The sequence below is a fragment of the Trichosurus vulpecula genome, chromosome 1 (genome assembly GCF_011100635.1).
Source record: "Trichosurus vulpecula isolate mTriVul1 chromosome 1, mTriVul1.pri, whole genome shotgun sequence".
Lineage (NCBI taxonomy): Eukaryota > Metazoa > Chordata > Mammalia > Diprotodontia > Phalangeridae > Trichosurus > Trichosurus vulpecula.
In genome coordinates, this window is record NC_050573.1 from 142,835,867 (window position 1) to 142,907,955 (window position 72,089).

The following is a 72,089-nucleotide window of genomic DNA, read 5'->3' on the forward strand; positions in this document are numbered from 1 at the left end:
GGACTCGAGGAAAGAGGGCAATGTCTAGTTGAACTGATTCACTAAGGGGTCAAGATGGAGAAGAAAGGAAAGTATGAGATAGCCTGGGAATGAACCATGAGGCCAAGGGATTGGAGATCACAATGATGATGAAGAAAAGGGTTCAGGGTTGCAGGGCAGAGGGAGATGTGGAATGGTAACAAATTGTGATCAGATAAGGGAGTTTCAGAGTTCTTTAAGATTTAGATTTAACAAGCATTTATTAAGCTCCTGCCAGGTATGGGGGGGGGCTGTCCTAGGTAATTTACAAATATTATCATTTTATCCCAACAACCACCTTGGAGGTAGGTGATATTATCTCCATTGTACAAATGAAGAAACTGAGGCAAAAAGATTCAGAAACTTACCCAGGATCACACAGCTAGTAAGTGTCTGAAGCTAGACTTGAACTTAGTTCTACCTCATTCCAAGTCCAGGGCTCTCTATCCACTCTACCACCTGGCTACCTCATTAAGATAGAAATGGACACATTTGTTGGTGATGATAAGATCAAAGGTATGACTACCTCTGTGCATAGTTGAGGTGAGGTGCAGGTGTAGGAAATGAGAAAGTTAGGGTGCTTGAGGGAGTATCAAAATATACATGTTGAAGTTCCCTAGTATGAAATCAGGAGTTGGAGTGGAAAGAAAGGCACTAAACTGTTTTTCTTAACATTCTCTTTGGTTCTCTATAGTCCTTAAAGCTACAGTAACAATAACCCAAGTCCCTGTGAGATAGATATTTAAAACAGGTGTGCTACATTGTTCTTATCTTTCATGGTCTTTCGAATCCTGACTGTTGTCCAAAATGTTAGCGAATTTTGTATCATTTTCAGACTTAATAAGTTTCCTATTTAAGTCTTTATCTAAGTCATTCATAAATATGTAGAATAGCCTAAAAAGCAACTCTAGATCCCTGGGGCATTCCAATAAAAGCCCACATCATTATATTTATTACATTTCATATCAATTCTAAATCCACCTATATCACATATGCTACAATCTTCTCCATTTTGTTCATGAATATTGTACAGAAAATTTTGCCACATGTCTTGCTGAAGTCCAGGTAAGTTATTTTTACAACATTCTCCTGATCTACAAGACTAGTAACCTAGTTTAAAAAAGAAAAAAAAGGAAATGAGATTAGTTTAACAAAATCTCTTGATGAGCCCATGCCAAAATTTTCAATGATCCCTGTTGTCCTTTCTAAATTTTCTCAAACTAGCCCTTTAATCATGCATTCTAGAATTTTGCCAGGAATTAAAATCTTGCCATAGGATCAAAGAATCATATATCTAGAGCTTGATGGGACCTCACTTCATCCCATATATTTAACAGATGAAGAAACTGAGGCCCAGAGATGATGTGACTTGTCCAGTGTCAAATGGGTAGAATTATAAGAGGTATTTAAACCCAGTTGCACTGCATAGCCAATATTCTTTCCACTATATTCCACCTTCCTCTCCTTTAAAAACAAAATTAGGACATTTGCCCATATCTGGTCCTGAGGCACTGATCTCCTCTATTTTTTCAAAGATTGTTGCCAAGGGAGCTAAGACGGTGGAGTAGCAGAAAGCAATGTAGTCTGAGCTCTCACAGGACCCCTCAAAACAAACCTAGAAAATACACTAGACTGAATCCTCATGGGGAGATCCAGAAAAAAAGAAACAGTGAAACCTTTGTCAGCTCAGGTCAACATAGGGAGACAGAGAAGTCTGGGGAAAGAGTTGGAACAGGAATATACAAGCACACTACACTCCAAAGACTAGGGAGAGCCTGTACACCAGGGCAAAAGGAGGTTCCATACCCATACCAGGATGTCCTTAGACCCAGACCAGGGCATTTTATTGGGGGCAGTTGCCAATTTGTAGCTTTGTCACCCACTACCCAGTTCTAGGTCACAGATTCAAAGTGGACTGAAAAGGTAAAGGGGGAGTAAGGCTTGTTCCCAGAGTAGGGAGGTCCAAGAAAGGAAAAAGTTCAGAAATAAGTGGCAGCATTTTGGCTCAGACATCAGGAGCAGAGCAGGATTTCAGTTCTGGCATTTAGCCAGGCCTGAAGAGGAATAAGCAGAGCAAGAATCCCAGACCAAAGGAGAGCCTACAGTTCTGTCACTGAACCAGCAGGGCTTTCCAGTTGTCTGAGAGGAGCTAAGTTCAACAGCATCTGCTGTTGCTCAGACCCAAACTCAAGTCAGAAACTTGCAGAGCTCAGACCAGGGAAGTAGCAATCAGACTTTGTCCTAGATCAGAATGCTTTAGGAGCACTGAAAGCTTTCATGTCCCCAGTCTAATGTGAGGTCCTAGAATAATGCAATACTCAATACCCCCAAGAAAGCAGTAACAGGCCTAGCCCAGACATTTTTCCCACAAGTCCTATTAAGCCCAGCTCTAACTTTTGAGTCTGAAGTCAGGAAGCAGTTTGGAAGAAAAGGCAAACAAAAATGAACCCTGCTATAATGAGCTGTTTATTATGATGACACAAACCTAGAAGGGAACAACTCTAAAACATCTACAAACAATGCCTCAGAGGAAAACACAGCTTGAGTACAAACTCAACTAGAAAATCTGAAAGAGATGAAGCTAGAGTTTTTTAAAAAGAGTTTAAAAAAATTTTTATAAATGAAATGAGAGTATTTGAGGGGAAAAAGTTGGAAAAGAAATGAGAGCTATGGAAGAAAGAACTGGAAAGGGAATTAACAGCTTGGCACAAGAAGCACAAAACCTTGCCCAAGCAACAAACTCCCTGAAAATTTGAATGGACTGAATAGAAGCCAATGACTCTGTAAAACAACAAGAAATATTAAAACAAAGTCAAGAGGCTGAAAAAAAATAGAAGAAAATGTAAGGTATCATAGAAAAAAACAACCTAGAAAATTAATCAAGGAGAAAAAAAATTAAAAATCATTTGAGCCTTTGAATGCTAAGACCAAAAAAAAGAACATAGACATCCTATTTCAAGAAATAGTAAAAGAAAATGATCCATATCTCTTAGAGCCAGAAGACAAAGTAGAAATAGAAAGAATCTACCAGTTACCTTCTAAAAGAAACCCCCAAATGAAAACTCCCAGGAATATATCTATATCTATATCTATATCTATATCTATATCTATATCTATATCTATATCTATATCTATATCTATATGTATATCAGTAAGGCAAGATTCATGACCTCAAGGATGACCATGAACATGTCTGAATGGTTTGGAAGGCAGAGGAAGTATAACATTTATTTAGACATGAGAAAATCTAATACCAGGACCAGTAATTGCAATTCCACATAGTAGCGATAATATTCCAAAGCCAGTAAGCCCACCTCAATGTAGCAACAAGGAAATTATAATACAATATTATAGCAAGGAGCCAAGTCATCCTGTAACCCTCCCCACTGCTAGGGCCTTCCCTTAAACAATCACTCAGGAATCCTAACTCTCAGTTCAGCACTTTCTTCTGCAGCTCTGTAGACTCTGAGTTCCTGCTCCTTCTCCTTGGGCTAAATTCTTATTCCTATAGCTCTTGCTGCCTGAATATTCTCTTGATATCTGCTTCTGAATCCTGCTGCTCTCAGTTCTGGGCTCTCTTTTTATACAGCCCTAGCCAGCATCTGATTGACTAGAATTTAGTGCACACACCTTTGGCTCTGGTCTTAGCAACTCCTCTTAGGGCCCTGAGGGCTTCACACCCACATAGGCTTAACTAGGAAAAGGGTGTGGGCCTGGGGCCTCACACCTAGTTAATGAAAAGGTGTGGGCCTACCTCTAATCAGGCCTCCCTTTGTTGGCCCTACTTGAGGCCTATTCAATGGGCTGGAAAGATCTTTCACTTACTGATTGACCTTACAACATGATAGCTACATCAAAGAAAAAAGTTCCAAAAGCGGTCAGAAAGAAAAGGATCCACAATCAGGTCACTTGTGGTTTAGCAGCCACCACTGAAAGGGAGTGGAAAACTTGGAATATGATATTGCAGAAGGCAAAGGAAAGCATTCCTGATGAAAAGAGCAGAGCTGCATAAAACAGCAATGAAGAGAAACAAAAATAGGTAGACAAAAACAAACAATGATAATTGAATGAGAATAAACTACTTACATTCTAATGTAGGGTTCCTCCTCTGAGCCCTAACATCATCAGGGATCATAGAGGTACCCTAATTAATTAGACAAGACTTAGGTGTGGTTCTATTAAGTCTTGATGATCTTAAGTGGAGAATGGAAAAAGAGAGGAAGAGGAATATACCAGCAGGGGGAAAGGGGAAGGAAAGGAAGATTAGTGAAAATTATCTCACATAGTTAAGGTATACAAGTAGATGTCTATACAAAGAAGGAGAAAGGGATGAGGGAAGCAGCCGACACTTCAATATCTCTCTCATCTGCACTAAAGGAAGGGAGAATATGCACATGTAGTTGGGTACGGAAATGTATTTCATTCAACAGGGAAATAGGAGGGAAAGGGGGGAAGTGGAGGAAGTTGGAGGGAAGGTACATTAAGGGGGTGATTAGTCCTAATTAAAACAAACTCTCAGGATATACAAAAATATTTATAGCTCTTTTGAGGTCTTAAAGAATGGGAATCTGAGGGAGTCTCCATAAACTAGGGAATGTATGAACAGATTACAGTATATAAATGTGATGGAAAACTTGTAAGAAATCATTAAGGGGATGGTTTCAGAGAAACCTGTGAACACTCATATGATCGGATGCCTGATGAAGTGAACAGAGCCAGGAGAACAATTTATACAATGACAGAAATATGATAAAGGCAAACAACTTTGAAAGAATTAGGAATTCTTATCAGTGTAATGACCTCTCACAGTTCCAGAGGACTAATGATAAAGCATGCTACCCATGTTTTGAGAGAGAAGTGAAGGACTCAGAGTACAGAATGAGATATATATTTTTTAATATGGCCAATGTGGAAATTTGTTTTGATTGACTATACACATTTGTAATCAGGTTTCCTGGACCTTAATGAGTTAGAGGACTTCTACTATACATGTTGGTAACAGGATTTGTTTTCCTTTAGTTCTTAGATTGGGGGGTGTGGATAGGGGTTGTTGGAGAGTGAGAAGGCAGATTTTTGCTGATGGAAAAAGAGAAAATATAAAAACAAGTAAATCATTGCCAGTAAGGGGGTGCCCATCAACTGGTGAATGGTTGAACAAATTATGGTATATGAATATGATGGAATACTATTGTGCTGAAATGATGAAGGTGATGGCTTCAAAGAGTCCTTGGAAGACTTATAGGAACTGATGCAGGGTAAAGTGAGTAGAACTAGAAGAATGCTTTACACAAGAACAAAAACATTGTAAAGATAAACAACCTTAAAAGACTTAAGACCTCTGATCAATGCAATGACCGATGATGCTTGATTCCAGAGGACTCATGATAAACTATTCTATCTACCTCCTGACAGAGAGGTGATGAATTCAGAGTGCAGACTGAGACAAACAAATTTTTTGGACAAGGCCAATGCAGGAATTTATTTTGACTGACTGCACATATCTATTACGAAAACAGATAAAAAACAAAGACCATTGCCAGTGTCTCAATAGTCACATTTTCCAGTATGTTCAGCATGATGAGATGTAATTTCTCCAGCCATGGTAACTGGAACTCATTGAAAATAACTAGGTGTTTTCTTTCCCTATCTTCACTTATTTTAGGTTTCAAGTACTTGTTGAAATAAGCTATTTTACTTTTTCCTGCCCAGTCCAAAGATCATCCTCCTCCATGGAGAAAAAGAAGCAGGCAAGATAAAAGTTATGTAATTGTACCTTCTTTCCATAATTATTACCAACCCATTCACTTCAAACAGAGACCTTTATCTTCTTAGATCTTATTCTTGCTCTTGACACAGCTAGTAGAAAGCCCTTTTTTGTGGTTTTAGAATTCTTCAACAGCCTCAAGCTGTTTGGTAATTGAGCAATCCAATGTCCACTTTGCTGATTGAGGGGCAGCTAGGTGGTGCAGTGAGTAGAGCACTGGCCCTGGAGTCAGGAGGACCTCAGTTCAAATTTGGTCTCAGACACTTGACACACTTACTAGCTGTGTGACCTTGGGCAAGTCACTTAACCCCAATTGTCCTACTTCCCCCCCCCCCCCAAAAAAAAAGAACAGTTTTTTGATTTGTAGCAACAATTCAGCTAGGGGCTGCTGTAGGGGTGTAAGACCCAACAAGACCAGCAACAAAAGCTGCCAGCACAGGTTCTTTTGATCTGCTTTACTAAGGAAAGTAACTTTAAGGGGTTAACAATCTTACTTTAATCTGACATACAAATATCATTCATTTAGTTCAGGAGGAAAAGCCAGCACCCTGAACTTCAGAGCAAATACAAACAAATTATAAACATACATTAGAAACAGACCAAATCACAATTTATAGTTACCAGGAAAACATCAACATCTGGATTCACAAGCTGGAAGGCTCTTAACGACAGCTGTCCAGAGTCTGCACTTCAACACTCCTCCATGAGTGAGAGCCCCAAGCAAACAACTCTGTTCTTTCTCTTTATACCATCCTTAGCCATCACCTGATTGACCAGAATTTATATGCATACTATTGGCTCTGGTCTTAGCAACTCCCCTTAGGGTCCTGGGGGCTTCCCAGCCTCTCTCAAACTAACAGCTAGTTTGCTTACCAGCCTGGGGCTTCATACCTAATTAGTAAAAGGGCGTTGGCCTGGGGTTTAGCACCTAGTTAGACTCAATCAAAGACACTTAATTTAGCACTCTAAAACAGTAAAAAGGTCTCACCTTACTTAATATTACACTATTGAAGCTAGAAATTTTGTATATTCAGTACAGAAGGTCAAATGCACATTTGCTTCCTCCAATAATCCAACTCTCTTATCTACAAGTCTTAGACAGAAAAGCCTAATACGGGAGGAAAAAACCTAACCAGAAAACAATTAACTAGAATACAATTAATTAGAACTCTCAATTCCATCTTTATGCAGTAAACTTTTAGAAGAAAGAGATAAATCATGAGCAATTAAGCTTATCTCAGAGATTGTTCAACAAACCACTTACCAAAAAGCTTTGATGGCTTCCCATTGCCTACTAAATTGAATTAAGTGCATATTTATTAAGTGCCTGATTGTAGAAGGCACTGTAACCAGCACTGAAGATGAAAAAACAAAACAGTCCTTATCATGGAGATGATTATATTCTAGTGGGAGGAAATATATGTATTAAATTCGTTGTCTCAACTGGTATAGGGATTTAATTCTCAGTCAAGAAATGCCCTCTATCAATCCAGATGACCAGTCCAGCCCTGCTTTTCAATGTATAGTCTTGAGGGGCTCTTGGGGCACTGAAAATAACATGTATATAAAGAGATGCAAACTATATAAAGAAAGTCAATTCAGAGACAGAGATAGAAAGAAAAAGAGAGAGAGAAAAAGGGAGAGAGAAAGAGATGGGGAGAGAGAGATAGACAGAGAGATGGAGAGAAAGGGAGAGAGAAAGAGAGAGAAAGAGAGAGAGAGAGAGAGAGAGAGAGAGAGAGAGAGAGAGAGAGAGAGAGAGAGAGAAAAGAAGAAGAAGAAATGGCCAGGGCAGAGTCTTGGCACATACCCACAATTGGTGGGACAGGGAGGGAGTGCATGAAGGAGGTGGATAATGATTTATCAGGAGTGACTGAGTAGCAAATGAAACAGGTGGGATAGAACCAAAAAGACAATATTGCCATGAAAAAATCAGAGAAGAGAATAACCAAGAGGTAATGGTGGTTAACAGTATCAAATTGCTGCAGACATGTCAAGAAAGATATCTCTCTGAAATTACTAATGATCTCTTAACTGCCCAACCTAATGGTCTTCTCTCAATCCTTATCTTTCTTGACCAGTCTACAGCCTTTGACAAGATCGATCACCCTCTTCTCAGATACTCTCTTCTCTTTAAATTTTCAGGACCCTCCTGTCTCCTGGTTTTTCTTCTACCTGTCTGATTGTTCCTTCTCAGTTTCCTTTGTTGGATCTTCGTCCAAGTCATGCCCACCAACTATGGGGGTCTCTCAAGACTCTACCTTGAGTTTTCTTCTTTTCTCCCTCTATATAATTTCATTTGGTGACCTCAACATTTCCCATGGATTCAATTATAGTTTATATGCTGATCTACTTATCCACACCAACCTCTCTGCCCTCTTCCAGTCTTTCATATCCAAATGCCTTTTATAAATCTTGATATGGAGGTCCTGTAGATGTCTTAAACTCAATATGTCCCAAACTGAACTCATTATCTCTCCTCTCAAAACCTCCTCTATTTCTAACTTCCCTCTTACCTTTGAAGGTGTCCCTATCCTTCCAGTCACCCAGGTTCACAAACTAGGTGTCACCCTCAACTCCTCACTCCCTCTCACTGTCGATAGCCAACCAGTTGCTATGACCTTCATGACAGCTCTAGTATATGTCCTCTTCTCTGCTTTGACAATGCCACCATCCGGTTGCAGTCCCTCACTCATTGCCTCATGCCTCACCTATTGCAATAGTCTCTGATTGGTCTCTCAGTCTCAAGTCTTTTCCCACTCTAACCCATCCTTCATTCAGCTGTCAGATTGATCTTTCTAAAGCTGAAGTCTGACCATATCGCCCCCCCACCTCCATTCAATAAATTTCAGAGGCTCCTTATCACCTCCAGGATAAAATATAAGTTCCTCTGGTGTTCAAAGCTCTTCATATCCTGTTTCCTTCCTACCTTTCCAGGTTTCTTACACCTTTTTCTCCTCCTTTGACTTAATGATGCTATCCTCCTTGTTTTTCCCTGAACAAAACACTACATCATCTGACTCCCAGCATTTTCACTGCCTGTTCTCCATGCCTGGAATGCTCTCCCTCCTCATCCCTGCATTCTAGCTTCCCTGACTTCCTTCAAGTCTAAGCTGGAGTCCTACCATCTACAAGAAGCCTTTTCTGGTCCTTCTTAATCTTAGTGCTTTCCCTCCAAAGCTACCTCCAATTCATTATGTCTTGTTTGTACATAGTTGCTTGCATGTTATCTCCTCCATTAGACTGTGAGTTGCTAGAGAGCAGAGACTGTTTTTGTCTTTGTTTGTATCCCTAGTGCTTAGCATAATGTCTGGCCTATAGCATGTGCTGTAAAATGCTAGTCAACGGAAAGATGATTGATAAAAATCTACTAGAATGAGGAGTTAGATTTTTGATAACTTTAGAAAGTTCAAGTTCAGCTAAATAATGAAGTTGGAAGCTAAATTGCAAAGGATGGAAAAATGAGTTAGAGAAGAGGAAATGAAGATAATGAATGTAGATATCTTTTTTCAGAGTTTGACTATGAAAGGAATGAGATATAGGATAAGAGATACAGGATGTTAATTTGAAGGGATGATAGGATGCATGAAGGGGCAGCTAAGATAGCACAGTAGCTAGCATATTGGGTCTGGAGTCAGGAAGGCTCATCTTTCTGAGCTCAAATGTGTCCTCAGACACCAGTTGTGTGACCTTGGGCAAGTCACTTAACCCTGATTGTCTCAGTTTCCTCATCTATAAAATGAGCTAGAGAAGGAAATGGCAAACTGCTCCAGTATCTTTGCCAAGAAAACCCCAAATGGGGTCATGAAGAGTTAGACATGAGTGAAAAACGACTAAACAACAACAAAGGATGCATGAGGGTTAAAGAAAGAAGAAATTTGAGAATGTAAGCAGTAGGTAATAAGTCAGAGAATCGGCATGACATAGTTAATAGGGCACTGAACTGGATATCTGGGAGATATGGGTTCAAATCTTACCCCATTTACTTACTAACAGATGAAGCACAAGATGCATCAGAATGTTGTTGTTGAAACTGCTTCTGCCCCCCTCTCCCAATTCAGATCCCAAGGCAGCGATTATTTATTAATATTCTCCTCTTGGGCTCTCTCAAAGGAGCCTGAAACCTTTCCCTCTAGGCCTAGGGGAAAGCTCCTTTCTTTACAATTTGTTTACCTTTGTTTTCAACAATTAATTTTGTCATTTAAGCCAACAGTTTTTATTTGTGGTGTTAACTACTGGCAGGTTAATCTGGATGATTTGGGAATTCAATTGAGGAGAGGAAATTCAGGGGAGTGGCCCAGGAGGCAATAGAGATAGATTTAAAACTGATACCTTTGTATTATCTCTGGCTGGAGACTCAGAGCTGGAAAAAAAAAAAAAGATAGGGAGAAAATTATGGATTCGTTTGTGAGAATTTCCCAGAGCAGAAAGAATGTTTATATTGGGAAACCCATCTAGGCAATGAGTCAGTTGTAGGGAAGGGGTGAATAGAATAGCTGAATGACTCTGTTTACCTCATCATAACCACAGAAAATTATTTTGGCCGCTGTGTGAAAGACGATTTGGATGACAGAAAGATTTAAGGGAATGAAAGTAGGGAGGAGTATTATTACAACAATCCAGGTGTGTGGTGAGGAATTGGATTTATGTAAATGGAGAGAAAGAGACAAATGGAAGATGTTTTAAAAGTAGTCAATAAATCAAAACAACTCTCAGGTACTACATCTCTCCTGTCAGGTTGGCTAACATGACAAAACAGGAAAATTGTAAATGCTGGAGAGGATGTGGAAAAATTGGAACATTGTTACGTTGCCGGTAAAGTTGTGAACTGATCCAGCCATTCTGGAGAGCAATTTGGAACTATGCCCAAAGGGCTATAAAAATGTTCAGACCCTTTGACCCAGCAATACCACTTCTAGGGTTGTATCCCAAAGAGATCACACAAGTGGGAAAAGAACCCATATGTACAAAAATATTAATAGCGGCTCTTTTTGTAGTAGCAAAGAATTGGAAATCAAGGGGATGCCCATCAATTGGGGAACGGCTGAACAAGCTGTGGTATATGAAGGCAATGGAATACTATTGTGCTATAAGAAATGGGGAAGATACAGACTTCATAATAACCTGGAAAACCCTATACAATATAATGCTGAGTGAGGGGAACAGAACCAGAACACGATACACAACCACAGATATATGGATTCTGTGATGACTAACCCTGACAGACTTTGCTCTTCTCAGCATTACAAGGTTCAAAGACAACTCCAAAGGATGCATGATGGAGACAGCTATCTACATCCAAAGGAAGAACTATAGAGTTTGAATGCAGATTGAGGCACACTGTATGCTCTCCATTTTTTTCCCCCTTGGTTTTTCTTTTTTTTTTCTCTTTTGTTTTTGTTTTTGTGTTTTTTTGTTTTGTTTCGTCTTTCTCATGATTCATTCCATTGGTCATAATTCTTCTTTACAATTTGACTATTGTGTAAATAAGTTCAATGTGAAGTTATATGTAGAAGATATATTGGATTCCATGCCGTCTTGGGGAGGGAGGCAGGGAGGCGGGGAAGAAAATCTGGAACTCAAAATTATGTGAAACAGTGTTGTAAACTAAAAATAAAAAATCTTAATTATTAAAAAAAAGTTGTCAGTAAGGCAACAACTACATATGGGAGGTGAGGTAAGGGAAAAGGCCAAAAATTATTCTGAAACCTGGGTCCAAAATCCTCAGGCTTGAATTCAAAACTCTTTTCAGTCTGCCTGGAATCTCCCTACCCTGAATTTCTGTCTGTTGACATCCTACCCATCCTTCAAGACTGAGTTCAAATGAACTCCTCCAGAAAGAGAATTGATGAATCTGAATGCAGATTGAAGCATACTTTTAAAACTTTCTTCATTTTTCTTGTTTAACTTTATTCTGTGTTTTCTTTTGCAACATGACTAATATGAAAATATGTTTTGCATAACTTCATGTGTATAATGGAAATCAAATTGCTCACTTTCTTAAGAAGGGGGAGGATGAGGGGCAGCTAGGTGGCGAAGAGAGTAGAGCACCAGCCGTAAAGTCAAGAGGACCTCAGTTCAAATCCAGCCTCAAACACTTGATGTACTTTACTAGTTGCGTGTCCTTGGGCAAGTCACTTAATCCCAATTGTCCTGCCTTCCCCATTCCAAAAAAATAAAAAAACAAAAAAGAAGGGGGAGGATGGGGAAGGAAGTTGTAACTCAAAAATTTTTCAATATGAATGTTAACATTGTTTTACATGTAATTGGGAAATATTTAACAAAATAAATAAATATGTTTTTTAAAAAAGACAGTTCAAATGCCATTTCTTCTATGAAGATTCCCTGATTTTTTCTAATTGGAAATTCTTTCCTTCTTTGAAACTCTCACAGAACTCTGTAATTCTCTCGTGCGCTTTTGCTCTTTTTCATTATAATAATAATGATAGCAGCCAACATTTATACAATGTCCCCAAAATCTTAGTATAATTTTAAACTATTAAAGCTTAAAATTACGTGATTTTGGGGATACCTTGTATATCACTTTTTTTCTCCTATTTCTCCTCAATTTTTTTTTTTTAGCTATTCCAAATGTTTTAATATGAGTTCTTTGGAAGTCATTTAAAACATGAGTTTGTGAGGATAAACTCCACTGGAGAGAGAGAATACAGAAAGCAGGTAGCCACAGAGCTGAGGACTTTTCTTGATTTGGGGCAGCATCTGAAAGTCCACTGTTTTCTGATAAGCCTTGCGCTGCTCTGTAATCTTGTATTTCTCCTTTTCTGTTTCAAAAATATCTCTCTCTTGGTGTCTAGGTTTATGGAGCCTCCTCTTCTTGAAGTAAGCATCAGTAAGATGATTTGGAATTTTTACACCTGAAATGTTAACCCTGGTAGAGATGGCAATGACAAATTTCTGATAGGTCCTTCTCAGAGGAACACGGTTGATGGTCAGAGGTCCAGTCACCAGTAGCAAGCCACTAGAGCTGCTTCAGGAAAACCACTGGCTTGCCCCTGTGGTGGCCAGTGAGCATGATCAGAATGGTGCCTGTGCTGGCTCGAAGCCTCCTCACATGCTGGCTGAAAGGCTTTTTGACATGACTTAGCAGCTTTCTAGGCACATCCTCAGTAGGGTAATACCTAGGCATTTTTTGAATCTTTACCACACAGGTTCCTCCATTCTTATCACCACCAACTGGCTTTGAGGTAGTAGCAGGCACTTCCTCTTTCTTTTTCCTTTCAATCCTGGTGTTTGGTACAGCATATTTTCCACTCGTCCATGGCTCTCCCAGAATACATTGCAGACCTGGAGTATCTACCAATCCCTAGGCCAAGACTGGGTTCCTATCGCAATGCTTTCGAGGCTTTTTCACCACCTTTTCAGTCACATCTTCCTTTTTGTTCTCTCTTTTTTACTTTTTGACCTTCTTTTCCTTTGGTTCCTTTGGGGGCTTTTTGTCCACCACCTTCTCTTGAGAGAAGGGAAAAACCCCCAATTCTTCAACATTTTTATTTAAAGTTTTGAGTTCCAAATTCAATCTCTCCTTCCCCTTCTTCCCGTCCCTGAGATAGTAAGCAGATATAGGTTATATATGGGCAATTATGTAAAACATTTCCATATTAGTCATTTTATACTAAAAAAAACTCAAATAAGAGAAAAAAAGAAAGTGAGAAATAGCATGCTTCAGACTGTATTCAATCAATATCAGTTCTTTCTCTGGAGGCAGATAGTATGCTTCATCATTAGTCCTTTGGGATCGTCTTGGATCATTGTATTGCTAAGAATAGCTAAGTCAATCATAGTTCTTCATTGAACAATATTGCTGTTACTGTGTACAATGTTCTCCTGGTTCTGTTCATTGCACCATGCATCAGTTCATGTAAATCTTTCCAGGTTTTTCTGAAATCATCCTGCTTGTCATTTCTTACAGCACAATAATATTCCATTACAATTATATACTATAGCTTGTTTAGCCATTCCCCAATTGATGGGCATCCCTTTGATTTCCAATTCTTAGCCACCACAGAGCTGCTATAAATATTTTTGTACAAATAGGTCCTTTCCCCTTTTTTGGATGTCTTTGGGATATAGACCTAGCAGTGGCATTGATGGATCAAAGGGTATGCATAGTTTGCTTGCCCTTTGGGCATAGTTCCAGATTGTTCTCCAGAATGGTTGGAGTTCAGTTCATAACTCCACCAACAATGCATTAGTGTCCCAGTTTTCCTACATCCCTTCCAACATCTAACATTTTTCCTTTTTTGTCATATTAGCCAATCTGATATGTGTGAGGTGGCACCGCAGAGTTGTTTGAATTTGCATTTCTCTAATCAATAGTGATGCAGAGTGTTTTTTCATGTGACCATAGATAGCTTTGATTTATTTGTCTGAAAACTGCCTGTTCATATCCTTTGGCCATTTATCAATTGGGGAACGACTTGTATTTTTATACATTTGACTCAGTTCTCTGTATATTTGAGAAATGAGGCCTTTATCAGAGATACTTATTGTAAATTCCCCCCAGTTTTTCTGCTTTCCTTATACTTTTAGTTGCATTGGTTTTATTTGTGCAAAACCTTTTACATTTTATATAATCAAAAATCATCTATTTTATATTTTCTAATGCTCTCTATATCTTCTTTGGTCCTAAATTCTTCCCTTATCATAAATCTGACAAACTATTCCTTGCTCTCTTAATATGCTTATGGAATCATCCTTTATGTGTAGATCATGTACCCAGTTTGACCTTATCTTGGTATGCGGTGTGAGATGTTGGTCTATACCTAGTATCATTTTAAGAGTTACCTAGTGTTTTCTTTACAATGTCGCATTTGATCCTAACAAGCCTGTGAGGTAACTACTACAGGTATTATTCACATTTGACCCATGAGGAAACTGAGGCTTAAGGTATGTGCTCCTCATCACGTGGGTAGGAAGAATCAGAGGCAGGATACAAAATCTGATGTCTAGAATTCCAAGTTTGAGTTCCAGTGTTCTATTTATCTTCCACTGTGTTTTTACACAGCATAAGTGCTTAAATTAATTTTGTTAAATCGAATAAAAATATTTAGCGCAACACGGGTCATAATTACTGAAACCTTCCCCAAAAATTTCAGAGGGGCATGTGAAAGCTGAACTCCTGCAAACACTCCATAAATCCTGCCGGGGACTTCGCTTGCAGATTGGAGCCCAAGCCAGCAGATGGAGCCCAGCTCGCAGAAACAGTCAAGAGGAGCCAGAGATAACCCCTTAAGCAAAGGCACAGAGTTTTTCTCCCCAGCAACACCCATGCAGCCACTCAAGCTGGCAAGCGAGCGCTCCTCCACTCAGAAGGCACTTTCTTGTTGCTTCCCAAAGGGCTCCGGGCTTTCCCTCCCGCCCCCAGGCTCCAGGTGCCTGAGAAACTACTCGGAGGGAAGGTGGGAGGAGATCAGCCGCTGAAGTCTCTTCGCTGCATCGTAGCATCCTTTGGCTCTCCCCCGCCACTCCCTAAAGGGCTGGCTGGCTGTCTCCAGGGAACACGGGAAAATGCCTTTGCTTGCGGGGAGATTAGGTGGGGATGATGTCAGCCTAAAGGAGACTAGGGCTGGCCAGCTACCTTGCCCAACTCCGTCCACTGCAAAAAACCACCTGGGCCTTTTTTTATGCCTCGGTTAGCATCTAGGACCTACAGTCATTTAGCCAGCAGGTGGTGCTGGGTGGTCAACTTCTATGAACCCCGGAGAGGAAGGTGGGGCTGAATCTGAGGACTCCCCGCAGAATGGGAGGGAGATAGATAGATAGATAGAGGGAGAGAGAGAGAGAGAGAGAGAGAGAGAGAGAGAGAGAGAGAGAGAGAGAGAGAGAGAGAGAGTGTGTGTGTGTGTGTGTGTGTCAGTGTCAGTCACAGTCACAGCACCCCCACACACAGGTCCACCTGTTCTAGGCTCCTGCTTCCTCTCCCCTCCCCAGGGCTTCAACACTCCTCCGCTCAGCGGGGCGCTGCGGGGGTGAGAGAATAAGTCCTAAAACATACTTGGCAGTGAATCTAGGGGGAGGGGTGGGAGACTACAGCTTCAGAACATCGGAGAGAGCTGGGGCCGCGGAAGGGGAAGAAGGGAGGAGGTACAGCCCAACAGGCACACCTGGTGTTCTCCTGGAACCTCTCAGGGAACCGAGGTTAATTGGACGTGGGAGGCAAAGGTGGCCGCCTCCTCTCCACTCCTCCCCTCTCTTCTTTTCTCTCCATCTCCTCCCCCTTCTCTTCATTCCCATAGTATCTGGAGACAAAGTCCTGTCCTCTCGACATGGCTTGCTGAGGGAGAAACCCTAAGGCTTTGAAGGGGAGTAGGGGCTTTTTTTTTTAACTTTCCTTTCCTTCTTTTTCAATGGGAAGATGCCTGGGCTTAGATTCTGAGGTTGTGGTGAGCCAGGGGAACCTCAGGGTTATGGTGGAAGGTGGGATACTAGGAGAAAGGATTCCATTTTCCTCCTGCTCCCTTCCCTCTCCCCTTACTCCAAGGAGCATTCTGTTGTGAGAGGGCATTTTCATAGGCCTTTCTCATTGCAAATTAAAATGTGGTGTGGTGTTGTTCAACCATGTCTAGCTCTCTGCTGACCCTATTTGGAATTTTCTTGGCAAAGATGCTGGAGTGGTTTGCCATTTCCTTCTCCAGCTCCTTTTACAGAGGAGGAAACTAAGGCAAAGAAGGTTAATTGACTTGCCCAGGGTCACACAGCTAGTAAATGTCAGAGGCCAGTTTGGACTCAGAAAGATGACTTTTCCTGGCTCCAGGCCCAGCACTCTATCCACTGAACCATAACCATCTAGCTTCCTCCAAAATATGGTGTAGTAAGTAGGGAAAAAGCCAGATTTGGAAGCAGAGGATGTGAGTTCAAATTCTGATTCTGTCACTGGAAGTAGGACCTGAAGCAAATCGCCTTATAACTCTGGGCATCATCAGCTCTCATATCTGTATAATGAAGGTATCTATTTATATGGTACCAGGAACTATACTAAGCACTTTTCAAATATCATCTCATTTGATCCTCACAGTAACCCTGAGAGATGGGTGCTATTATAATCCCCATTTTACAGATGAGAAAATTGGGCCAAACAGAGGCTATTGACTTGCCCAGCATCACACAGCTACTAAGTGTTTGAGAATAGATTTGAACACAGGTCTTCCTGACTTCATGCCTAGCACTCTATCCATCCTACCACCTAGCTGCTAGATTGAATTAAAGCATTTGTTAAGTGTTTACTACTTTCTAGACAATGGGCTGACTAAGCTGGGGGTGCACAAATAAAAGCAAGACAGTCCCTGCCCTCAAGAAGCTTATATATTAATGAAAGAAGACATACATAAAAAGCAGTTGAAATGCAGGAGGGCATTGGGATGAAAGAGGGTCCTAACTGGAGGAGGTAGAAAATTAGTCCAGAGAATCAAAAGCTGAGCCAGGTTAGAAATGAGTATGATTGTTGTAGGCACTTCCTCAAATGGAGGTACTTGGGGGAATTTTACCACAGAGAATATAAAATACTCTTCTCTGCAAAGAGATGGCATGAGAGACAAAGAACAAAAAGAAGGGGGTGGCAGTCAGGAGAGCTGAGGCACACAGAGAGGGTCAGTGACTCTCCTGCTAGTTATTAATAAGGGTCAGTAGCAAAAGTAGAGACTTTTGCCTTTTTCCAAAGTCATTATCCTCATTGGATCTCATCCTCTATGGATGAATAAATTCACAAAAGGTGTCTATTTCAACCTGAGCAACATAAAAGAGAAGGCAAAGACAAAGGACATTAGCATAGAGTACAAGCCTGAAAAGACACAATGAACAAGATATACTTGGACAGGAAAACCTCTGGTTCCTCCCTACTCATAGAATTCAGTAGCACATGTGATGGGGTATGGCAATTCAGTGTGACATCCAACACTTCTCTCTCAGGACTGGCTTACTCACACCAGCCTGCATTCAGGTTGGTAGATCTGGGGAGTTTTCGTGGAGGCCGGGGGATGGCCAACAGTCGCTACATGACCACCACTCATTTTTAGGGTCCTAGAGGTAATGTTGGTATGGAGGAAATACATGTCTAAAGTTAGGACTCTAGTTACTAAGGCTTCGCCAGTGTCCTTCTATTTTATACAAACCAGTCACAATGATCCTATTAATTCTTAATTATGAAACATTTACAAAGCAAGGATAAGAATAGCACAACATTTGCTAAATAGATGTCAAAATAATCAAACATGATAATCTACCTGTAAACCTTGGTCATTTCCTCTTACTTTTGTACCTGCTGTTCAGCGGGGAAGAAGAACAGTTAGTTACAAAGAGAAACATAGCAATCGGGCTATGTTTGCATGTATGTATAAGGAATATGAATTGTTATTACATGCAATGGACTAGTCATGACTTTGCACTGTGGCCTGGACATCTATGGTCTTTTTAGGGAGCAATTTGTCCTATGCATTACCTGCTCCCTGAGACCTCTACTTTTCTGACAATCTACTCTCTTGCTAGATACAACCACGTCTCTACTACTCTTGGGTCACTGAAGTGTTAAACTCTTAGCTAACAACTTTAAGCCTAGAGCTTCCCAGTTCTGATTCCTTAGCTAGAAAATGAGGCAGCATGGCATTCTTTCAATGAGAAGTTCCCATTAGTCTTAGGATCTGAAAAACTATTCAGGTTTTGCTCTTTCTAGACTTTGAGGAGTTTTCTCTCTCTCTCAAGATATAGGGAAAAGTAAAGAACAATATAGGCAAGACTTTGAGGGGTTTCTCCTCTCAAGCTATAGGTTGAAGGTTCTTAAGCTGGAATCCATGGACTTGCTTATAAAAAATATCTTGATAACTATAGTTCAATATAATTGGTTTCCTTTGTAATCCTATGTATTTTTTAACATACATTTCTGAACAAGCGGTCCATAGGCTTCACCAGATTATCTAAAGGACCATGATACAAGGAAGGTTAAGAATCCCAACTTTGCCTTTTTGGGTTCCTGGCTTCCAAGATGACAAAGAAGAGGAGGAACAACTGGCGCACCAAGAAGGGCCGCGGCCACATGCAGCCCACCCGTTGCACCAACTGCGCTCCCTGCGTGGGGAAGGACAAGGCCATCAAGAAATTTGTAATCCGCAACATCGTGGAAACTGCGGCGGTCAGGGACATCTCCGAGGCCAGCGTCTTCGATTCCTATGTGCTGCCCAAACTGTATGTGAAACTACATTACTGTGTGAGCTGCGCGATCCACAGCAAGGTAGTGAGGAATCGTTCCCGTGAGACTCGGAAGGATGGGATGCCCCCGCCCCGATTCAGACCTGCAGGTGCTCCTCCCAAACCCCCTCCAAAGCCCATGTAAAGAGCTGTCCATCAACATTCCTGAACCGATCAGAGGAAAATAAAATGGTTGGTCTATCTTAAAAAAAAAAAAGAATAAAAGAATCCCAACTTTGCATGATGCTAAATAGTAAGGTTACCTTTTTCCCAGCCAGCAAGTATTTCAACCATAGACGTGATTCTTTTTTGCTCTAATTAATTTTTTCAAACAACAAAGCTTCCTACCAATCAGATCAGCTCCCCACAGCACAACAGTGCCTCTGTCAGAAAATGCCTCAGCTCCCATCAGCCTCTCAGATCCAGCAGCTTTCTAGCTCCTTAGACTTCTGTTTTTTTTTCTTCTTCTGTCTTCTGACATTTCATCTCTGTAAGCAGGTTCTCTTGAAGACTTCTCTGATCTCTCTCCTGTGATAAAATTCGTTGGTTGCTGACTCCTGATCTTTTGATCTGGCTTCAACTGTCTTAAATCAGGGTCACCTCATGTGTAATGACCTATCTTCAACTTAGGTTGAGAAACTCCACAATATATTTCTGTCTGAAGACACAAATAGTTATTATACAATAGTATCACAATCCTCAAACAATTCTTTGATAGTTTCCTAGCAATAAACTCCAAAATCTTGGGAAAAGTCACATTCAAATTAGTTGCTGGGAAATGCACTGAAGACAGCTCTATAATCAGTCGGTATTTTATGCCTGTCTTCTCAGTGGTCCACTCAGAAATCTTTTGTCAAGCACTTTTGTCTGAGAAGCTGCTTTTTCTCTTAGCCCAGTTTGTGTTTCTCCTCAACCTGCTTTTCTCAGTGTTTCACATAAACTGTCCATTTTGTGTCCCTTTAAGCAAATAAAATGTCTGCGTAAGAAAGGAGCAGTACCTTGTATGTTACAAGCCTAGCAGACACAATGAACAAGGTATATTTGGAGATGAAATTTCTGGTTTTTCCTGCAAATGGAGTTCTATTTGGCTTTATAGACAACTTTTAGATCTATTCCCAAGGCCGGTGATTCTTGGGAACCAAATTGTTTTCTTAGAAATGAATACTAGGCTTGGTCATCAATCTAATGCCTCAGTACTCAGTTGAGAGAGATCTTCATCGGCTTTATAGAAACATAACTGGAGATTTGTCAAAGTCTCCTTATAATTTTTCTTCATCTGGCATCTCCAGGGCTAAGGCCACTGAGGGCTTATGCCCTTAAAAGGGCAGACTATGCTTTGTTTGTAGGCCTGCCCCACATTGTGAATCTGGAGATGATTGATTTAGATTCAACAAGTAAAACTGCCCATATTAGCCTCCCTATCAAGTAGTCCTCCTATGTAGTTATTTATTCACAGAACCATCAGATGGACTGAACTAGTAAGTCTGTTAAAAGAGAACTCACCTCTTAAGTTTTCTTAAGCATGCTAGCTCAGAGACTTTCCCTTCCCATCCCTCTTTCCCCCACAAAAAGCAAGGAAGATTTCTGTTTATCTTCATAGAAAAAAGTATTACTCAGGAAAAAACTGCCAAGCAACTTGCAAGTATAAATCTCTTATTTGTGCCTATCACCTTTGTGTTAGGAGGCAATGACCATTCACCGAGGACTGCAGTTGGAGTTGGGACAGCTGGTTTCTGTACTGATTGGACACTAACCAGTCTATGTGGCCTTGGGCAAATCACTTGGGAATCTGTGCTTACTTCTCTATGAAATGGGGATAATGACTCTTAGCACACTCACAAGATTATACTGAAAATCAAATAAGACAATCTCTGTAATGTCCTATATAAATGACAATTATTATTATTGTTAAAGTGCAGCCAGCTCCTGAGGGAGGTGGTTGAATTGCTCACCTGAATCTCTTTTAATGATAGGACAGGTCAAATTCATGGTTATAAGGGATGACTCTTTGGGAGGGAAAAGAAGACAGAGGGAAATCTAAAAAAATGTGAAAACAGAATATATCAATTAAAACCTAATTTAAAATAATGGAAATGTTTTGGGAATTGCCCGAGAATTGTGATGATTTGAGAGCCTGGGGACTGATGGGGAGGGTTGGCAGAGGGGTGGATTTCCTGGTGTCAGTTCTGGCTCTGAGACTGGAACCTATTATTATGTCTTCTAACCACAATCTTGCCACTTGAGTAGATTTTGCTAGTTCCACTCCATGATAAATCTGACAAAGAATCAATGAATCCTTCTGCTGACCTCTACTCCTCTCCCTTCCCAACTACCCTTTTCCTGATAGGGATTCACTATGGTGCCCCAGTGACAGATTAGAGTCCAAGATGGGGGCCTGGGAGCTATTGCAGATCCAGTGGTGGATGGGAAAGGTCATGGCATGGATCATGCTTCGTCTCTCTGCATTAACTAAATTGTGTTGAATTCAGGCTACTGGGCTGAGCCAGAATCTCTGAAAGGAGAGCAGCCCCTGCCAAAGAGAACAGGTTTAGCTATGTTTAAAGGAGTCAAAATCCTTGACACTTTCACCTAGAACTTCTGTAACTAAGAACAGTGCGGGATCAGTCTAATACCCTCCCCTGTTTCACATCAAACCCTTCACACAATCTCAAGAAATCCTTAAGGGAATAACTCCCCTCCCCAAAATGGAGTCCCCTTATGGAAGTAACTTTGAGTGGATTGTTGTTCTGATAAATGAACAGAGGTAGTAATTCTGCTGAAGGCTAATTCCCAATGCCCTCCCTCTAGATAGGTCTGATTATACTTTCCCCAGACATGAAGTCAAGGTCAAGGGGCCCCAAGAGACCTCCTCTCTTTCTCTCAGAGCAGCCTTGGGGCCTGCTGTTCTCCTAGGACGAATTTCCTCCTTTTGTTTTCTCAGTGACTCCTTGGGCTGGTGCTGGGTTACCAGAGGCCTCCACCCTCCCCTCCGAGACATTTTCTCTTGTAAGTTCTTCGGGGGAAAAGGAACCTGGGAGCAGGATTGCTGAAGGGTAGTGGTGCTTCCTAGTCCTACATCCCTCAAATACCAGTCTTCTCCTTTAGTCTTCCCATCCCCCAACTCCTGCCCCAGGGCCCGTTCCCCTGACACCCCCACACCCGCAGACAGTTCTGAGCCCAGCTTTCTGATGAGTCAGCAGAAACACTGGTGGCTCCTGCCATCTGTTCTGATGACGCACCGTGAGTCACGGTCTACAGAGAAGCCACACCAAGCCCAAACCCCCGCCTAGTTCCCAGAGACTTTCAGAGAGGAGGGGGGTGGGGAGCTTGGCCACTGCCTCTCCTGTCCCTTTTCCCTCCCCACCCTCCACCCTCTCTCCTTCTCCTCCCTTCCTCCCCGAGCCTCCCCCAACCCTCCCTCTCCCCTCCTCCTCCACTCCCTGATGGCCAGTCTCCAAACTGACATCAGCCCCTGGCCGCCCATCTGCCCTCTGAGTCAACAGTTTCCGAAGCTGTGCAGGCTGCCAGGGCCCGGGAGAAAGAGCCACCCGAGGGCCGAGGTGGGGGAGGGCAGGGAGGGCGTGGGCGGTAGGAAGGGCAAAGCTGGGAGCCTTTACCAGAAGTCACCCCGCTGGGGGAAAGGAAGGAGGGTGGGCGGACACCACCTGCAGAAATCTAACCTGGCCAGGGCTTGGCAGATGATAGAGGGAGGGAGGGAGGAAGAGACAGAGACAGAGTGGGGGCGGGGGGGGGGGGGAGGAGAGGGGGAAGGGAGAGAGAGAGAGGGAGGGAGGGAGGGAGAGAGAGCTTTCCCCCTCTCCCTGCAGCCTCTACACCATCATTGATCCAGGAGCCCAAAGCCCAGGACCACACAATATATCAGTGTCACTGGTGGCAGGGTGGGTAGGAGGGGCAGGGTCCACGATGGCTTCAAGGAGGGGAACTCTGAGGTCTTTGGCCAAGACTGAAAGTGGGAGATCCCTGAAGTCAGGATTCTGAGAGAGGAAAAGAACTGAAGGATTGGGAGATCTACAGCACTCTAGGGGATTTGACTGTCGGTTAGCTGCTCTTTTCTTCTAGAGATAGCAGGATTGTTCCCTGGCACTCTTGGAAACTCCACCTAGTATGTCTCAGAAGCTGGGAATTTGCCCAACCTGCTTGGTGGTCCTTGGACCTGGAGTAATACTAGTGTCTAACCCAAATCACCTTTCTCCAAAAGCTCAGACTGCTACACTACAGGCTTGAGAAGATTGAGAAGGGGGCTTATCCCATTCTAAGCTAATAAATAATTTGTCTACGATTGGCTATCTACAATGCAATCTGCTAAAGAGTCACTCAAGTGAATTATTAATCTAGCCTGGCATTTGAGGAAAGATTTCAAGGAGTGCAGGACAAAGGGAGCCCAGGAGAGAAAGTGAAGTGATGCTGGTTAGTGTGTTTGGACCATCTATGATTCTTCCCTCTCTCTTTCCCCCTGTATTCAGTAAGCTTCCTACTACAGGATGAAATCCCTTGAGGGAAAATCTTATGTTCTGGAACATATTCAATTGAAGGAAAAGGAAGGAATGGAAGGAGGGAGGGAAGAAAAGAAGGAAGGGAGAGAAGAAAAAAAGGAAGGAAAGAACAGAGAAAAGGAGGAAAGGAAGGAAGGGAGGGAGAGAAAAAGGAAGGGAGAAAGGGAGGGATGGGAAATAATTTTGAAAGGAAGAAGGTAAATTTGTCAAGTAAGTTACAATTTTGCTAGACTTCAGTTTCCTCACCTGTAAGGTGAGGAACTTGGACTTTTTATTTAGGGCAGGCATACTCACCTTGGGGTATGTGTACCCTCCGGGTACATGAAAAGCTTATCAAGGAAGTATGAGAAATATTGATAAATAACTATATTAGCCAATTAAAATATTCCAAAAGTAGTGGTTAGTGAAAAATATTATACAGGGTGTCCCTAAAGTCTGGACACATAGGAAAATTGATGGCAATGTGGAGTTATTTCTTTTTTTTATAATTAGATTTTTTATTTTTAGTTTACGACACTTAGTTTTACATGTCCTTGTTTTCTTCCCTTCCCTCCCCTCCCTCCTGCCCCCCAAGATGGTCTGCAGTTCTATATAGATTCTACATAAACCTTTGCATTAAACTTATTTACACAATAGTTATGTTGCAAAGAAGAATTATGACCAATGGAATGAATCGTGAGAGAGAAGAAACAAAACCAAAAAGAGAAAAAAAAGAGAGCGAATAGTTTGCCTCAGTCTGCATTCAGACTCCACAGTTCTTTCTCTGGATGTAACTAGCTTTTTCCATCATGAGTCCTTTGGAGCTATCTTTAAGCCTTGTATTGCTGAGGAAAGCCAAGTCTATCAAAGTTAGTCATCACAGAATAAATATGTCTGTGGTTGTGTATAGTGTTCTCCTGGTTCTGCTCTTTTCGCTCAGCATCAGATCACGTAGGTCTTTCCAGGTTACTATGAAGTCTGTATCTTCCCCATTTCTTATAGCATAATAGTATTCTGTAACATTCATATACCACAACTTGTTCAGCCATTCCCCAATTGATGGGCATCCCCTTGATTTCCAATTCTTTGCCACCACAAAAAGAGCCGCTATAAATATTTTTTGCACATACAGGTCCCTTTCCCACTTGTGTGATTTCTTTGGCATATAGCCCTAGGAGTGGTATTGCTGGGTCAAAGGGTATGCACATTTTTACAGCCCTTTGGGCATAGTTCCAAATTGCTTTCCAAAATGGCTGGATCTGTTCACAACTCCACGAGCAATGTATTAATGTTCCAATTTTCCCACATCCTCTCCAGCATTTATCATTTTTCTCTTTTGTCATGTTAGCCAATCTGGCAGGAGAGATGTGGTACCTCAGAGTTGTTTTGATTTGCATTTCTCTAATCAACAGTGATTTAAAGCATTTTTTCATATGCCTGTAGATATCCTTAGTTTCTTCCTCTGACAACTGCCTGTTCATATCCTTTGACCATTTTTCTACTGCGGAATGACTTGTATTCCTATAAATTTGGCTCAGTTCCCTGTATATTTTAGATATGAGGCCTTTATCAGAGACATTGGTTGTAAAGATTTTCTCCCAATTTTCTGCTTCTCTCCTAATCTTTATTGCATTGACTTTGCTTATATAAAAACTTTTCAGTTTAGCATAATCAAAATTATCCACTTTGCATTTTATAATGCTCTCTATCTCTTGTTGGGTCATAAATTCTCCCGTTTCCCATAAATCTGACAGGTAAACTATTCCTTGCTTTCCCAAATTGCTTATAGTATCAGCCTTTATTCCTAAATCATGTACCCATTTTGACTTTATTTTGGTATATGGTGTAAGATGTAGGTCTATGCCCAGTTTCTGCCATGCTATTTTACAATTTTCCCAGCAGTTTTTGTCAAATAGTGAATTCTTAACCCAGAAGCTGGATTCTTTGGGTTTATCAAAGAGTAGATTGCTATGGTGAGTGACTTCTACGTCTTGTGTACCTAACCTATTCCACTGATCTACCACCCTGTTTCTTAGCCAGTACCAGGTAGTTTTGAGGACTGCTACTTTACAGTACAGTTTGATATCTGGTATGGCTAGGCCATCTTCCTTAGCATTTCTTTTTATTAATTCCCTTGATATTCTGGACTTTTTGTTCTTCCAGATGAATTTTGTTATTATTTTATCCAGCTCTGTAAAATAATTTTTTTTGGTAGTTTGACTGATATGGCACCGAATAAGTAAATTAATTTTGGTAAAATTGTCATTTTTATTATATTAGCTCGGCCTAACCATGAGCAACTGATATTATTCCATTTAATTAGATCTTACTTTATTTGTGTGAGAAGTGTTTCATAATCGTGTTCATATAGGCCCTGGGTTTGTCTTGGCAGGTAGACTCCCAAATATTTTATAGCGTCTACAGTAATTTTAAATGGAATTTCTCTTTCTATCTCTTGGTGTTGGACTTTGTTAGTAATGTATAGGAATGCCAGGGATTTTTGTGGGTTTATTTTGTATCCTGCAACTTTGCTAAAGTTGTTTATGATTTGAAGTAGTTTTTCACTTGAATCTCTAGGATTCTCTAAGTAAATCATCATATCATCTGCAAAAAGTAATAATTTAGTTTCTTCTTTGCCTATTCTAATTCCTTCAGTTTCTTTTTCTTCTCTTAATGCTAAAGTTAACATTTCTAGTACTAGATTGAATAATAGGGGTGATAATGAACATCCTTGTTTCACCCTGGATCTTATTCGGAATGCATCTAGCTTATCCCCATTATAATACTTGCTGATGGTTTTAGGTAGATGCTACTTATAATTTTAAGGAAGACTCTATTTATTCCTATGCTTTCTAGTGTTTTTGATAGGAATGGCTGCTGTATTTTGTCAAAAGCTTTTTCTGCATCTATTGAGATAATCATATGGTTTCTGCTAGTTTTGTTATTGATATGATCAATTATGCTGATAGTTTTCCTAATATTGAACCAGCCTTGCATTCCTGGAATAAGTCCTACCTGGTAGTAGTGTATTATTCTCCTAATAAGTTGCCGCAATCTTTTTGCTAATATTTTATTTAAAATTTTTGCATCAATATTCATTAGGGAAATTGGTCTATAATTTTCTCTGTTTTGACTCTTCCTGGTTTTGGTATTAATACTATATTTGTGTCATAAAAAGAATTTGGTAGGACTCCTTCTTCACCTGTTTTCCCAAATAGTCTATAAAGTATGGGAATTAATTGTTCTTTAAATGTTTGATAGAATTCACATGTAAAACCATTTGGCCCTGGAGATTTTTTCCTAGGAAGTTCATTGATGGCTTGCTCAATTTCTTTTTCTGAGGTGGGATTATTTAGGTAATTTACTTCCTCTTCTGTTAACCTGGGCTGTCCTGGGAGGCCTGCGGATCTCCACCAGTTTTGGGCACCCAGTTTTCTCCCAGCCTGGATCACTGGCTGGTTTCCACAGCTGCTTCCGCTTTGGTGCAGCTCTGCATGCCAGGTGTTCTCCCAGCCTACAGATCTGTCCCGTCGACCTTTTGGACTCTCCTGGCTTGGAAATTTGCCCCACTCAGTCTACTAGTGGCTTCTAACTCAAATCTGTTCAGATTCACTTTTTTAGAGGTATCTGACAGAACTTGAGAGAGACCTCTGGTAAGATGCTGTTTTCACGTGGCCATCTTGGCTCCTCCCTCAATGTGGAGTTATTTCATCAAGTTCATGTGAATCTTGCAAAGCTCATCAACCTTTGCATCACAAATGATAGAACTCATATTGAAGATGTTATTTGTTAATATTCCAATTAAATAAAATGTGGTTGAAAATTTCATTCATTTCATTTCTTGAAAATATGCATTTTGCCTATGTCACCAGACTTTAGGAACACCCCGTATACTGAATAAAGTTTGCTATATGAAATATTAATCTATTTTAGATGTGTGTATATGTGTGCATGGTAAACTCTAGTATTTTTTTTCTTTTGTAATCAATAAAGAGTGCAGGAAGAATTACTGAAAGCTAAAGGTACAGGGGCAGCTAGGTTGCAAAGTAGACAGAGTGGATAGAGTGATGGCTTGGAGTCAGGAAGACTCATCTTCCTGAGTTCAAATCTGGCATCAGACACTTACTAGCTGTGAGACTCTGGAGAAGTCATTTAACCCTGTTTGTCTCAGTTTCCTTATCTGTAAAATGAGCCAGAGAAGGAAATGGCAAACCACTCCAGTATCTTTGCCAAGAAAACCCCAAATGCATTCATGAAGAGTTGGACATGACTGAAAACAACTGCATACATACAATGATACAGGACTTGGGATAATAGAACTGAAGAATACTGGGATCTAGAACCTGATCTAGGGTCACTTTTAGCTATAAAATTCTATGATACCCCAGAAACCTCTTCACCCCAGTTCACTCTAACCCTGAACTTTATAGGCTACAAGTACTCTTCACCCTAGCACATTCTCTCTCCAATTACCTGATTCTTTCCAGAACTTCCATTTTAAAGGAGGTTCTGTGTCTTTTTCTTTTGAGGGGGGGAAGGCAGGACAATTGGGGTTAAGTGACTTGCCCAAGGTCACACAGCTAGTAAGTGTGTCAAGTGTCTGAGATCAGATTTGAACTCAGGTCCTCCTGATTCCAGCGCTGGTGCTCTACTCACTGCACCAAACCTAGCTACCCCTAGAGGTTCCATGTCTTTGTTCTGCTCCAAGCCGCATCCCTGGCCCCCCTGGATTTTCTTGACCCTCCCCCTGCTTTTTCTCCCTCTCTGCTCTAGATACCTACATATTTGCCCACCCCCAATGTGTTGGCTTCCACCATTATAATGAAAATTCTTGGAGGGTGGAACTTTCTTTCTTTTGCTTGAATTTGTGTCCTCTAGATTTAACAAACACTCATTGACTTGACTTGTTGATTTGCTTACTAGAGCTGGGAAGGGCCATTGAATGAAGCTGTGTGATCTTGAGAGTACTGGGCATATACTCACCTGCTTATTCCATTCAATTCAAAGACTATTTACTAGTTGCTTACTATGTGAAAGCCACCATGCTAGGAGGTGAAAATACGAAGACAAAAATGAAGCTATCCCTGGCCTTTAGGAACTTAAACCCTCCTGGAATAATAAATGGGCTTCTTGTTATTGTTTGTAGATAGGGTCTCTGTATTGCCCTCAGACTGGAAGTGCATTGGCCATTTACAGACCAATCCCACCACTGGTAGGCATGGTCAGTCAGTGAGCTAATAAACATTTATTAAGCATTTGATATGTGCCAGGCACTGTATTAAGCAGCTAGGGATGCAAATTCGAGAAAGACAGTCCATCATTTGATGGGAGAAGACAACACACAATAGGAAGCTGAAAAGGGATGGGAGAGGGAAGGTACCTTGATGTGGGGCCATGATGGAGAAATCCAAAGGAGTGCAGCCATATGGGAAATGAAGAGATGGCTGTCCTGGGTGTCCTCCTTAAAAGGAAATTTTGGGAGGAGTTCATTGCTATATCCTCCAATTAGAGAAACAGAAGGCATTGTAGAGGTGGGAGCAGTGGTAATGAGATCTTTCAGGATGATGAGGGGCATGATGGAAAGCCATGATGGAAAAGTCCAAAGGAGTCTGGGGAAGGGGGGAATGGGAGCTTTGCCCAATTCTCTTTCCAACTTGTTCTGATTCAACCCCCTTAGGTACCTGGTGTCTCTCCCTCCATCCCATTCATCATCTTGGAGCCAGGCTTCGTGTGGACACCTAAACAGCTTAGCCCGTTGTGTCTCAGAACACAAAAGCCCAATTGATCCATATGCCTCAGTCTCCCCAGTAGAAGGGATTACAAGCATGGCCCACCATGGTATCTCATTTGATCCTTACAACAATCCTATGGGGTAGGTAACTACAAGCATTATTCCCATTTTACAAATGAGGAAACCAATCAGGACAAAGAGTTTTCTTTCTCATGGTCATACAGTTAGTAAATATGAAAAGCAGTGCGTGAATCCATCTTCCTCCTACTAAACCATGCTACCTCAAGGAAGATGTAGACTAAGAAATGCCCACTGGATTGATCAATTAAGATATTGTTTGTCAAAGTCATTTCATTAGACTGATTTAGTGATCATCCAGATTGCAAGAGACTGCGAAATGAGTGAGCGGTGGGTGCCCACATTAATGATAACTCCCACTTGTATGCAACTTTAAGACCTATACATTGATGTTACCTTTGGAAACTCCCATTCTTTTGGAGAGTTTAAATTACCAATGTGTGTAGAAGAATAGAAAATTTTGATTAAAAAGAAATAAAAAGTCCAAAAAAAAAGGATTTATACATTGACTCTGCGTGTATTACTATTTCTATTTTTCAGATGAGGCAACTGAGGCTCAGAAAGATGGAGCATCTCAGGAGTAGATGGTTCATCTTCAAGCAAAGGCAGGATGATCACTCATCAAAATATTGTATGAGGGATTCTTAACCTGCTACAGGTTGGACCAGATGGCTATAGAGCCGGAGCTCAAACTTAGGCCTTCTCTCTCTACTAAACCATGCTGCCTCCAGAATGATTTTAAACCATTCCTGGAGGCAGAGAAGAGAGGCACCTTGTACCTAATAACTAATAAGCACACTCCAGGTCATTCCCCACACATTGCAGTCGTTTTGAACACCTGTAGTTTGTCATTCAAATCTGTTTCCCATCCTTAACTACCCAATTACTTATTCCCGTCTTCCTCAAACCATCCATCCCAAAGTCCCAGCCAAATGCTACCCACTCCTTCCACTCAGTCCTCTGGAATGCTTGATCCATAGACAGCAAACCTGATTTCATTGTAAATCTTTTCCTTTCCCAGTCCTTCCCTCTTCTGCCTATCATCCAAACCTGACTTCCCCTGATGACACAGCCTTCCTGGCCACCCTTTTCAGTACTGGCTATATCTTCACGGTTCCCCTCAGTTCACTGGTTGAGGAGGGGGAGTTAGAATACTTGCTCTCCATTGCTACTTCCTGGTTCACTCCCTATTGTAACTCAGTAACTTCTGCTCTTTTGAGGTCCATACAATCCACATCTTCCACCCAGTCAAAATCCTGGTAGCTATTGTCTACACACTTCTAGGACACTCTTCTTCCTTCCTCAATGAGTTCAGTATCTGGCTCACAATCTTTCCTCTCCAGTTCCTTCCCTCATACCAGAGGACTTCAATATATGTATTGATACTCCCTTAAACACCTTAACCTCCCAGTTTCTCAATATGCTTATTTCCCACAACCTATTCCTCCACCCTACCTCAGCTACACACAAAGATGGTCAAACCCTTAATCTTGCCATCACCCACAAATGCAGCACCTTCCATGTTCAAGAATTCTGAATGCCCTTATCTGATCAAAATCTACTGGTTTTCCACCTCTCTCTCTCTACCTTAACATACCAACACTTTCTGTCAGTCCACACCACAACCTCCAATCCCTAGGCCCCTCAGTCCTCTCCCAGGTCATATCCTCGCACTAGTCACTTCTTCTTTCCCCATCTTGGTGAACCACTTAACACTACACTGCCTCTTCTCTTGAGTCCCTTGCCTGCTTATCGTATCAATTGTGCCCTATCAGGTCTCAGCCTTGAATCATTCCCACCATCCACTACCTTTGCTCCTATACGTATGGTGATGAATGAAGATGGAGAGAATCATGCAACCATTCTGATTGAAGCCACTAGAAATTTATGTTATACTACCTCAACTGGGCCCTCACTGCTGCTAGGTAATCTCCCTATACCTCCCGTATCAACTCACTGCACCTCTCTCCATGACAGCTCTTCCAAACCTCCTTCAATCTTGCCATGGCTCCTTCTCCTCCCATCCTCTCAGCTGAGAACCTTGCTTCATATTTTACAAAAAAAATTGAGGCAGAGATCTTCCTCATTTTCCTTCTTTCTTACTTTATATCACTCAGGTGATTTCTGCCTCTATCTCCTTCTTCACTCCTGTCTCACACAGAAAAGTGACCCTTCTTCTTGCCAAGGCAAACCTTGCACAGTGATCCCATTTCATCCCATCTCCTCCAGAAGACTGTCCCCTTTGCCATCCTTACTTTCTCATTTATCTTCAATCTCTCCTTGTTTTCTGCTGTTTTCCTACTGCCTACAAACATGCCCATGTCTCCCTCAGCCTAAAAAATCTCTCACTTAATTCTTCCATCTCCACTATCATCTATCTCTTCTATGGCTCAGCTACCTGACAAGGCTGTCTACTATAGGCACTTCCATTTTCTCTCCTCTTGCTGTCTTCCTAACCCTTCCAATCTGGCTTCTGAACTTGTCATTCCACTGAAAGCACTCTTTTTGAAGTTACAAGTGATCTCTTCTTTCCAAATCCAATGGTCTTTTCTCAGTCTCCATCCTTCTTGACCTCTCTGCAGCCTTTGACACTGTCAATCACCATCTTCTTCATGAGATTCTCTTCTCTCTTGGTTTTCAGGACACCCTCTTTTGGTCCTCTTCCTACTTATCTGATCACTGCTCAGTCTCCTTTTCTGGATCTTCACCCACTAAACATAGGTGTCTCCTAAGGCACCATCCTGGACCTTTGTCTCTTCTCCCTCTAAACCATTTCACTTAGCCATCTCATCAGCTCCCATGGATTTAATTGTCATCTCTATGCTGATGATTTTCAGATCAATCTATTCTGCCCTAACCTCTCAGTTGACCTATTGGCTCAGGTCTCTAATGGCCTTTCAGACATCTTGAACTCAATGTTCAGTGGACATTTTTAAACTCAATGTGTCCACAACTAAGCTCATTATTTGAAGTAGCTGGGTGACACAGTGGATAACACAATGCCTGGTACATAGTAAGCGCTATGTGTATACACACATACACACACACTCACACACATATATTTGCATCTATACACATACATATGTATATATACATATGTATATATGTTAGCTATTAGCTGTTGTTATTTCCCCCTAGAACTCCCCTCATTCCTAACTTCCATAAAGTTGTCAAAGGCACCACCATGCTCACAGTCCCACAGGCCCACAACCTAGGTGTCATCCCCCATTTCTCACTATCTCTCATTTCTCATGGCCAATCTGTCGTCAAGGCCTATAGATTTTATCTTTGCAACATCTCTCAAAAATATGCCCTTCTCTCCTCTAATACTATCATCTCCCTGGTGCTGGCCTTTATCTCTTCATGCCTGGACTATTACAATATAGTCTGCTGGTGGGTCTGCCTGCCTCTGATGTCTTCCCACTCCAGTCTATCCTCTATTCAGCTGCCTAAGTGATTTTCCTTAATTGAAGTCATGTTATCCTCCTATGCAATAAACTCTAGTGGCTCCCGATCACCTCCAGAATCAAATATAAATCAAAGCCTTTCATAACTTAATCCTCCATCTCCACTTTTCTGGTCTTTGTACATCTTACTCACTGCCATATATAGTACTCTTCAATCCAGTGACACTAGCCTCCTTGTTATTACTCAAACAAGACAATCTCTCAGTTCCAGGCATTTTCTCTGACTGTTTCCCATACCTGGAATGCTCTCCCTCCTCATCTCTCTGCCTCCTGAGTTCCTTTGAATCCCAGCTAAAACCCCACCTTCTACAGGACATCTCCCTCTGAATTCTAATACCTTCCCTCTGTTGATTATTTCTTATTTATCTTGTATGTAGCTTGTTCATACATATTTGTTTGCATGCTGTCTCCCCCATTAGATTGTGAACCCCTTGAGGGTATAGACTGTCTTTTGCATCTTTTTGTATCCCCAGGATTTAGCAAAAATGCCTGGCACACAGTAGGCACTTATTAATAAATGCTTATTGACTGATTAAGTGACATCTTTGAAGTTCTTTTCAGTCCCCTAATATGTTTCCATGATTTTCTAAGAGGCAAACCAAGGATGAGAAAGAAAAGGACCACAGCAAAACAGAGGGTGGAGAGAAACAAAGGACAAACTACAGCTATGGGTTTCTTTTCCCTCCTCATCTCTTTTCTTCCCCCTCCCCTTCCTTTCCCCCAATCCCTTAGGGTGTGTAAGACATTGCTGGTCATTTGGTTAATCCGCCAGCTGGAATTAATTTTGACTCTTTCTGGGTTACATCATATTGTTATTTCCAAAGCCACTTGTAGGCTGACTGATGCCAACTATTCTGGGAGTCTAGGCACAAGGCGAAAACCTTCATCTGGATTTGGGGAGTGTCTTTGTCTGAGTAGAATTGGCTGACGTATGAGTGGTGACTTGTTTCACATGAGCCTTACTTAAACACACACTCACACACACACACACACACACCAACAACAACAACCAATGGGTCAAAATCTGCATATGGAATCTTTTTCCCAAACGTGTGTGTGTGTGTGTGTGTGTGTGTGTGTGTGTGTGTGTGGTTTCATTTCAGTAAATCCAATCTAACTCAGATTAGCTTTTCAGCCAAAGGAGCCAAACTTCTGGGAGGGGGAGGCAATGTCCTACCATCTACTTTCTAGTAAAGTGTTAACAAAATGATAGCTGGAGGGAGTCTAAGATTCCTATTTACTAAGACTTGAAGGGGAAAGATGCAAAATCCAGTCATGGTCTAGTAAAAAGCAGGACTTGGAAGTTAAGTCTCCTCATGGAAGAGATGATTAATGGTGTAAGATTCTGGATCTTACATTAGCGTCCTTTGAAGGAAGTAGTCCTGATGGACCAATGGAGGTTAACTTACGAGCCAGGATCTGTCAGAGAAGGATGCCTTGGTGCCAAGAAGATGAAGTCAATAGTTAAGACCTCACTTATATTCTCTTCTGTGATACTGGCTCACTTCTTCCTACCTGTGATCCAGGGACTTAATCCCTTCTGACTCTGACCTTCTAATGGGTGGTTCAGTGGTGGAATTCTCTCCTGGGAGGCTAGAGTTTGATTCCTGACCCATGCATGTGCCTTTTTTTTTTTTTTTGAGAGGAAGCATCAGCAATAATGGATGATTCATTGGACTTGGAGTCAGGAGGATGTGGGTTAAAATCCTGCCTCAGATACTTACTAAGTAAGTAGGTAAGTGACTTAACTTCTTCAGGCCTCAGTTTCCTCATCTGTAAAATGAAAACTCAGCCTATAAGGCCTTTCCATCTCTAAATCTATGGTCTTGAACTCAGCATATAACTGATTCTGTTCTCTGTTTCTGATTTTAATACAAGGATTAGGGCAATAAAAAGAACTCTAGGCCAAGGGCCAAGAGATTCAGATTCTAGTTGCAAATTTTAGCCACTAGGTCTGTGACTTTGAGCAGTCTATGACAACTCTCTAGGTTTTAGGTTCCTTGCCTGTAAAAGGTGGGAACTGGATGAAATGCTCTCTATGGTCCCTTACGCTCTAACATTCTGTGCTCAATGAACATAACTCAGACCCCCATGTTCCTCCTCTTGCTTCCTGTTTACATAATCTGCTTTTCCCTAGATCCTGATCTCTGTGTTTCTAACTTTAACTTGATAACAGAACCCAACTTCTATTTCCCCTTTTGCTCTACAGTTTGACCTTGGGTTCTGACCTTGTGCTAAATGTTAACTGATTGGCCTGACTCGCATGTCTCAGGGTGCCTTTTCCTGGTAAGTGCAGACTAAAGCACTAGTCAATTCAAATATTACTTACTATAAGCAAGAGTAATGGGAGGTAATATGGCCACCAGGTGGTGTAGTGGATAGAGTACCCAGCCTGGAATCAGGAGGACCTAAGTTCAACTCCAGCCTCAGACACTTACTAACTATGTGACTTCAGTCAAGTCACTTAACCCTGTTTGTCTCTGTTTCCTTATCTGTAAAATGAGCTGGAGAAGGAAAAGGCAAGCCACTGCAGTATCTTTGCCTAGAAAATTCCCAGAAAAGGGGTCACAAAGAGTTAGGCATGACTGAAAACAGTTGAACAAACAATGGGAGTTGGGCAGGAACTGACCAATATAGCCTAGTCCTTAGAGTACTCATAATATGACCTTCTTGGTGTCAACTCATGTGGAGGTTTGGTAAATCTTCTGGAAGTGTGTAATGGTGGGATGTTTTCCCTCCACATTTCAGAGCATGAACATGTATCTTCTGATTGTTTCATATTGGCTGTCTGAGTTATATTAAAGTTGTTTTCTGAGCCAGAATTGATGAAGCATGCAAAATATTCTAGCAGATGAACTCTCTTGATCTTTCAGTGCTTTGGGCCTCCAGGTGAGGGAGGAACATTGAGCCTTCTCTCCCACCTGACTACCATGTGGCTGTGAACACAAGGTGCTTCTATTTTTTTTTTTTTTTGCCTCTTGTGTTTATTCTTTCCTGATGGTAGGAAAATGAGTACGCAGAGAAGGAACAGAGCAGGTTAAGACTTTGTGAGCTTAGAAATATCAGAAGAACCATAAAAGGTCCATCTGCTGAAGTTGGTAGCAGAGATAGCTAGTAAGCCCAGCAGTCTTGAGGAATGAGCTGCTTGATCCAGACAAATAAGGACCCACATTTACTGAAGGGAGGGACTCATATACCAGCTATAAACTTGGTGGAGATTCTGAGAATAGAGAAAACAATTCCCCAGGCCAGGAAGAAGTGGGGAGAGGGGTTGGGGTTGAGTAGTATACTTTAAGTTTGAGTTTACTCACCAGAGGGACTGAGCTCCCAGTTCTGGTAGAAGCTATTGTATTTTGTTTTTTGCTATATTTTCATAGTAAATACCCCTTTGTAAAAGCTAATTGATATTAATTGGTTAATTGATATTGGGGAGATGTTAAAAGATGTTGTTGTTTTATCGTTCACTGTCAAAAGGACTATGACATCAGGAAGGTGATGCCATAACTTGTAAGTGAATTGGATTTAAGTGATGGAGGGCTGGGCAAAGTCACCAGCTTCACTTTCTCCTCTGGAGCCATCTGGATCCAGTGGCAAGATATAGATCAGGATGACTGGAGACAGCCCAGGATGCAGTGGGGGATCTTGGGCTTTTTAAGCCAAGGTCTTTAACAGGTTTCAGTTTGACTGAGGCAACACTCATTCAGTGATTAAGGCTAGGTAAGAAATGAAGCAAAGAATTGCCTCTTTAGTAAAAAAAAAAAAAAAATCCGTCTGAGAGGAGAATATATTGGATGGGGGTTTATGAACAGTAGTATTAGAAAACCCCACAACTCAGATGCCCTCTATGGAAACAACTGACAGTAGGAGTGGGTGTTGGGAGAATGAGCCCAGAACTTATATAATACAAAATATGAAAAATCTGTATTTAAATAATAGATAAATTTAAAGGATGCTTTTCAACTTACAGAAGGATTCAAAACAGAATTTCCTTAAACATCAAGCTCCCCTAATGAATGTGAGATAGAACTTTGACTTATTAGAAAAAAAGAAAACAATCAATATTTACTAAGCAAATTTGGGCAGTAGTTTGGATGGCAGTAGCAACAGGGGGCATCAGGAAGGTTTTGTATAAAAGGTGGTGCTTTATATGAGTTTTGAAAGATTGCAAGGGATTGCAACCAGGGACTACAAAAGGAAGAAGTAAGAAGGGGGTGGGGGAGAGAATATTCCAGGGATAGCATGTGCTCACAGGCAGAAAGAAGTCAGGTGGTGTTAGTAGAAATTCTAGCAAACAGTGATCCGTAGCTCTGATCCAGTACTTTTTTAGGTCACATAAGAATCATTGCCACTATGTGGCCCTGGAAAGTGTATTTTTCTTCTTAATTTAATTGTTTTTATTCTGCACTTTGCAAACACCAAATAGAAAAAGCATTTCTACATACAAAGTTGAACCAAAAAAAAAGATATGATTGCACATAGATCTGAAAAATCTCTTTTGTAAATATAGTACATGCTTGAGAATTACTATTCCAATTCTCCCCCCAGAGCATAGTTATTCTGTCCCCTCAAGGCAATTCCAGAGCCTGGAGGGATTAGGATTTTTTTCTGTTAGATAGTTTATGAGTTCCCACCAGTATACCTCCCTTTACGGTTTATTTTTTGTTTAGTCATTTCAGATGTATCCAATTCATTGTGACCACCTTTAGGGGTTTTCTTGGCAAAGATATTGGAGTGGTTTGCCTCTTCCTTTTCCAGCTCATTTTACAGATGAGGAAACTGAGGCAAACAGGGTTCAGTGACTTGCCCAGAGTCACGCAGTTAGTAAGCGTCCGAGGCTGGATCTGAACTCAAGTATTCCTGATTCCAGGCCCAGCACCCTATCCACTGTGCCAGCTAGCTGCCTCATGATTATTGGTTGTTATAAATTTTTTGAGATAGACTTAATTAGGTTCTAGAAAAGGGTTATTTATTAAGTTGGTAGAGTTGGTATAGTTATTACAAACATCCCTACCAAAAATCTGTGTCACATTCTTTCTGTGTATATACAGAGTTCCAGTAAAGTGGGCTCAAGCTTAGCACAATGTGGCAAATGAGTAACTCACAATTCCTGGCACATAGCAGGCACTTAATAAAGCTTATTGACTGAGTGACTGAATGACCTTTTGCTTGGGTCCTCAAGATATTTCCCTTAGGTGTGGTTTGATTTTATTTGGGGCTCTTTGTAGAATTTTGCATCTGCTTTCTCATCAAGTCTAGTCTATTTTGTGCTCAATGCAGATACTTCATCAGCCTTTCTGGAGATGTTGCTAGGATGCTGAGGAAAAAGTCTAAATCTTCTAGATCCTTCAAAGTTCATTAGGGTCCTCTTGTCAAAGGGAGTAGGGAGGGGACCAAGACCTATTCCCTTTCAGGGGTTAGTTCAAATGCTCTGTCCTCTGTGCTGCCAGGCGCTTTCAAATTCCAGATAGCTGTATGGTTTACATAAGCTCCAGAGGGCATCACCTAGTCTCTCACCCAATCCAGACAGACTTCATCTCACACTGAGGAAGGTGACTAGGCCATGCTCATACCTACATGGTAACTTTATCAATCAGGGCATGTTATCATTTTAATCAGGGTCAGCTAATTGTCTATGTTGACCTCCATCCTTACATTTACAACTTTTTTTTTAGAGAAATACATAATAAATCCTGCATGTTACTTTTGAAGATGTTATGATTAACTATATTTCCCCTTGAAGTTTTTTTTGGATCTTTTCTGTGTATTTTTAAAAAAACGTGACTCTCTTTTCCTTCTTTTATTTTATTTTTTGGGGGGGCAGGGGAAGGAATACAGGCCTATTGCTATCTCCCCCCTCTCTCCTAAGTGACCCTCCCATTATAACAAACATTCATTTTTGTTGTCTTCAATCATTCAGTTGTGTCCAGTTCTTTGTGTCCACATCAACCATAAAACTCCAGGTCCTTCTATCCTCCACTATCTCTGTCCAAGTTCATGTTTGTTGTTTCTATGACACTATCTATCCATTTCTTCTTCTGCTGTCTCCTTTTCCTTTTGCTTTCAATCTTTCCCAACATCAAAGTCTTTTTCAATGAGTCCCATCTTCTTATGTAGCCAAGCCTGAATTAATTTCCTTAAGTATTGACTGAGTTGATCTCTTTGCTGTCCGAGGGATTCTCAAAAATCTTCTCCAGCACCACAATTCAAAAGCATTGATTTTATGGTGCTCAGCTTTCCTTATAATCCAGTTCTCACAGCCATATATTGTTATTGGAAAAATCATAGCTTTAACTATACATACCTATGTTGGCAAAATGATGTCTCTGCTTTTTAGTTTGGTGTCCAGATTTACCATAGATTTCCTTTAAAGGAATGTTTTTTAATTTCATGACTGCAGTTGCTATCTGCAGTGATCTTTGAGCCTAAGGATATAAAAGCTGACACTACTTCCATTTCTTCTTCCTCTATTTTCCGGGAAGTGATGAGACCAGTTGCTTGATGTTGAACTTCAAGCCAACTTTTATACTCTCCTCTTTCAACCTCATCAAGTGGCTTCTTAATTCCTCTTCACTTTCTGACACCAGAATGATATCCTTGACATGTCTGAGATTGTTAATATTTCTCCCAGCAACCTTAATTCTGGCTTTTGATTCATCTAGCCTGGCATTTCACATGATGTTCTCTGCATATAAAGTAAACAAATAAGGTGACAATATACAGCCTTGTCATGCTTCTTTTCCAATCTTAAATCAATCAGTTGTTTCATGTTCAGTTCTGACTGTTGATTCTTGACTTGCATACAGATTCTTCAGGAGACAAGTAAGATGATCTGGTACTACCATCTCTTTGAGGATTTGCCATATTTTGTTGTGATCCGCACACTTGAAGGCTTTAGTGTAGTCAATGAAGCAGAAGTAGATGTTTTTCTGAAATTCTCTTGTTTTCTCCATAATCCAGTGAATATTGGCAATTTGGTCTCTAGTTCCTCTGCCTCTTCAAAAATCTGCTCTTCTTGTAATTCTTAGTATACATGTTACTGAATGAAGCCTAGCTTGCAGAATCTTAAGCGACACCTTGTTGGAGTGTAAAAAATGTGCAATTGTTTGGTAATTTTAACATTCCTTGGCATTGCCATTCTTTAGGATTGGGAGATAAACTGATCTTTTCCAATCCAGTGGCTATTTTTGAGTTTTCCAAATTTGCTGGCATATTGAATACAGCACTTTAACAGTATCATCTTTTAGGATTTGAAATAGCTCAGCTGGAATTATGTTACCTCCACTAGCCTTATCGTTAGCAATGCTTGTTAAGGCCCATTTGGCTGTATTCTTCAGGAAGTCTGGCTCTAGGTCAGTAACTACATCATAGATGGTAATGTTAAGATCTTTCTTGTATAGTTCTTTTGTGTATTCTTGTCTCTTCTTAATCTCCTTGGCTTCTGTTAAATCCCTACCATTATTGTTTTTCATCATGTCCATTTTTGCATGAAACATTCCCTTGATACCTCTAATATTCTTGAATAGATCTCTTGTCTTTCCCACTCTATTGTTGGGTCAAGCAAAACAAATTCCCATATTGACCATGTCCAAAGAAGTACGTCTCATTCTGTACCTTTAGTCTATCTTCTCTCCGATAAGAGATGGATCACATGCTTTATCATTGCCCCTCTGGAGATGCTGGGAAGTACAAAAAAAAATCTAGTAGCCTTTTTTTGTTTTGTTTTTACTAAGATTAGGAGTCACAGTCTTTGTAGGAAAGTGCAAATAATGCACACTTTATAAAATATCTTCTTATATTTCACACACACAAATCTGACCCTAAGGAAAATACTAATTAAGGTTATTGGTTTAGTGAATGACACATCTTGATCTAAAAATCAGAAACCTTAGAGCCTTGGATTGGCCCCAACTGATTCTTGCCACACTCCTGAGTGTATTGTGTTTACTCTTTTGCTCCAACAAACAAGGGATTAAGGCTACCCTGGCCACCCTCAGGGAAGTTTTAAGAAAATAAATGAAGTCATTGACTGGATTATCACCTTCCTGGGGAAACTTTTACCAATACATCCTTCTGGGAATGAATAGAAACAATAGGTCAGGGATTTGGAACTCAAGAGAACCTTAGATATACAGTCCAACACTCCTTAACTTTACAGATGAGAAAACCTAGACTCAAAGAACCTAAATGAGTTGCCAAGGTAAATCAGGTAGTAAGCGTAACCCATGACTTACAGGCTCACAAGAACTGGCTTCAATCTGGCGACAGTCTCTCATAAATCAATTTGGTTTGTGTTCCTAAAGAGAGTTTCTTCTGGAGATGTCAGAATTTGATTTGTTTTGCTGTCACCCATGGTTTTCTTTGGGAGAATCAGAAGAATCTATCTCCTCAGTATCTGCCAAAAAAAGGAAAGAGGCCCTCAGCTCCCATGAAAGCTGACAAAACATGAACTATAGAGGTTTTAATTTGACCAAAAAATTGCTAAGCCCATAAATAGTTAAGATAATTCCCTTTCTGTCTCCAGTGAGCTTCCATCTTCCTCAAAGACCTTAAAATCCAGTCTAGGCCTTTCCTCCACAAGAGAGGAAGGATTCAGAGTTGTCAGGATATTAAGACCCAATCCCCTGGTGAGCCCCATGTTCCTCAAGAACCAATATAATATCCCAGACTTAAAGTGCTGACCTGGAAGGGGCCTTTTATAAGGGAAAGTACTTGGAATTGCTAGAATAAAACAACCCACTCTGATAAGACCTATATAGTCACTCTTGACTTTTAACATCATTCTAGGGTTCAATTCTAACTCCCCTTACTATTTCCCCCCCGAAGGGAAATAATTTAGGGGTTATTAGAAAATAAATTGTTTCCTTTCTGCTAGATCTGCATAGTCCACAATAAGGGCAAGGTCTGAGTTTGTTCCTCCTCTTCATTGTCCTGTAACCTAGATGGTTCAACAATTTGGCTAGCAGCTGTTGTGGGAGTGAAAGACCAACACAAGCCCAACAACAAAGATGCTGCCAGCACAGGTTCTTTTGACCTGCTTTACTTAGGAAAGTAGCATTAGGGAGTTAATCATATTTCAAACCAACATATAAATATCATTCACTTAGTTCAGGGGAAAAAGCCAGCACCCTGAACTTCAGAGCAAATACAAATTACAAACATACATTATAAATAGACCAAATACAATTCATAGTTACCAAGGAACTATCAACATCTGAGTTCAGGAACCATGGAGCTCATAACAAGGGTTGGCCCAGAGTCATGCCACTCCTCCTGTGGCTCAGAGCCCCGAGGGAGAATGCCAACCTCTGGATTTATATATCTTGCTCAGGGTCAAAGGTGAGTCACACATGTCACTCACCCACGTGACCTAAAAGTGTCACAAAAATTTGACTTAAACCCATGTTGTCTAAAAACCTCTGATGTCAGAAATATGTCACTCAAACCCATGTAAACTAGGCTTTCCCTTGAGGCAAGGAGATCATCAAAGACTCCTAATTTAATCAAGGAAACAAAGGCCAAACTCTTCAAGGGCACTTGGTTGAATAAGTGTTAAAAGCCCATCTTAATTACCAATGCACTCCACCCTTTCCAGGGTCCATGGCCTAATAAAAATCTAAATTAAATGGCCATGGATCCTGGAACAAATAGAAGCATTATACATTGTGATCCAATCAAATAGGAAACTAAAACATCATTCACAACAAAACAAAACATATCATTCAGTGTCAATCTCAAATACTTGTTTACAATACAAACATGATCCACCCCTAGGTGCCATCAAGTTAATCTCTTCAATCAATCAGGGAATTATAACAAAATATATCATTCAGTATCATCCCCCAAAATACTTGTTTACAATACAAGTAAGTTTACAATACAAAGCAAGTTAATCTCTTCAATCAGAGTGTCCAAATAAAGTACTTCTTGAGGGTGGTCCTCCCCACATTGTCCTTGCAGGTTTCCTCCCAATACCCTCAGACAAGGGCATGCTTTAATTAGCAATGATCCAATGAGAACAAAAATGTCCAAATAAAGTTCTATAGAAGCACACTCTGTCAAATAGTTCACCTTGACCAGAGAATTTCTTACCTTGTTCAGGAAAGAATAGAGGAAAGGGGGGTTTACCCAATTCCTCCTGAGGCATGTTTGGGTTACTCCTCACAAGTAGCAGAAATGGGATTTGGAACCAAGGGACATAGGTTCAAATCCCATTTTTGCTACTTGTTCAGAAAAAAATAGAAGGAAGTGGATTATATCAAGACATTTAAAAAGTTTCTTACAATATCATTAGGGATAAGACAGAAAGATACAAAAATACCACAAACTAGTACAGTTAGACAGATTTAGAGCTGGTAGACCAGTTCCTGGGGGTGTTGATCAAAGTGTTAATGTCCACCTAGAGAAAAGCCTCAAGCAGAATGTCCCAGAGATTTGTCCTTGATCTGTTCTGTTCAACAATTTTGGCAGTGACTTAGAGGAAGAACATTTATCAAATCTGCAGATGACACAAAGCTTTGGAGGGATAGTTAATACACGGGATGACAGAATCAGGATTCAAAAAAGTTCTTGACTTGTCTAGGAATGATGGGCTAAAGCTAAAAAGATAAATATTAATCAGGATGGATTGTTTTTTAATTGCATTTTGCTTTATTTCTTTTTTTAAAAAAGTATTTTATTTTTGATTCCAAATTCTCCCCTAATCCATTGAGAAAACAAGAAATATAGGATAATAGGTATAGATTTAAATTCATAGATTCAAAAAATAAATTATACAGGTAAAGAATGAGAGATGTAACTAGAAAGCAGTTCACATGAAAAAGACCTAACAATTCTGGTGGATCATAATTAATAGGATTTTAGACAGTATCAATAGAAGTATAAGGTCCAGGCAGGAAGGTAATAGCCCTGCTGCTGTACTTTGTCCTGATAAGATCCAAACTGAAGTACTGCATACAGTTCTGGGCACTACATTTTAGAGGGGATATTGACCAGCTGAGAGTATACAGTAGAGTGAATAGGAGGGTAAGGAGACTAAAAATGATATTTAGTTGGAAGCATTGGGAATGATTACCCTACAGAATGTAAGACCATAGGGGATAACTATTTTTAGGTATATGAAAGGTTAGGTCATGGAAGATGTTGTTTGTCCTTGGTTTTCAATGAGGATCAATGATATCACAGGGTGCTGTCTTGACTTGTATGTGAAATGGATTTAAGTGAAGCAGAATTGCACAAAGTTGTCAGCCTTATTCTCTCTTCCAGAGTCATCGAAGTCCAGTGGCAAGATAAAAGTCAGGACAACTGGAGGCACCCTGGGATGCAGTGGATGACCTTGGTATCTTCAGTGTCTGACTAAGCTCTAAGTGCTCCACAGTGTGTTTTAGCCTCCTTCCTAGCCATTGGAACAAATTGTTCTCATCTGCTCATTTGGCTGGGGATATCTTCACATGCTTGGGGTAGGCGTCCCCCTGACTCACTGATGGGTTTGAGGCCCGTTGGTTCCCCTCAACCTAGTTTAGCCAGTCTGCTGAGATGGTTTACTGGGGGGTGTCCACTGTGCATGCTATAGCTTTTTAGAGCCACAGATGAGAATTCAGTGAATCAGATGGGTAGCAAAGATGGATGAGCAGCCCAGAAAAGGGCTCAGTAGCCCTCACACAAGAGGTTCTAGTCCTCCTGAATACCCCATGCATCTTTATGGAAAATGTAGCAGAGAGAAGATCTAGGACCAGTGGCTGGGAGTTACAGGGGAACACATTTCAACCCCATGTTAGGGAAAACTTTCTAATAATCAGAGCGGTTGCAAAATAGAATGGGCTACATAATATCTCCATTGAGCAGAAGCCAGCTGATCTCTTATCAGGGATATTGTAAGCAGGGTTCATGAACTGAAAAGAAGTTGTGTTAGAAGACTTCTAAAATCCTTCCTGATTGTCTCCTGTCTTGTCATACACTCTCTTTTCCCCAGCTCTTTCATCTCCATCTGCACTTGTTTTTTTGTTTTTTGAGGGGGGAAGGCAGGGCAATTGGGGTTAAGTGACTTGCCCAAGGTCACACAGCCAGTAAGTGTGTCAAGTGTCTGAGGCCACATTTGAATTCAGGTCCTTCTGACTCCAGGGCCGGTGCTCTACTCACTGTGCCATTTAGCTGCCCCTCCATCTGAACTTTCACCACACCATTTGAACTGAGCACAGAAATACTCCTGGAGGAGCTGAGTGATGACTTTGCTAGGAGATTCTCTCTGGGTGTTGGTTCTAAGCCAGACCCTACTCAGGGTAGTCCATTGAGTGAGGTTTGAGAATGATGATAAATGAGACACTCATAAGCCATATAACATTCTATAAAAGGAAGTTTACTTAACAAGAACATGATAAAGAAGAAAAAAAATGGTTGGTTGGTTGTTGTCCTTTGTTCTCAAAGAGGACCAAAATGACATCACTATGTTAGAGTCAAATTACAGTGCATCCGACTGTGGCTGATTGGACCAATGTGAGCTTGGAATGCTCCATCACAGGTCAGGCACAAAGAATCCATGTGAACATTTGGGGTGGATTCTCTAAATTTGCACATCTTGTGTTTCTTTGAGCTACTTCAATTCTGCTTTGCTCATAGAGCACAGCACCTTCTCTGAGGAGGCCATGCCATATTGGGTGGTCCCATATCAATGTCTCCTGTGTCTCAAAATCAATTCCAAAGTTCTTCAGAGAGACCTTGAGAGTGTCCTTGTATCACTTCTTCTGACCACCATGTGAGCACTCACCTTGTGTAAGTTCTCCATAAAATAGTCTTTTAGTTAAGTGAACATTTGGCATTTGAACGTGTCCGGCCTATTAGAGTTGCACCCTCTGCAGTAGAGTTTGAATGCTATAGCTGGCATTGCATATGTTTCTCTGCATGTTGTCTCCCCTATAAATCATAAGCTCCTTGAGGGCAGGGACTAATTTTCGCTTCTTTTGTATTCCCAGTGCTTACCATAGTGTCTGGCACACAGAAAGCGCTATATAAATGGTAGCCATCATTATTGTAAGAATCAAGTGAGATAATGGATGTTCAGTGTTATAGTGACATAAATGGAAATGGATACACAGAAGGTTACATATTTTATATACAAATTTAAATATAAATCAATATACTCGGCAGTTTAGTTAGAGAAAGGACTTCAGTGTCTGGTATTTTGTCCTGCCAGGTGATCTTCAGAATCTTCCTAAGACAATTCAGACGGAAGCCATTCAGTTTCCTGCCATGATGCTGGTAGACTGTCCAGATTTCACAGGCATACAACAATGAAGTCATCGCAATGGATCTGTAGACCTTCCATTGGGTAGTCAGTCTAATACCTCTTCTCTCCCACACTTTCCTTTGGAGACACCCAAACACTAAGCTGGCTCTGGCAATGCATGCATCAATCTCATTGTCAATGTGTACATCCCTAGAAAGTATACTGTCAAGGTAAGTGAACTTATCCACAGTATTCAAAATGTCTCCATTTGCTGCAATCAATGGTTCCATGTATGGTTGATTTGCTGCTGCCTGATGGCACACCTATGTTTTCTTTGATGTTAATTGTTACGCCAAAATTAGCACAAGCAGCAGAGAATCAATCCATACTTTCTTGCATCTTAGCTTCAGAGGCTGCGTTGACTTTACAATCATCTGCAAACAAAAAATCATGCACCAACTCTCCCTCCACTTTAGTCTTGGCTTGTAGCCTTCTGAAATTGAATACTCATTGGGGAGCCGACAAGAACATGGGAAAGAGCATTAATATAGCACCTACTATATTCCAGACACTATGCTGAGCACTTTTTACAAATATTATCTCATTTGATCTTCAAAACAACATTGCAAGGTAGGTGCTATTTTTATACTCATTGTACAGTTGAGGAAACTGAGGCAAACAGAGGTTAAGTGTCTTGCCCAGGGTCACACAGCTAGTAAGTGTTTGAGGTTGAATTTGAACTCAGCTCTTTCTGACTCCAGGCCCAGTGCTCTACCTCCAGGCACCAGCTACTCCAAAGAGAGAGATATTCAACAAAGATAGAATAGCCAGGACATGCTTCATTCCCCTTCTGGCTATGGTTGTGACTTGACGATTTTTGCCGCTGTGACTCAGTTACCTTCTCATCCTGGAATTTCCTCCTGGGACCTTCTTAACTTGCTTCTCTCTTTGCTTCTCTCTTCTCGTGGGTGTCCATTTTGAGACCAGGCTGTCCATGCTTCATTTCCCCTTTGACTGTGCTTATGGCTCTGTGGACTTCATCATTCCCCTAGCCAACACCTTCTCCACCCCCAAACCTCTTTTCAGATCCCTTCTGTATATTGTCTTCTTCCATTTGAATGTAAGTTCCTTGAGATTCCTCAGATCCCAGGGCTCCTGGAGAACTCTAGAGGAAGGAGCAATATATAACAGACTTGGCCATGAGATAGTACAGCCAGAGTCAACACAGGTTACATTTATTTTTGATTTTCTGTTCACATGTTTTCCCCTTGATAGAATATAAGCTCCTTGAAGGTGGGGGCCATTTTCTTTTTGTCTTTGTAGCCCTAGGGCCTAGCAGAATGCTTGAGACATTGCAGGAGCATGATACACGCTTGCTGAATTGAAGTCCTAACTCCTTTAAGTCCCAGAAATCCCAGAAGAAATGCCATCTTTTCCATAAAGACTGATCCCTCAGATGTCACTTAGAGCTTTCTTCTGTAACTCTAATGCACTCATCATGTAATATTGCTTGTTATAGCTATCTCTGTTGGTGTCCTATCTCCCCTAAGCTCCATGAGTGTGGGAACCATGTCTGGCCTAAATTTGGTGTCTCTCCTGGTGCCCAACATATTTCTCTGCACCGAGTAGGTGCTTTTCAGAATGTTCCGTTGTAAGCACAGCACTGTGGTTCTTTGAAGATTGCTGTTACCGTGAAGCCAGCTTTCAGCTTGTACCAACATAGTGGAGCTGGAGTATTGATAATGCAGACTTTTATCTAGCTTTAGAACAAGTAATTGGATATTTCTGGCAGTTGGTTTATTGTCCCAATCATTATTCATCTGAAATAGCATAAAATTAGCAGGTCCTGGGCCCCCACTAACTAACAAGGTATATCAGAAAGAGGTAGAGTCATCAATTTTAATTCTGGCTTGCTTGGCCATTAACCAGTTATGTGACCTTGGTCAAGTTACTTAATCCTTTTAGGTCTCAGTTTCCTCATCAATAAAACGGAGAGTTGGATTAGATGATTTCTAAGGTCCTGGTGGATGGAAAGGAAAAGCTTGCCTGTGATGAAGGTTTTACACTGTTAAAATGTGAATTAGCCACATGTATGTCATTTGGGTTTACTGTTATACTATTTCAACTCCAGCATTCTTAAGGAGCTGATCTTGGCTTAGTCACTTAGGCCACTGGTAGAGCAGTGGATAGAGCACTGGGCCTAGAATTGGGAAGACCTGAGTTCAAATTCAGCCTCAGAACCTTAGGCAAGTCACTTAACCTTAGTTTCTTCAGTATAATAGGGATTATAATACCATTGACCTCACGGGACTATTGTGAAGATCAAATAAGATAATATTTGTAAACCATTTAGCCCAGTTCCTGGCACATAGTAGGCACTTAATAAATAATCTTTCCCTTCCACTATTGGGAAGATACATCAAAGACTTTGCAGCACTTTTTGTACAAGCGAATTCAATTCATATTCAATTCAACAAGCTTCTATTTAGTGCCTACTGTGTGCCAGGCATTATACTAAGAGCTGGGAAAATGAATTAGTAGGGCACTATTAAGGCACAATGTTTTGTATATTGCCAGTAATTGTCCCTGTGCTGAATGTCTTTGCTTAATTATTTTTCTTTGTTAGAAGGAAGAAAAATTATTTTTAAGGGGTTATTTCCAGAAATGACTGGGATATAAAAAGCAAGGCCTCAATAAAAGTGTTTTTTTTTTTAAATTTAAAAGGAAAAGGTTCTAGGGGACAAAAAAATCCAAGGTTATTAAGTTCTTCACACAAAGATATGATCTTACCTTGATACAGAGACCTGGACCAGAACTTGCCTATCCTAAGATGCTGTGGTTAAACACAGGCTAAAAGGCAATTGTAACATGCTCCATGAAGGCCTAAGTGCTGTGTGATTAACCCGCACATTCATAGGTGAAATTCAATCCTGAGAAGAGGTGATGATTCAAAGTATTGGTCTGCACTTGTTGGGCCTATGGTTGGTCATAACCTCTTGAAATGAAAGATGAAGCATCATTGGAATGAAAATACTTGACTAAGTATGCCAGAGTGATCCCGAAAGATCTGTGATAACTTACGGCAGCCTGCATTGACTGGGCCCCACCTTCCCGAAGTGAGTAAGCCTCCTCTCTCACCATCTTCCAGCTCAAACTGTGCTCCCCTCCCTCCCCCTTCCTCCTTGTCTCTCCTGTCTCTTCTTGGTCTCTCTGTTTCTCTGTCTGCCTCCCTCTTTCCTCCTTTCTCCTCCCTTTTTGCTTCTCTCTATTTTTCTTTATTTTTGTTTTTTGGTGGGGGGAAGGCAGGGCAATTGGGGTTGTGACTTGCCCAAGGTCACACAGCTAGTAAGTGTGTCAAGTGTCTGAGGTCAGATTTGAACTCAAGTCCTCCCGACTTCAGGGCCAGTGCTCTATTCACTGCGCCACCTAGCTGCCCCTTTCTCTCTATTTCTCTACCTCTTTCTCCTCCCTTCTCTCTTATTCCTTTCTCCTTTTTCTCTATTTCTATCTTTCTCTCTCCTTTCTCCCTCCCCCCCTTCACCCTGTTTCTCTCCCTTTTTCCTTCCCTCCTTCCTTCTCTCTTTATCTCTTTCTCCTTCCCCCTCTCTCTTTCACCTTCTGTCTCTCTCTGTGTCTCTATTTCTGTCTCTGTCCCCCTGTCTCTCTCTTTCCCCCTCCCCCTCCCCAATTCTATCTTTCCCTCTCCTTCTCTAAAAGTAGGAGAGTGAGAGGAGATATGTGCCAGAGAGACAACATACTTGGCACTTAAAATAGCACCTTTCATATGTGATGCTCCCAGAACCCTTCTCGCCTTGTCATAATCACCACAGAACCCTGGTGAAGCTGATCATTATGAGGAGCTAGCTGAATTTCCTGGCGGAGGGAAATGGGGCCCCCAGAGTCTGTAGCCTGCCCCAAAGCCCTGGGAAAGATCGGGGTGGGGGGGCCGGTACAGGATGGGGCTCTGAGACAGAGTTGGAGTGAGAGCCCAGCCTTGAGCATGTGAAACTCCTGAGGCTTCCCCCACCCTCCCTGACACAGCCAAGCCTCCCTTCCTCAGTGTCCCCAGAACACAGGGAGAAGCATCTGAAGGCAAATGGAATGCTACGGGCTTAAAACCCACCCTCAGAGGGATGGGGGAGTGGTTTAGGAGGAGGTGGTGGAAATCACCAAAAGGAAGCTCTGTATTCTTTTGTACAACATGTAATTAACTCTCAGCAGAAGATGCCATGGATTCATAATGAGAGCAGACAGTGGGGGAAGAAAGAATCTGACAAGCATTCGATTTCTCATTTATCTATCCAGCTCTTTATTAGTTTACTTATTTGTTCATTCATCTATCTGCCTGTTTGTCTATTTATTTATTTGACGCTCAAAGCATTCAGGGCCTTCCTTGGCTCAGCCCACACCAACAGACCAGGTCAGGACACATGTCTTGGTACAGTGAGTTGGAATTGGAGACAGAGATCCCAGGTTCACTGCCACTTACTAATGGGTAACCTTAAGCAACTTCATTCATCAATCTGGCTCTTAGTTTCTTCACCTATGAAATGCTGTGAATTGGACCAGATGACCTTGTAAGGTCCCTCCCTTCCAGTTCTAAATCCAGCCTTCCCTTTTTTCCAATATCACCTAGTTACTAGTTGCCTGGGAGTTTTCTCCAATCTCTCCTCTCCTCAGCTCCTGAACGGTCCCCTGCCATCCCCTCCAGGATGGCATCTCTGTCCCCAGTGCAGGACAGCCTAGCGGTCCCTAATCATCCCTCCTGCCTGCTGCAGCTTGTTAGCCTGGGCCTCCTGATCCCTTTTCTTCTCCATGACAACGGTCTTCAGAGACACCCACTTCTCTGCATCAGTTACCTCTCAGGGTCATGTTTTCTGGCAAAGGAAAGAAAGCCTGTTTCCTGAGTTCTCTGCCCTCTGTGGGGGCTGTCTGCATCCTGGAGAGGAAAAGTGGGGCGGTGGTTGTGGGAGGAAAGGTGGAGAGCCCTGGGGTGGAATGATTGGTAGCTCCCGGAATTGGTCAGGTGAGCAGAACCTGGGCATCCAGCCAGAACAAACGGGCAAACCCAAGGCCAGGCACAAAGGGCCCTGTGTGAAGTGAAACTCCTAGCTCCAAATCCAGGTCAGCTCATGTTTCCTAACACAAAAAGGACCGATTCCCAGGCCAAGCTGGGTGCGGTTTGTGGGCTGTACCCAACCGGCAGAGCCAGACATGGGGTTGGGAGCTTGGACTCCCAGTGACCCAACACTGTGCACTCAGCTCTCACTGGAATTTCTCCCTCGGCCTGCAAATGGGCAAACTGGGAAAAGGTCTGGGTGGGCAGGTTACACCCTACAGTGAATGCTTTTTTTGCTGCTTCTAGGCCCTTCTTTTTCCTGTGGGAAAAGATTCCGCTGGGGCTGTTGGGCAGTTTCAAAAATAATAATAATACAGGAACGCTGAATGATAAAAGATTCCTCAGCCACATCAATTTAGCCAACTCTGCAGACTAGTACAGGCTCATGGTCTGGGATGAATTCATGTCCGGAGACAAAGGAAATATTGATTGAGAAGGAGACCCTGGGTATATTCTTCAGGGCATAATGTTGAAGTATAATCAATAGACCAATGAGTATTTATTGTCTACTAGGCTCCATGCACTGTGCTAGGAGCAAGGGTGTAAAGACACAAATGAAACATTCACTTGCCTTCTGTTAGGTGAGATCACATGTAAACAGAGATGTACATAACAGAGACAAGGTAACTGGGGTGGGGGGGTGCGGGGAAGAGACCACTGATTTACACTAATAATATAATGACTTGGCAAAGATAAGGAGAATGGAGAAACTGACCGGTAGAAAAGACTGCTGTGTAGACAAATTTAGATAATCCATATTGACTCTTTGTTTTGTCAAACCTCAGCATGGCATCACCCAGTATAGACTGATACCATCTTTTGAATAGAGGGAGAACATCAGACAAAAGACCATGTTTCAGTAGGCTTGCTATGGAGCAAGCGTGTGACCTTGGACATAGTCCAAAGTATTTATGAAGGACCTACTATGTGCCAAGCATTATCCTAAGCTCTGGGGATACAAAGAAAGGCAAAAGAGCTTGCATTTTAATGGTAGAAGACAATATGAAAACAACTGTGCATATCTAAGATCTACCCAGAAGAAGAAGATGGGAAGACACTGGTTGATAGGGAGGTGTGAGGAAAGGAAAGGTCTCCTGTAGAAGGGAGGCTGAGACTTTGAAGGAAGCCAGGGAAGCCAAGTGGCAGAAATATGGAGGGAGGTCATTCCAGGCGTGAGGGACAGCTAGTGAAAATGCACTGAGTCAGAGGATGGAGTATCACTCAGTTTCCTCACCTGTAAAGTGAAAAAGTTGAAGTAGAAATTGATTTCTGATGCTAATGTCTTTTCTTTTGATGTGGAGTTTAGTTTTCCTTGTAAGAGCTGTCCCTCTGTAAGAGATGAACCCATCAGTGGTCTACAGCTGACTCACTCTTTTAATACCCCTTTCATTGGGAGCTATCTTTTCCAAAAGCTAGCCTACATTGAGCCGGTGCTGTGTTCCATGTAGAGCATGTGGATCCAATCCTCCCATTTTGTAGATGAACAAAATGAGGCCCAGACAAGTTGAATGACCTACCCAAGGTTACATATGTTAGGATCTGAACTCAGGTCCTCTGACTGCAAACCCTATCCTTTATATAGTAGCTTCATAACTAGACTACTTACCCTTAGTTTTCCCACTCTCTAATCTGTTCTTTATATAACTGCTGAAGTAATCTTCTGTAAGACACTTGGATTTACTCCCCTAACTCACACTGTCACTGAGGGTTGGGTCCTGAGAAAGACAGCTGCTGCCTCAGTTTCTGCACATAATCCAGCTGTCTAGCCTCCTACTACTATAGTTCCTGAAGCACCAGTGTGCTTCTCCTTAATTATCCGGTGCACTTGACACTTTTAGAAAAGGCATATACTACAGGCAAACAAGACAACTTGCAAAGTTACCTGTTGAATTTAATACATACTTAAAAACAAAAGCAAGCTCTATATAATAAAGATTGGTAGTTTCACGTGTGTGTTGTTTGTTAAATTCAGAATTTTTTTAAATGGAGAAAAAAGGTCAGCTGCACAAACAAATTTTGATCTAAAAAGGCATTAATTTAAATGTGATCACAAGAACCTGTTACAAAGAAATTCCCATGAAAACCTGGGGCACATTCTCATACTAATACACAATGAGCCAGTGGAAGAAAAGAGTAGGCCCAAGCTTAAAGTACCATGGAAGTGAGGCACATATGTAGGGAACACATATGGCTAGGTCAACTTTCAGCTCTGGAAGAGCAGAGCCTCAATGTCCTTACTTTAGAAAGTCCTGAAAATGAATGTTAAAAATTGTCTTTACATGTAACTGGGGAAAAAATAAAATATTATTTAAAAGATGAAAAAATTTAAGTAGAAAATCCTACCAAAATGAGCTAGGTGAGGCAAGGGGAGGTGGGTGGATTGATGTTGGGGATAGATGAGTCACTCTGCTGTTTGGCTGGGCTGGTTCCTCACAGGTAACATCATCTCAATGAGATGGATAAACCCCTTGCTGGGCTAGGGAAAGCAGGTTGCTCAGCTACTGCTGATCTGACTCGTCACTAGCATTAGCTACTACTGGACTGGATGAATGGATCAGGTTGTTTTGTCCAGACTGAAGCCCAGACAGGAATGGGTCAGACAGGTCATGTTGTTGCTAAGTGGATAGGGTAAGCAAGGGAGGTCACTTGGCTGTTGGGTGCTGCTGGTGGTCAGAGTCAGTAACCTCTGGGCTTTTTACAGAGTGCAATATTTCTTCTGGATGAGTTAATCTGCTGGACTCCCTGATATCACTTTGATGGGCAACTATAGCCTTCTCTACATCCAGCCTCTAGCTCTGCTGGGCTTTATAGTGCTCTTAGATGAAGTTTTGCATTGCCCTTCTCAGCAAAGGCATTTTTCTTAACTTAGGACTGGCAGAAGCCTCTTCTCCAGGAAGGAAATAGGAGAGGTCTAACCTGCCTGGTTTAACAACTCTTTCTAGTTCAGAGTAAGCCCTTTTTTTTTTTTTGACTAGGTAATAGAGGCCATTCTGTGCCTCATTTCTTACCCAGCCTTAATCACTGAATGGATTTGCCTCAATCAAACTGAGACCTGTTAAAGACCTTAGCTTAAAAAGGGCAAGATCTCCCACTGCATCCAGTGCCACCTCCAGCCACCATGATCTATATCCTGCCACTGCACTCAGATGGCTCCAGAGGAGAAAGTGAGGCTGGTGACTTTGCACAGCCCTCCCTCACTTAAATCCAATTCGCTTGTATGTCACGGCATCATCTCCCTGAGGTCATGGTCCTTTTCCAGGACGAAGGACAAACAACAGCCACAAGAAGTTCCCAATCAGCCAGCCGTATTTTCCAGATTCCTGGTGGAGTGTTCTGCTCTAGACTGGTTGATGACCAAGGTATGGAGGCTTTCTGGGCCCTGCGGGAAAGATGATTGGCTCTGCTGACCTTTTCATAAACATTTGAGTTATTCTAGCCCCAAATCATTTCTGAGGTGTGGTGCTTCCTTTACATTTGAAAGGGTTCACTTTAGATTTCAATATCGCTGTCTTTTGACCATGGGATCTTCGGCTTTGCTGAAGCCCATACAGCTACCTCTTAAACTTTCTAATTTATAAGCCTGTTGATGGTGCTCCCTGCTGAAAGACCTTCCCTACAGTCATATACTAGGTTCTTTTAAAATATGCAACCTAGGGGGCAGCCAGGTGGCACAATGGATAGGGCACTAGCCCTGGAGTCAGGACGACCTGAGTTCAAATGCAGCCTCAGACACTTACTAGCTGGGTGATCCTGGACAAGTCACAGCCTCAGATACTTATTAGCTGTGTGACCCTGGGCAAGTTACTTAAACCCTATTGCTTCCTAAAAAAAAATACACTAAAATAAACAGTATAAAATATAAATTCCTTATGCTTGCTCTCAAGACTTTCCACAATCTAGCTTTAACTTGCCTTTCTTAGCTTTTCTTCATTTACAGCTCCCCTTCATTCACTCTGTGTTCTACTCAAGCAACTTACTAGCTATTCCCTCAACTTGTTCAGCTCCTTCTAGGTCTAGAATGCATTCCTTCCTCATCTCTGCTTCATTCAAGACCTAGTTCTGATGAGGTTAAAGAAAAATGATGAGGGTAGGAACCATATGTTTTTAGGGGTGCTTGAGACCCCAAAATACCATCGCACAGAGTCCTGCCGAATGAATTCAACTCAAGCCTTCTCAGCCAAAGACAAAGTTTATTAAGGATTTGCTGTAAGGGGTAGTCTTAAGAAATCTCACCTCTTGTGACGCATGTGGGTCAGATTCAAATGAGTGCCTTTATGGAGGTAAGATGGATCTCATAGAACGAAAGATTGTGGGAGGGATTGAGGGGTGGTCAAGTGGTTGGGGTGACTAGGAGGGGTTTAGGGAGGGTCTTGAGGAGGAGTCTAAGGAGGATCTTGATGGGACTGGGGTGACTAGAGGTCAAGATTCCAGGATAACAGAGAATGGGATTTTGATGGAATCAAGGGAGGCAAGCAGCTGGACAGTAGAGGGCTAGGCTAGGTAGAGATTTGGGCCTAGATAATGAAAGGCTTATGGCCTCAGGGGAAGGTCAAATCTAGTGGGAAGATTCAAGCAGAATTCTAGGGGGTTCCCAGAGACTGTACCCCATCAGGTTCAAGGGGGTTCCCAGAAACTGTACCCCCATCAGCTCCAGCTGCCACCTCCTCTATGAAGCCCTCCTCTACTTCTTAAGCTATTATTTCTTTATTCCCAATCTCTCATCGCTCTTGACTTGATTACTCCTAGCACAAGTTTATGTGGTATAACAGGAATTTGTCTAGAGGTCTTATCTCACTCTTAGCTTATAAAATTGATGAGAGGGGGAGAGAGGAGAGAAAGAGGAGAGAGACAGAGAGAGGGAGAGGGAGAGAGAGACAGAGAGAGGGAGAGGGAGAGAAAGAGAGAGAGAGGGAGGGAGTTATTTTATTTTTTAACTTTGAATTCCCAGCCCACCACAGGGAACTACACATAACAGCTGCTTTAAGAATGTGTGTTAAATGGAATTCCAGGTGAGAACATAAGAAAAGCATAGAGAAGCAACAAGTGGTATGGGTACCATAGTGGTGATCTGATCAGTGATGAGGGTTCAAGCTGATGGGTAGTGGAATAAAATGTTGATTAGTCAAGGACTGCTCAAATTAAGGAAATCCCTACATATCAAGGAGAGACTTTATACTTTGTTTCATTTAAGGAAGCACCCAATTCTAAACATCAGTTTTTAAACAAATTTTTTAAATTACAAGTGAATTCAACTTAAATCGGTGCTTTCAGACTGTTTTTGAATGAATCTAAGTATAGGAAATGGGGACCATACTTTATCCTGCTTAATACCCATGAGACCTTGGGCAAGTCACTTAGGTGATTTGGGCCTCATTTTTCTCATCTGTAACATGAGGGACTGGATTTGATGGTCTCTGAGGTCCCTTCAGGCTCTAGAGCTATGATCCAATTTGGCTAATTCGTTGAGATTTTCTTTATGTCCTAGTATATTGGGCTTTATATGAAGTAGATATTCAGTAAATATTTTTGAATGTCTAAAAAAAAAAGATATATATATATATATATATATATATATATATATATATATATATATATATACATATACAGATGTATATATCTCTGGATCAAAGTCAAAGCTGGGAGGAAAAATACGCTTGCCAGGCAGAATTTTGAGAGGGTCAGACAGGCAATCCACTTGGAGGGCTGGGGTTAGGGAGTGGTACAAAACTTCACCTTGAGCAGTTACCCCGGTAGCCCACATTCACAGCCATCAGGTGTGTGGCAGAATCAGGAAACCGGCTCTAACCAGAAGGAACCAGACCTGGGGCTGGAGGGTGGGAAGAATTGAGATGGACAAGGAGATGGAGAGAGAGAGAACTCGGCAGAGGACAGGGCTAGGACATTTCATCTGGGGACCAGCAAGGGAAAGAAGGGAGGAGGACTTCTGCTTGAATATTAGACATTGGAGGACTGGCTTCCTGAATGATAGGATTCTCCACTAACTTGAGTGGAGTCAGGCTCCCCTGCAAAGGAAGGGAGTTTCTTGGAGATTGGTCTGTAGCCAAGGAGATATAATTACAGCCAATTCCGAAGAGCTTCAGGTCTTGGTTGTTTGGTAGCGTTCTTCCACAGCAGGGCTGGCTAATAGGGCATATGTAGAAAAAGAATAGTACCTGTGTACATGTTGGTGTCTGTAGCATTGCCCCACTCTGAGCATGGACATGGCCTTGGTGCTTCTTCATCCATATCCTGTAGCCAAGACACAACCAGACCCACAGAAAGAGTCCAGCTATGGAGGCCATGGAGGCCAACTGGCTTCCATGTCTCCAGTCCTTCTCTCACCAATCCACCCCCCACAAGATTCTTGTTAAATTTATAACCATGAAATATAGATCTGATCATGTCACCCTTCTACCAGGAAAATCCTCAGTGGCTGCCAATTGCAATATTTTAAGGATAAAACACAAACGCCTCTTCTTGGCATTTGAAGAATTTCGTAATCTGCCTCCCATTTACCTCTCTAGCCTTTCCCCCCCTTTATTACTTCCCTTTATGTACTCTCTTCCAGTCAAACTGACTTTTTAGCTGCTCTCCTGCATAGGACACTCCATCTCTTACCCCCATGCCTTTGGACAAATGGTTCTCCATGTCTGGAATGCACTCCCTCTTCACCTCCCATGCCATGAAATCCCTATCTTCCTTTAAAACACAGCTCAGGTGCCACCTCCCACATGCGGTTTTCCTGACCCCCAGTTATTAACATTCCTTCTCTCTTGAAACTACTTTTTATAAATTTGCAAGTACTTCGTATTTACTTCTCTGTGTAGCCGTTGTGTCCCTCATATAGACTATAAGCTTCTCCAGGGAAGGTCTATTTTATTTTTTTGTCTTGGTATCCTTAGTGCCTAGCACAGTGCCATTCACATAGTAGGCACTTAAATGCTTGTTGACTTAAATGAAAGTGAATTGAAAGAACCCCCACTCAACTTCCTTGGCCTCAATTCAACAAACTTTATTAAGTGTCTACTCTGCAAAGTTCTAGAGGCATCATGCTATCCTAGTTAAGATGGGGGCTGCCACTGCTTTTCTCATTTCCCTCAGTGAGAACAGGGATTTCTTTTGGGGGAAGCGGGGAGGGGGGCAGTGGAGAGGTCACTAACAGTCATTCTTCTCTCTCTCTGTTTCTCTCTGTCTCTGTCTGTCTCTCTCCCTCTCTCTGTTTCTGTCTGTCTCTGTCTCTCTCAGAAGCTACATACCCTGATGCTGGCATATCCTTATGTGAAGCCAGTACTGGGAAGTCTTATATAAACCACATGTTCTCCCAGGCATAATCTATTCTGCAATGCAAATAGAAGCCACATGTGGAAGTGTGGTCCTTGAACACCACATCTTCTGAAAACCAGGGTCTAATTTCCATAAGACTCTGTGGATCAGGGTATCTGTCTCTCCAACACCTGTAAGCTCCCTCTCTAAGGTGGTTGCAAAGACTCCCTCAAAAAAGAAGGGAGGAATGTGGGTGTGTGCATGCATGTGCGTGTACATGTGTGTGGTTGTGGTGGTAGGAAGGTATTTCCTAGAAGGGAAGAAGAGAAGAAAGTAAAGCTTGTAGCTCTGACAATAAGAACAAGAGAGGGGTGGTTTCCTCTACACCATTTCTTAAAGATTTAAGAATGTAATTAAGCTCCTTGAGGGTAGCGGATATTTTATTTCTGTCCTTATGTCCTCAGACCCTAGCACAGTTCCTGGTACATAGTAGAGCATTAATGAATGCTTATTGAATAAATGGCTTAATTGGTCCCAATTAAGAAGTAATATTTCAAAATGTTTTCATTCATTCATTTATTCCTTCAACATATATTTATTAAACACCTACTGTGTGCAGAAATTGTCCTGGTTTTTGTATATTAGACATCTATAAGGTATAGTCCCTACCTTCATGGAACTTATGATCTAGTAGAGAACATAGGACATGGATACAAACAACTTTATTATAAGGCAGTATATGCAAAAGATGAATGACCCAAAGAGAACATGGGCTGGTAATGAGCCAAGAGCAAGGAATAAAGAAAATGGATAGTTGGTATGTTACACTGGTATCTTCAAAATGTCGAGAAAAGGAAAGTATGAGGGAGCGGGTCCCTGAAAGCCCTGGCAGACATATCTTAGCTCCCATATGGTCACAGCTGGATGGGAGGGTGCCAGCTCTGTCCCCCCCACCCTAGACAGGAGACATCAGAGAGCTAGAGGGCATAGTTACCCTCCTTTTAAGGTCCACTGAGTGACCCATTCCTTTTGGTTTAGTGACCAATACTATCTGACAAAGCTTCTTTAACTCCTCCTCCTCCTTATGTCATCATGATGGGAGGGACCAAGACCCAAATTTAGGGTTTGCTGTGTTATCCTGGAATAACAAGTCCTTCATCAGTGAGAACATGTTTCCTTGGAAGTGAACAGGGTACCTACTGCAGCACACATGCTGTGGGTTACACATCCCCCATTTTACAAGGAAAGCCACCAGTATGTTGGTTGAATCTGGGCAAGTTTCATAGGATAGGCAGGGTTGCAATCTGCATGGTGGAGAGAACATGTATCTATGAAATGATACCTCTCTCTAAGTGCGTAAGTGCACAGAATGATAGATAAAAAGCTCTCATCTGGCTGGGATGACTCTGGAGGCTTTCACTGAGGTCATGGTTTTGGCCTTGAAGCATGGGTTAGGCTTTCTATAACTAGAGGTGACAGAGAAGGCATTCTAGATGGACAGAGAAGAATCAACACATGTACGGAGTTAGAAGAACATGTTCATAGAAGATCAAGTCATGTGGTTTGAGGGGAGTATGGGGTTTTATGTAGGGGAGTTCTGCAAGGGAAGCACAGAGAGGTAGTCTGGCACAGACTGTAGAAGATGTTGGATAGAGGGGCAGCTAGGTGGTACAGCCGATAGAGCACAGAGACTGGAGTTAGGAAGACCTGAGTTCAAATCTGGCCTCAGACACTTACTAGCTGTGTGATCCTCGGCAAGTCACTTAACCTCTGTTTGCCTCAGTTTCCTCATCTATAAAACAAACTGGAGAAGAAAATGACAAACCACTTCAGTAAATCTGTAAATGAGGGTAATCATAGCACTTACCTCCCAGGGTCGTTGTGAGGGTCAAATGAGATAAATGTAAAGTGCCTGGCACATAGTAAATGTTATATAAACATTAATTAATCAGAGAGGATGACACACAGGCACATTTTGGCGTCATCCACAGTGCAGCCTGGTGAGAAATGAAGAAACAGCTGTCCTGGGGATCGTCTTTAAATGGAGATTCTGGGGGGAGTCATTCAATCAGAGGGAGGGCTTGCAGGGTGGGGGAGGGGTACTTCTGAGGTGTGAATTCCTGGGTTAAAGTCATCTTCCAAGAGAAAGAGGTTTCTGGGACATGATGGGAAAGTGCAGCCTGGTGAGAAACTTAGAATCTTAGACTTACCTAGATCACTAAGACTGGTGACTTGAGTCAGGGTCACAAAGCCTCTATGTAGCATCATCAGGACTTGAACCCAGGTCTTTCTGGCTTTGCGGCCAATTCTCTACCCTCTATGTCATACTGCCTTTGACAAAAGATATCAGTAAAAATAAAATTTAGAAGCTGTGAGTACACAGAACTTGGCAATAAGTATTTGTCGTTAAGCTGGTCAGCTGTATCTGACTCTTTGTGACCCTGTGGACCACAGCACGTTGGTACTTTCACACAAAGAAGGGGGGAATTTCAGGCCTGGAAGAAAAGAGGGGAATCTGTAAAATAGAGGGGAAAAATAAGATGAGGTCCAAATTTTACTAATGTTTCACAGCAGTCACAATAGCAAAGGGGGTGGAGAGGAAATTCAAACAAAGAAGGGTGGACTGGCAAATGGAAACCTAGAAAATGTTTTCTTCTGGTCCAGGGCCTGGCAGGATTCAGCAGAGCCCAGGGGATACAAAGACTCTGAGGTCCCAGCTGTAGCTCCTTCGCTGCTGGGCCAGGCGGGGCCTTGGGAAAACTCACAAACTCCCTGTGCCTCTCTCCCCGTGGAGAGAACAGGTCTGGCAGAGCTCAGAGGTTGTCAGGAGAAACAGCTGTGCTAACGAATCACATGAAGCCAGCTGAAAACGCTCACTGCAGGCTTCTTGCTGCTGCCATCAAATACTTGAGAACCCATTGATCAGGCCCCAAATACCACAGAGGGGACTAAGCCTGCTTCACAAGCCATCCTCCTGAGCCCAAGTTCGGGCCTGTCTGGCCTCACCCAAGCTTAAGGCACGGGGTTAATAATAGGCCTCCCAAAATTGCCCAGACCACTCCCCTGTGAAATTCCCAATGGACTGCCAGACCTTCTCTTTGGGCCTAGCTCTGCCTTAATGCACAATTCCCTCCACATTCTCTAGAATCTAAGATCACTAAAGATTCCCTGGCATTTCCTGTAAGTCCAGAAGTGCTAATCCCAGGATTGTGACTAGTGTCCAACTAGGTAAGTGTTTGTGCACTGCCCAAAAGTTCTGGTAAGGGGTGGTACTGATTGCTTGCTACCCAGTAAGGAGAACTGGGGAAAGGCCACTGAAGTTCTCACCCCCTGTTTCTCCTAAGAGAAGGGATTGCCATCTGTGAAATTCTAGGCAGCTAGGTGGCACACTAGATAGAGTGCCAAGCCAGTTGTCAGGTGGAATCATATTCCTGAGTTCAAATCTGGCCTCAGACACTTATTAACCATATGACCCTGGGCAAGTCCCTTAACCCTGATTGCCTCAGTTCCCTTATCTATAAAATGAGCTGGAGAAGAAAATGGCAAACCACTTCAGTATTTTTGCCATGAAAACCCCAAATGAGGTCAAGAAGAGTCAGACACAAGTGAAAAATGACTCAACAACAGGCATTATCTCCCCTATCTGTACAACAAAGTTAATTGACTACATTGGTATTTTGTTTTAAGTTTATAATCAATCTTTTTTTTAATCTACATTGTGCTGGCAGCTAGAAGACCTGAGTTCTAATCTTCTCCTGCCGTTAACTCATTGTGATTTTATTCCACTTTATCTCTCTTTATATCTTAGTTTCCTCCCCTCTAAAATGAGGCTAATAATAACTTTCTTCCTACTTGATAGGGTACTTGGGGGGATAAAATGGTTGAGTTGATAGGAAATATTAAAGTCATTGTTCAAACATAGGTTATTATTAAAAACAACCCTTTACTTTTCAGCTTAGCTAGTTTTTATGGCCTTGATGTAATGTAAGGCAATACAGCACGATGGAGCGAACTCTGAATTTATAGTTGGAGAACCCTGATTTAAATCCCTTTTCTGACCCTTAACCCTCTGTGTGACCTTGGGTGAGATACTCCCTGTCCCTGAAACTCATTTTGCCCATCAATAAATTAAGAAGTTGAGCTAAATCACCTCCGGGGTCCTTTCCGGCTTTGGGTCTATGATTTTATTGATTGTGTGACATTGGAGACACTGGCATGGCATGCCGTCATCCGAGAAGGTGCTGTGCCCTATGAGTAAAGCAGCATCGAAGTAGCTCGAAAGAAACATGAGATGTGCAAATTTAGAGAATCCACCCCAAATGTTCCCTTGGGTTGTTTGTGCCTGACCTGTGGCAGAACATTCCAAGCTTGTATTGGTTTGATCAGCCACGGTGGGCTGCACTGTAACTTGACTCTAGCATAGTGATGTCATTTTGGCCCTCTTGAAGGACAACAACTACTGTAATGAGACTGGCCAATGAGGATGGAGTCCTTAGAGCATCCACAATATACTCTGCCTTTTACTGATCCTAGTAGAGGTTTGGTGAGCCTGTTTCAGGACATGCGTGATGGAAGGACTTTATCTCTCCACCTTGAGAATAAATGCATGTATTTTCTGATTGTTTCTGATTGCTTACCGTATGGTAACTGACCAAACCCTTTTCAACTTGCTGCAGAGTCAGAACTGTAAACACAAAAGGTTTAAAGGGATGAACTCCTTCTTTCTTCTCTGGGAGTAAGCAAGGCAAGAATTGCTGTGAGCTTCTAGATGCGGTAGGGATCTGGGGTCCTCTCTCCCCTTATGGCACCCCTTTCTTCTATCTCTTTTATATTTTATTTTTTCATGATCTTGGGAGAAAGGGTATCAGAGGGAGAGAGAGTGACCACTGGCAATTTTGTGAGCTTCATAGAGTAGGGAGAGCCGCCAAAGATCTCAGCAAATGGAGCTGGTCGCAGCAGCATCTGAGGTCAGTGAGAAACCAGCCCTGGGGAGCACCCTGCCTAGCCCATGCCAGCAGAAGGTTGACCCCAGGGCGGAGACATCGTGTTCTGTAAGCAATGGAGTGACTCATCCATCTGCTATGCCATACTCAGAAGTGAATTTGTCAAAGGAATGTTTTGTAGCAACCACTTAAAATTTGAGCTCACCCCACCCCCCACCAGGGACCAGGGTGTATAAAAGGAAGAGGGTGCTTTCAATCTCATATACCCTCTCAGTAAATGACCCCTTTGTAAAGGCTAATTGATTTTAATTGGTTAAATTGTATTGAGGAGATATTACCTGGCAATTGATATTGGGGGTGGGGAACACATTGGGGTTCATATCTAATAATACAGAAAACCTCCTCAGGATTTCCCCTAAAATCCTGAGGAGAAAACTAGTATCTATGATTTAGAGATGAAACCTATTGCCACTATCTAACATTTAGATAGCACTTACTAGGTGCCAGGGACTATGCTAGGTACTTTACAAGTACTATCTTACTTGCTCCTCATAACAGCCCTGGGAGGTGAGTGCTGTTTGTTACCCTCATTTTACAGACAAGGAAGCTAAGGCAAATAGAGGTTAAGTGACTTGCCCAGGGTCACCCAGCTAGTCTGAGGCCAGATTTGAACTCAGGTCTTCTTGATTCTATGCCCCACTCTATCTACTGTGCCATCTAGCTCCCTACTAGTCTGACTGTGGGTTAGGAGAATGAGCCCAGAGCATACATGCCTCCTAGATAGGAGGTCATTTCCAGCTCTAATCTATGGTCCTTTGAGCCTAATTTAAGGAGTACCATTGTATGTGTGGATTAAATAGGTTTTTATCACTAATCATTTTTTCAGCCTAGGAGAAGGTTGGCTGCTCCCAAAGGAGATTTGGCTGGTGGCTAGTGGTAGATCAGAACTTGTTGCTGGGGGAGAGAGCGGAGGAAGCAGAGAGAGTGCCTGGCAGACCCCTGGAAACAGCTGAATGGTTAATTTGCTCCACCTGCTTGAAAGAAGTCATTCAACTCTGGCTCCGTGGAAGAAACAAACTCATGTTTCTCTTGTCTTAACTTCTCCCCTGTTCGCTAGAGCAGGGTGGTGACGTGGGACAGGGGCGTTTCAACCAGAAGATAATGATGAGGAGGAACATCTGTACTTCCCTCAGTCTGTGCCAGGAACCCTATTCCCTGGGGCTCCTGGCTCTCCTCTCCCTTTAGGGCAGGGCTGAATAATAGCTGAGGAGGCCAGGTTGTTTCAGCTCTTTAAGGCAAGCTGCGAACCAAATCCCAGTTTTCCGATGTTTCTCTTTTAGTTATCACTGAGAAGTCCTTGTAGACTGGACTCCCTGCTGCTTGATTTCACAAATCTGGTTGCCACCGATTCTTCTTACCACCTATGTGATTGACGGAGTTTGTTCTGTGAAACCATGTGGCTTCCAGATTTCCTCTCTTCCCCCACCCCCCCTTTTTAATCCTGGCTTTGAACAGAGTGGAAAGGCCAGATGCAAGTTCTCACAATTCCTGGCTCCCAATGGCACCAGCAGTGTGGCCCCTGACTGCTAAATCCTCCTTTGGTGGTCTCTCCCTAAACAGTACTCCAACCCACTGATCAACCAACCAACCAGCAGGAGAAGCAGGAAGCTTCCATCTTGCCTCTTGCATTTGCTACCAGTATAACTTTGGGCAAGTCAACTTGCTGGGCCCCATTTCCCTCCTCAGTAGCAGGAGAGGGTTGGTTGTACTAGCTAGCCTCTGAGGGCCCTTCCAGATTCAGAGCTATTATCTTATGAATCATTGTTGTGCTGTGTATATGGGTGCTTGGGAGAGAAGATATAGGAAGCAATGGAGGAAGAAGGTGAGGCAGGACAGGGTGTAATTATAATGCCTTGTTATTTTGGCAACCATGTTCATTCAGTGTGCAAACCACATTCAGACTACATGCAAAGCACCATGCCAGGCCTGCAGAAGGGTGTAAATCATGGTCTCTGCCCATGACTATGGAAGTTTTAAGACATTAAAACTGCATTAAGATACCCAGTATATGAATGTAGGACAGATGTTGGGAGCAAGCCTGGAACCCATCCATCTTTGGCTAGTGCTAAGTGTCTGAATGGGTTATGGGAGAGAGCATTATGGGTGGAGTTCAGCTTATGAAAGTTAAGGGCAGCCAAAGGGGAGATGAATGGGGGCAGGGGGAGGGGAAGGTGGGGCTTCCCCTAAAAATGGAAATATAAAAGCTGTGATTTAGAAGAAAATTTCTAAGGAGGGACTTATGGGCAGAGGAGGGAGGGAGGAAGGGAGGGATGAGAGAGACAGAGAGAGATGGAGAAATAGAAACAGACAGAGAAACTAGAGAGGAGGAAGGGAGGTGAGAAACAGAGGAGACAGAGACAGAAACGGAGAAAGATAGAGGCAGAGAGAGACAGAGATGGAAACTAGGGAGGAGGAAGGGAGGTGAGAAACAGAGGAAACAGTCAGAGATGGAGAGAGACGGAGACAGAAATTAGGCAGAAGGAAGAGAGGTGAGAAAAGGAGTTGAAAGGAAGGAAAGAAAAAGAGACTGGAGGATGGGGGATGAGGACCCTGCAAAGGATGAGCTGTGCCCATGAGCAGAGAGTAGAAATTCAGAATGAACCCTTCCCTAATTCTAAATTCAAGGAAGATTTATGTGGCCCTAGAGGCACAAGCTTTTCCCCACCTACAATGCTAGCTGAGTAAAGAGCAGCATTAAGATGTAATAGATACAGCACAAAACACTGGATCTGGAGTTAGGAAGTTGTAATAAGTCCTATCCCAGTGATGAGCTTTGTGACTTTGGGGCTAGGTATTTCACCTCTCAGCCTGTTTCTTCACCTATAAAAAGAAGATAATGTTAGCACACCTACTTCACAGGGCTGAATGAGAAAGGGGTTTTAAATCTCCCTCCCCCAATGTATTGTACAATATAAATAATGCAAGCTATTATTAAAGATGCAAGGGTTAGGTGTGAGGGAGACAGATGGAAATCCAGCCCTTAGTGATGGCTTGAGGGAGGTGGACAGAGGGTAGTGGTGAAAACCCTGAGAAACAATTTCTCCCCAACCCTGGTTAAGAGGCAGGTGAGCCAGTGTGACTGCTGAGCACATATATCCCCCCAGAGTTCATTGGGCGGGGGGGGGGGGGGGGGGGGCTGTAGCATTATATATATATAATAGATCACCATATGCAGACCACCACTGGAGAAAGAGAAGAAACAAAAGCTTCCCTGGCTTGGTGCAAGCATCCTGTAAACACTCCAGACCACTCTCCCTCCCACACCTCCGAACACCTGCAGACTGCCCCAGGTACAACTCTAAGGATTCCTCCCACCCCAAACGCTTTTCCACACCAGACAACTAAGAAAGAAAGAGATGTGCTGGTAAATGTTTAACAATTGGCTCTCTGGAAAAAAAAATAGATCCACACCTTTAGGTCTACTTTTCATTCTTAACATTTTTTAGTCACCTCCTTAAGTCTAGACAATCAACAAAACAACAACAAAAATCAAGCCCTGATTTGTAGAGTATGTGGATTTCTGAGGAGTATATCCTTCCACTGAAAATTCAACAATTGGCTCTCCAAGCCCAGGTGGGGCTGGCTCCAGCACACCCCTGGGTGTAGCTATGCAAGGATGTGCTAAAGAGCCAGGTGGCTCAGGGCTACCATTAGCAAAAAAAGAGGCATTTCAACAGACATCAGAAAGTCGTTTCTCAGAAGCTAGAACCAAGCCGATGATAATATTTTGGCCGTCTTTCTCCTTTTGGATCATCATTGAAACAGCTAATCAATTCAATTTTCAACTGATACTAGTTGAAATAGCATACTGTCACTAATACTAGGGGCCCAGCACTGTGCTAGTCATTGCAAGAGAATACCAAGAAACATGAGACATAATCCCCACTCCCAAGGAAAACACAACTTTTTTAGGGGAATAAGGTTTCAACTTAATGTCTCCCAGAAACAAAAATCTTTTTAATACCAATATTCTCCTGGTGCTGGATGACTGTAAGACATGTGGAATACTATAGTCTCTGAGGAACCACAAAGACTCACTCAGAGGACAATAGAAAAAGTACCTGGTAAGAGCAAGCTGTAACACGTTGCAGATGAGGAATTACATTGGATAATTGGAGTAGCATATGTCATCCAAAAGTTTCTTTGATTGAAAAAGATGGGTTGGCTATGTGGCAAAACAGATGGGTAGCCAATGGATGGACACCCTGGGAGCTTCGCTGGTGTCCTTCTGATGTAGATAGAGTGAGGAAGGTGTATGGTATATGGGATGGACGTCCTGTGGCGAATTTATGGAAAGACATAGGCTGGAACCACCCTGGATGAAATATAAAATCCTCTGTTTGGCTTTTAAAGCCCATCAGCTGGCTTCTTCTTACTTTTCTGGTCTTCGGTTCACACCTTATTCATGCCTATGTACTTTGTGATCCAGTGACACTGGTCTCTTTGCTGTTCCTCTCAGGAGATGCTCTTATCTCCTGACTCTCTGGTCATCTCTTCCTGCTGTTCCCCACACATGGAATGCTTTCCTAACTTGGGCTCCTGGCTTCCCTGGCTTCTTTCAAGGCTCACCTGAAATTCTACCTCATGCAAGAAGTCTCTCCTGCTCCCCTTAAATGCTAGTTAGTACTTTTCCTCTGAGATTATCACCAATTTATTGTCAGTATGTATGGTGGTAAACTCCTCGAAGGCAGGGTCTGTTTCTGTCTTTCTTTGTGTTCCAAGTATTTAGGAATTGACAAATGATTGTTAACTTGATTTAACAGTATGATCAGGCCTAGATGGGTCAAAATGTCTACCATTTGTTACTCGTATATCTGTGATATCACAGAACCATTGGAGTAAAATCATAGATTTAGAATTGGGAGAGATTTCAAGGGTAATTTGCTCTAATCCTCCCATTTTACAGATGAGGATATGGAAGTCTGCAGAGATGAAGGGGAGTACAGGTAATAAATAGGGTAGCCAGGTGGTGCAGTGGATAGAGAACCGGGCCTGGAGTCAGGAAGACCTGAGTTCAAATTTGACCTCAGACACTTACCAGTTGTATGACCCTAGGTAAGTCACTTAACCCTGTGCCTTAGTTTCCTCATCTGTAAAATGAGCTGGAGAAGGAAATGGTAAACCACAAGAAAACTCTAAGTGGGGTCATGTAGAGTAGAACATGGCTGAAATGACTGAATGATAAAACAGGTGGTAATTGGTGGAAGTGGAATTCAGACTAAGTTCCCCTAATTCCAAATCCAGATTTCTTTCCACTATACCACGGTGAGTCTTGGACACATGAAATAACTAGGCACGAAACAGATCAGTTCCACATCCTCCCCCCAACCCAAGTATCCAATAAAATGCCAAACTGAATATAATGGAGGACAAAATCCTAGCACGGAGTTCTGGGAAGGCAGACAGCACAGTATTTTTGTTTCCAGGGGATAGAGGTCAGGAAAGCCAGATTCATTCCATCCCATACAAAATGCCAATGATAAAAAATATCTCTTCCTTGACCCTATCACTGGATTTCCATAAAGGAAATAAGGTATGCCAGTATTTGAATTTGGACTGACTGAAAATATGCAACAATGAGGGTAGATCGAAATAGGATCCTAATGGTAAGACATTTGTTGTTGTTCAGTCATTTCTGGTTCTTTGTGACCCCCGTGTGGGGTTTTCTTGGTAAGGATACCAGAGTGCTCTGCCATTTCCTACTCTAGCTCATTTTACAGATGAGAACACTGAGGCACACAGGATTAAGTGACCTGCCCAGGGTCACACAGCTCATAAGTTTCTGAGGCCGGATTTGAAGTGGTAAGACATGCAGGCACCGCTCCCCTTGGATACCTAGGAAGTCATAGGATTTAGAGCTGTGAGATATGTTATGGATCACGTAGGCCAATGCCCTTATTTCACAGACTAAGCAAATGACCCCCAAAGAAGTGAGGGAGGTCATCCAAAGCCACACAGGTAAAAAGTAAGAGCCAGGATGTGAATCCAAGGACTCAGACTCCACATTCAGTTCTCTGCCTCTTGGCCATTGGCAACCTTGCTGCAGTCCTGCCTGGACCAAGAAGATACCAGTTGGGGGTATGTTGTAGTAAGAAGTAACGTTGCCCTGTGGTCTAGGGCCCCTCTAAGGGCTGGATCTAATTCTGATGCCTGACCCAAAAGGGTCAGATTCTTTCTGTCTTGTTGCTCCCACCTCGAAAAAAAAGTCTCTAAATATACTCATGGCATAGCTTGTATCCAGGTTTCCCCAAATATGTAAATTGGGTTCATGGTATCCACACAGGCACTCAAAACATAAAGGAGGGAGGAAGAGAACACGCATTTATTAACTTCCTACAATGTGCCAGGCACTATGCTAGGCACTTCACAAATATCTCATTTGATTCTCACAAAAGCCCTGGGAGGTGGGTGCTATTATTATCCCCTTCTTACATATAGGAAAACTGAGGCAAACAGGTTTTTTTGTTTGTTTATTTTTAAGCAACTTGCTCAGGGTCACATAGCTAGTGTCTAAGGCTAGATTTGGACTCAAGTATTCCTGCCTTCGGCCCAGTTCTCTATTCATTAAGATTTCAAAGGATTCACAGGAGCCCATGAACAAATCCAGAAACATTAAACACTCAGCCCATTAGATATCCCCTGCCATGGGCCGCATACTTTGGGGAGCAGAGAAGTTGCTGAACAAATACTCCCCATTAACTTTATTTTTAAAAATTTTAATATAGTATTTTTCCCCTATTACATGTAAAAACTATTTTAAACATTTGTTGGTTTTTTTTTTTTAAGATTTTTGAGTTCCAAATTCTCTTCCTCTCTCCCCTCTCCCTCCTTCCCTATTGAGAGGGTGAGCAATTTGGTATAGGTCATCCATGTGCAGTCAATTCCATTAACTTTACAACTATAGTGGGTGACCAACTTATGGCAATAACAGGGAGGTCTAGATCTCGAGATCTCTTGGCCCCGCCATGATCTGGCTCTAGATGGACAACTTCTGGGCAAAGATGGGGGTCTACTTCCATCTCTAAGGATCATGCTGTTAAGGAAATCCCCCTTTAGGAGGTCCAGTAACTGGCCACTGCAGCTCAGGAATTCTTGATCTCTTGGGAATTCCCAAACTGGCATAGAAAGTCTATTTTTAGAAACTTAAAATTCTGGTTTCTGACTGTGTTCAGAAGGAAAAATAGAAAAAGAATCTGGTTAGGAACCAGATGTCCTGGAATTCTCTTCTCAGGCCCAACATGTGAATAGCCTGTAAGTTGTCATTTTCAGGTAGGGGAGATGGGGGATTGGTGGTATAGAAATATACTTTATACTCTGTTCTGGATGTATAAGGGAAGAACGTATGTGGGGAGGGGAGAAGGACTTTTCTAGATTATAGTGGGAAAGTACCTCTTTTGACAAGAGTCTATCCACTACTCTCATTTCAGTCATCTTGGAGTCAACCCCAGTCATGGGGAACCATTCAGAGGGGTTCCCTATGTCCCTTCAGCAAGATGCTTCTATATCCATGAGAGATGCCTTTCAAACAAGATTGGGAGGGGGCAGATGCATCAAACTGATCAGGGGCTTTCCTGATCAGCTCCCTTAATATCTAGCATTTATATAGTACCTTAAGGTTTGGAAAGCATTTTCTGTATTTCATCTCATTTAATCTTCACAATTTTTTGAGGTAGGCACTATCATTATTCCCATTTTACAGATAAAGAAACTTCAACTGAGAGAGGTTTAGTGACTTGCCCAGGGTCACATAACTAGTAATCCAGATAGTCTGAGTCTGGATTTGAACTTAAGCCTTCCAGATTCCAAGTCCAGCAGAGGAGGAGGAGGAAGTGGAGAGAAAAAGGAGAAGGAAGAGGAGATGAACCCCTTAAAGTTCGCAAAATATTTTATAAGTATTATCAGATTTGATCCTCACTGCAATCCTGCGAGATAAGTATTTACTTTAATACTAAAATGAGGTTGATGTGGGTACTCCCTCTAATGACTCAAGTCACAACCCATCCATCCTTTTTCATTGACATGTGACTCTTTTCCATGTCCTCCTATAAATTCTCCATAGGGGATCCACCCATCATGGAGCCTTCTCCAGTATCCCTTGACTTTGAGGGAATACCACTACAGCACATGGTTGCCCATCACCTACTACTCCTCTCAAAAGGGCCATCTTCTTTTGGGTCCTACATCTCCAGTACAGTTGTTCATTATCTACTCGTGGCTGCCATGGGCTTCTCCATCGCCCTTTGGGTGGCCCATAACTCTAATTCTTTGGAGATTGTCATGTTCCCTGACCCAGAGACCTATGATGTTAAAAAGATTTGGAGAAGCTCGGGCCCATTAAAAGCTTTGTACACTTTCTCAAATGCAGTCCAGTTTGTTTTCTTCCCAATCAATTCGAGGCCTTATTTATTGTTCATCTGCACTGTCTTTCCAAAGTAAATGTACTGATGTGATGGCTTGATTCTAAGGAAGGCCACCAGGGAGACAACCTGGGGAGGCCCCTCTAGAGGTCAGGGAGAGTAGGGCTTTTCTTTTAGCTAATTATTTTTGCTAAAAGGGGGCTAAGCTAAATTGTTTCTACTTGTTGAAGTTTTTGATCCTCTAAAATTTCAACACTTTTGGGCAAAGGCCTAGTCATCTTACCCTAGTTACGACTCTCAGATTACTCAAAGCAGGTTATCAGAAAAGGCTAAGGGAGGAAGTGACACTTAATTCTATCATTTCTATAGGCTTTAAATTG

The 72,089-nt window shown here is 42.0% G+C and overlaps 1 protein-coding gene across 1 annotated transcript; it reads left to right on the forward strand.

Moving 5' to 3' along the window:
• The first annotated feature begins 18,776 nt into the window (after positions 1-18,776).
• On the forward strand, positions 18,777-19,124 carry LOC118833879 (40S ribosomal protein S26-like). The gene has a single exon (XM_036741298.1). The coding sequence runs from the start codon at positions 18,777-18,779 to the stop codon at positions 19,122-19,124; it is 348 nt and encodes a 115-aa protein (XP_036597193.1).
• The last annotated feature ends 52,965 nt before the right edge of the window (positions 19,125-72,089 follow it).

What these genes read in the sequence shown, in the direction of transcription:
- LOC118833879 (XM_036741298.1), top strand. Translation starts at nt 18,777, where the DNA reads ATGACAAAGAAGAGGAGGAACAACTGGCGCACCAAGAAGGGCCGCGGC.